At 53.0% G+C, this 56,472-nt stretch overlaps 4 protein-coding genes across 8 annotated transcripts; 2 read left to right on the top strand and 2 right to left on the bottom strand.

Annotated features, from left to right (window-relative positions):
• Positions 1 to 393: 393 nt before the first annotated feature.
• Positions 394 to 20,020, top strand: Sh3gl1 (SH3 domain containing GRB2 like 1, endophilin A2). Its single transcript, XM_034497541.2, has 10 exons — positions 394 to 666; positions 16,427 to 16,495; positions 16,621 to 16,693; positions 17,190 to 17,333; positions 17,490 to 17,623; positions 17,709 to 17,867; positions 17,998 to 18,101; positions 18,585 to 18,709; positions 18,785 to 18,841; positions 19,034 to 20,020. The coding sequence occupies exons 1-10, from the start codon at positions 622 to 624 to the stop codon at positions 19,228 to 19,230; spliced, it is 1,107 nt and encodes a 368-aa protein (XP_034353432.1). The 5' UTR covers positions 394 to 621; the 3' UTR covers positions 19,231 to 20,020.
• Positions 16,580 to 27,010, bottom strand: Mpnd (MPN domain containing). Of its 2 annotated transcripts, XM_076931984.1 has the most exons (14): positions 26,858 to 27,010; positions 26,528 to 26,784; positions 25,594 to 25,830; positions 25,002 to 25,125; positions 24,349 to 24,430; positions 24,087 to 24,183; positions 23,711 to 23,783; positions 23,564 to 23,640; positions 21,668 to 21,836; positions 21,513 to 21,583; positions 21,204 to 21,293; positions 20,831 to 20,923; positions 20,131 to 20,252; positions 16,580 to 18,318 (listed from the first exon to the last, which is right to left on the bottom strand). In XM_076931984.1, the coding sequence occupies exons 1-13, from the start codon at positions 26,862 to 26,864 to the stop codon at positions 20,166 to 20,168; spliced, it is 1,464 nt and encodes a 487-aa protein (XP_076788099.1). In that variant the 5' UTR covers positions 26,865 to 27,010; the 3' UTR covers positions 16,580 to 18,318; positions 20,131 to 20,165. The 2 variants fall into 2 exon arrangements, with proteins under 2 accessions (XP_076788099.1, XP_034353431.1); XM_034497540.2 differs by lacking the exon at positions 16,580 to 18,318 and having other exon boundaries at positions 20,108 to 20,252.
• Positions 27,011 to 30,015: 3,005 nt separating this feature from the next.
• Stap2 (signal transducing adaptor family member 2) lies at positions 30,016 to 38,385 on the top strand. 2 transcript variants are annotated; one of them, XM_076931985.1, is made up of 13 exons: positions 30,016 to 30,192; positions 32,375 to 32,446; positions 32,599 to 32,721; positions 33,036 to 33,092; positions 34,888 to 34,988; positions 35,306 to 35,440; positions 35,750 to 35,819; positions 35,895 to 35,997; positions 36,101 to 36,166; positions 37,502 to 37,666; positions 37,747 to 37,839; positions 37,925 to 37,999; positions 38,077 to 38,385. In XM_076931985.1, exons 1-13 carry the CDS (start codon positions 30,091 to 30,093, stop codon positions 38,202 to 38,204), a joined length of 1,290 nt encoding a protein of 429 aa, XP_076788100.1. In that variant the 5' UTR covers positions 30,016 to 30,090; the 3' UTR covers positions 38,205 to 38,385. The 2 variants fall into 2 exon arrangements, with proteins under 2 accessions (XP_076788100.1, XP_034354309.1); XM_034498418.2 differs by having other exon boundaries at positions 30,019 to 30,192; positions 38,097 to 38,385.
• Positions 38,386 to 38,570: 185 nt separating this feature from the next.
• Positions 38,571 to 48,494, bottom strand: Fsd1 (fibronectin type III and SPRY domain containing 1). Of its 3 annotated transcripts, XM_034499243.2 has the most exons (13): positions 48,316 to 48,493; positions 47,146 to 47,241; positions 46,734 to 46,865; positions 46,202 to 46,303; positions 44,867 to 44,889; positions 44,564 to 44,685; positions 43,735 to 43,944; positions 41,484 to 41,582; positions 39,924 to 40,083; positions 39,500 to 39,579; positions 39,126 to 39,377; positions 38,940 to 39,028; positions 38,571 to 38,809 (listed from the first exon to the last, which is right to left on the bottom strand). In XM_034499243.2, the coding sequence occupies exons 1-13, from the start codon at positions 48,328 to 48,330 to the stop codon at positions 38,699 to 38,701; spliced, it is 1,491 nt and encodes a 496-aa protein (XP_034355134.1). In that variant the 5' UTR covers positions 48,331 to 48,493; the 3' UTR covers positions 38,571 to 38,698. The 3 variants fall into 3 exon arrangements, with proteins under 3 accessions (XP_034355134.1, XP_076788097.1, XP_076788098.1); XM_076931982.1 differs by lacking the exon at positions 38,940 to 39,028 and having other exon boundaries at positions 48,316 to 48,494; XM_076931983.1 differs by lacking the exon at positions 38,571 to 38,809 and having other exon boundaries at positions 38,829 to 39,028; positions 39,217 to 39,377; positions 48,316 to 48,494.
• Between the last annotated feature and the right edge of the window lie 7,978 nt (positions 48,495 to 56,472).

Raw genomic sequence — 56,472 nt, 5'->3', positions numbered from 1 at the left:
CGCCTGACGTAGGTGCGAGGAACTGAACTGATCTCGGCCAGGGCAGCAGCAAGCGCTCTTACCTGGAGAACCATCGCTCCTCTAGCGCCTAAGATAGCTCATTTTACCTCGTTTTGTCTTTGTTACACACTTGCTGGTAAATTCCGACCCTCTTTCCCCACGCACAAGTAAAATAACTAATTAAAACTGACTTTGACTTTATATCTACTCCTGGACTCTAGCGAAAGCTGCAGCGCACACGCATACGCACGCACATTTCTGGCCTCTCTAGCGGCGCCCCCTCGCCTCGTTGGTGTGGGAGGGTTTCCGCCGTCCCTCCCGCTGCAATACTCTCTCGAGCCTGCAGACGGCGCGCACGCGCAGAGAGGCTGAGCGCACGCGGATGCCGTTGGAGGGTGGGGTGAGGCGATATGGGGGCGTCACCGGAAGTGTGTGGTTGCCATGTAATATCCCGGCTGCGCGTGCGTGCTAGCGGGCCGAGGTGGCTCCGGGGCGGGGGCGCAGAGCTGGCAAGCTGATTTGGTGGTGGCGGCGCCGACCAGCGCGCGGAGGAAAGAAGTCGGTTCGGCGGCGCCGGCGGAAACCTGAGTTTGAGCGGGAGGCCTGACGGCGGCAAGCGGCATGTCGGTGGCGGGGCTGAAGAAGCAGTTCTACAAGGCGAGCCAGGTGAGGCGAGGCCAGGCGATCTGGGCTCGGGCCTGGCATGGGGGACCGCGGACGAGCCGAGCTGGCTTCCCCTGGGCTGGCGGGGAAGGGAAGACCCGGTCCCCGTGCTTTGAAGGGGGACACCGGGTGTGCGCGTCTAGGTGGCTCTCAAAAAGATCTGGAGGGCCGGCGAGAGGGCTCCATCGCGAGGGGCTTGCCGCCAGACTTTACGAGATGAGTTCGATTCCTGGGACGATAGGATGGAAACGCGACCCCAAGTCTCCAGGCTGTGCTTCTCACCACATAGCCGCAGGCCACAGAAAATGTTAGTCTAGGTTGTTATCCAAAAAAATCTTGATGGACACTTTTACCAAGTCCACACAGGGCTTAGAAAAATATTCAGTGTCCCATTCTTGTTTTTTTTTTTTTTCTCCAGTGTCAGATTGGAAAAAAAAAAAAAAACCTAAAAAACCAAAACAAACATTCCCACTCACTAGGTGGTACATATCATTATCCCTGTACTCTGGAGGCAGAGTCTGGTAGGCAGATCTGTGAGTTTGAGGCCAGCCAGAGTTTTGTAACATAAGGAGACTCTCTCAAAAATGAAAGACAAAAGAAAAACTTCTTGGTAGACACTGTGCCAAGTTGAAGAGAGACCGTGAAAAGTAATTTTTTAGGCTTCTGCAGTTACAAAATGTGACAGGTTTGGCTTCCCCATTTCTAAAACACATGTATGTTTCTTTTAAAGATATATGCGTATGGCTATACTGTGCTCCAGACTCCTGGGTACTTGGTGGGTTGGGTTCACTGCTTACTCAGCATGACTCTGAACTGAAATTCTCCATTCTGGCTGTGTTGACATTCAGGAGGTCTCTAGGGTGGGCATCCTGGCCTTTAGTGTATAAACATGGAGAACTCTACCCCAGGCAGGAGCTGCGTTCATCTTGACAACAGATGTCTTCAGACATCTTGTAATGTAATATCCCTCTGGAACTTTTTGGGGTTTTGTTTTTTGAGACAAAGTTTTGCTGCATAGTCCAGGCTGGCCCAGAATCTTCCATTCTCCTGCCTCTACCTCTCAAGTGCTGGGATGACAGGATGCCTTTGTGTGTTGAAGGTTTTATACTTGCCTTGAACTCTTGTGCTCAAGTGAATCTGCTCCCTCAGTGCTGGGGCTAGGTTAGATGTCCCAGGATTCCTTGAGAGAACTCTTGTTTTCTCACTCCTCTGGCTCAGTCATGCCAGAGCAGCCTCGTTCATTATCCTCCTGTCTGTCTACCTCTCGGTGCTGACTTACAGACGTTTGCCTCACTGACAGAATCAGTTTTGTAAGATAAATTCCCCAGAAGTGAATTGCCAAGTTCATGACTGAGTTTTCTATGGTCTGTTTTGGGTTTCTTCTGCCTTTTAATGCTTTGGGTTGCTCGATTGACTGTGCGCTCTCTCTCTCTCTCTCTCTCTCTCTCTCTATCTATCTATCTCTATCTCTCTCTCTCTCTCGTTTGAGGGATGTGTGCTCGGGTTGTACCCAGGACCTTGCCCACTGTAGCAAAAGCTCTACCCTGAACAACGGCCTCAGCATTTTACATGGGACATTACTGGAAAACCTGGCAGACCTGTAACCCCAGACCCTAGGGAGATCTGTTTCAAAATAAAGCCTGTGGAGACAGCCTGGCTGCTGTGCCTGATACCCTAGAGGTCACCAGGCTTGATGCTACTGTGGCTGGAGAAGGCTGTCTTCTGTCTGTGCGTCCTGAGATGTTTGTGTCAGTCTCAGCTCAGAGGCCAGACCCCAGTCCAGGGTGTTGGAGTGACTACATTCCTCTTCTAGAACTCCTAAATAGCTCTCAGAATGCAGAGGACAGAATAGGGCCTGGGCTCTTGGCTTGGCCTGTTGTCACCCACTATCTGATAGGCTATGGCAGGGTTTTAGCTATGAGTTCTGGGCAAGTCTGGACTTCAAAGAAAGAACTTCTCATATCTCAAAACAACAGCACATGATCTGGGTGGGTAGCTCAGTTGGTAGAGTGCTTCCTACCCTGGCTTTGTTACAGGTTGAGGGCCAGCCTGGTATACAGTGTTAGTTCCAAGGGTATGTAGTGAAACCTCACACAAACGAAGTTCAGAGCCTGCCACTCATGGTCATGCATGCCCTGAATCTGTGCAGGGAGGTTTGTGAACATGCAGTTTGCTGCCCCATTTCTGTTCCGAGGAGCCCCAGATGTGCTAGTCCTGCAGCTGTGCACTGGAGTCTGAGAATCCTGGGTGTGGAGCTGGCTCGAGTAGATTCCACAGAGAGATGAGCAACAATGTGAGGAATTACTTGGGCCATGCCTGTGAGAAAGATTTTCCCCACAGTGTGGAGAGGCCCAGCCAAAGGGAGCAGTCAGCTGGTGCTGTCACCCAAGGGCTCAGCAGTTGCCTAAGGATAAAGACATCTGAGCTCTGCCTGTGGACCTTGTAGGGAGGCTGGTGTGGGGTAGAGAGGACTGAGGAGGAAGTGCAGGGATGTAGAACGCTGCAGCGCACACTCCCAGATGGAGTGGAGTTGGTTGGACCTATGCAGTAAGCAAGAGGCCTCACACACCTGAACTCCTTAGAGTGCCTGGGCCTGAGTTCTGTGGCTATCCTTCTGTTTGAATGCCTGTGGCCCCAGACCCCTCAGATGGAGTTCCTGGAAGCCCCTCTCCTGCTGATTCCCAGCAGGCACTGTAGGAGGGACTCACAGGGCAGCCACCAGACTCTTTTCCACTTGGACGGCCACCCATCCAACCCACCTACAAACCTGGAAAGCTCAGCTCAGTTGAGGATCAGTTTACTGTTTAGACATTCCAAGGCCCTGTCTCAAAGAACTTTGAGCCAGCTCTCAAGAGTTGCGCACACATATGGCCCATGGCCCAGCCTCTTGCAGAAGTTTTTCAGGTTTTTGGCCTTGTACTCCTTTCACCTGGGTCCCTCTCCTGTGTTTTTTTTCTCTTAAGTAGCGCCTCTCTGGTTGATTCCTGAGTCCCCACATTATCTTTTCTCATAAGAAAGAGAAACCACAAGCCAGTGTGTCAGGGTATGCCTGTAATCCCTGTGTACTAGAAAGTCAGAAGGGTTGTGGGTTTTAGGCCAGCCTGGGCTACAGAGTGAAAGGCTGGGGCCTCGTAGGTAGAACACTCACCTAGCCTGTACGGCAGCCCTGAGCTCCATCCTCGCCTCCACACACCTGTCATCTGGACGTGGATACAGGAAGATCAGCTACATGGCATGTTTGAGGCCAGCCTGGACTACATGCGACCCTGACTCGGAAAAGGCAAAATAATCCTCAGCCCACATTATCAAGAACCAGAAATGACTGGTTATGGAAAGAGGTTCAGGGGTGCTAAGGCAAGGTACTGGTGGAGCTGGACAGGCAACTGGGCTCCGACAGGTAAGCCTGTGGTCCCAACTCACCCCACCGCACCCCACCCCACCCAGTGATAGTCTTCACAGGTCCCCAGCTCATTGCTCAGCCGAGCCTGGCAAGTCATGTATAAAATGAGCTTGGGTTGTGAGGGAAGTTGGAAGTTTCACTTGTTACAGGTGGGGAAGTGGAGGGATGGTGGCTCGGGCAGCACAGGTCTTCTAGCTATGGTCCCCTCTGTCTCCTCGCCCTGGTGTGTGGGTTCTGAGGAAGTCTGGATGCAGATGGAAGTGGCCTGAGGCTCAGAAGTTTGTTTGGGTGTCTTGACTGCTAGCCTGAGCTGGCTGGTTTTCTGATCATTCTGTGGCAGCCTGGAGATGGAGCATAAGTAAGAATGGTGCTCGTGGCTGCCTGGAATGCAGCCTCTACCCCCACCCACCCCCTTTAACCCCCTTTTTGCCTGACAGGGAGAATTTGAAAAGAAAGATTCTTTGGTCAGAGCTAGGAAAAAAAATTACAACTGCATTTTCAAGTGACTCGTGTGTGTGTGTGTGTGTGTGTGTGTGTGTGTGTGTGTGTGTTTCTAGAGACTGCCCAGTGGCTACCAAGTACCAGGCAAGTGCTTGGTGAGCGCCCTGCCTCCACAGCAGTGCCTAAGGCTTCCAGCTGTGCTGGAGCTGCCTGGGTCCCAGCCTGCTGGAGAAGCCCTAACTTCCCATAAGGCCTGAGGGCTAGGAGGGGCTGCAGATTGGGGACTCTGGGTTTCAGGATATCTTTGGTGCTTCTCCACTGGAAATGGGTACAGCTGGGTACTGAGCTACACCCCAGCTTCTGCTTTGATTTCCTCCACACGAGGCCACGTTTTATCTGTAAGCTGAAAGTCCACCTGAGTCAGAACTCTGGGCTCTGGTGCCCAGCTAATCATTTAGCTGGGTATGCTAGACGGCTCCTCCACCGTCCCCATACCTCGACAGTCCAGCAGCTCCAGCCTGTGGCGTTACAGCAGTCAGTGAGGATTGTCACATCTTGTTTGTGAATCCTACCAGTGTAGTCCTGTTGTCCCACCTTTCTTGTCAGTACCAATCCATCTTCCCTGTGCTTCCGAGTGGATTCTTCCAGAGACTCTTACATATGTCTGTGTGTGTGCATGTGTGTCCATTCCCTTCCACCAAGCACAGCCTTTGACCTAGGGACCCAGGACCCAGGACCCAGGACCTAGGACCCAGCTACACCCTCTCTGCCACTTTCTAATGGTGGGATTTGATAGGCCACAGGAACATGTTGTGAGGGGCAGGGCGTGGAACCAGGCCTAGGCTTGACTCTGCTTGATACCCCCAACTCTAGCTCCAGTCCATTTTATTTATTTATTGTGGGGGTCAACCTCAGGTGTTGTCCCTTAGGTACCATCCAACATTGGGACCTGGGACTTAACCACTTAGACTAGCCTGGCAGCCCAGGGGCCCCCTGTGTCTAGCAATCACCTAGACTAACAACAAACCCAAACCAGGGCCATCCTCCTGCCTCAGCTTTTCAAACGCTGGTATCACAGGTGTGTGGATATATAATGGGCTGAGTTGCCACTGTCTGGTCCTTTTTCGAGTTCTCTCTGGAAAACTAGAGAGAGAACTACAGCTGCCCTGTTCAGCTTCTCTCTGCTGGGGGCTAGCCCTGCTGCCTAGGTAGGGGCCTCTGCTCCTTCTTCCTGCCCTCTGCAGGCCTTGCATGCAGCTTGCAGGATGCCTCATCTTCCTTTTCCGCTCAGCTCCTAGAAAACCTGCTGATTTGGACCAAGGGGCTCATGAGACACTTCCCAAGCACTTGTGGAGCACAGCTGTGGCTTCCTCCCAGGCCCTGACTCAGCACCTGCCAGCAGACCTCTCTGGAGTACTCCCAGAGCTGGGGTTCCTTTCCTGCTGAGTGACCCTCAGTATTTCTCCCCATACCCCCATGTGTAGGGAGGGTGGCTGACCCTTGAAGACCAGCATGCTTACTCAGCATTTCAGGGTGACACAACTGACAACTGCCATGCTTCCTTGTCCTGAGTCACCAGTGGAGACTGAACTGGGTCCTGGCCTACACAGAAAATGTGCCCAGCTGTGTAGCAGCTCAAGGGTGAAGGGCATGTCAGTGAGAAAGCAGATCCGTCCCAAGGCTTCCAGGGTCCAGGCTAAGTTGTCCTGTAGCATCAGGGACCTGTCACCTCTCTGCCCAGAGCTTTGGGGTCACACTGGTGGTGGATATTATACATAGCGTCAGATCAGTCTTCACAGCTCTGCCCACCCCTACCTGGCTGTGCTGTGCTCTACCCTGCCTCTCTGTGCTGGCATTGTGCATCTTGCCTAGTCCTCTGCCTTCCTCCCATCTACCCTGTCTCTCTGGCATCTCAGTGCTTGCTGGAGGGCAGGTGCCTCTGCCCATGAGCACCCGGCACCTCAGTCTCCCCCTCATGGCATTCAGTGTGCTCTGGTATTGCTCAGCATGCTCCTAGAGGCAGGCTGTGCCAAGATACGCTTTTGGCACCAACTGATAGGCACCACCAAGGTGGCCTTCTGCTCAAAGCTAAGGATGAGGCTTCTGCTCTGTGGCCTCCCGCAGTCCCTGGCCTGACTTCTTGGGATCATGTAGTACTTGAGGGATCTGGGTGGTAGCTCATGGGTCCTTTGAAATTTGGCCAGGAGCAGGTCTGACTGGTCTTACAGAGAGATTAACCTGGCTATAGCCCTCTGGCCTTAGGATGTATCTCCAGGACTCAGGAGAGAGGCCTAGGCTAGGATATAGGAGGCTACAGAGTGTCACAGCAGCAACTATGACCCAGAGCTGGCAGAGCAGGCTGGGAACAGCCAGGCTGCCTTTCTCCCTGGAGGGGCTAGGCCACCCTGCTAGGAAACACCAGTCTCCACACCCCCGGCCCAGGTCTTGTTGAGTTAGAGCACCTCTAGCCTGGAGACCTCCTGCCTTGGGTCCAGGTGGCCTGGCTGCATGTCATGCCCTTGGATGTGGTTATACTGCCTGTCCTTCCTACAGAGCATCTGCAACCACCTTGTCCTCTAGCTCTCTCCTGACCTCCCATTCTCTCTGAGAGCCACTCCTCAGCACTCAGCACTCCCACACGGGCATGCATATGGACCTCTGCAGGAGCTCAGGAGCCTAGGGGCCTCACCCCACTGCCTGTGCTGTGACTGTTCACTCCACAGCCTGCCTACTCCTCACAGGAAGTCCTTTAGTTATTTACTTTTCAGTCTTATCCTAACTTGAATTCACAGTCCTGTTTCAGCTTTCCACATCCTGAAGTCACAGCTGTTCACCACTATGTCTAGCCTAAAACTCCATTTTAAATCTACCTTTAATGGATTCTTCCAGGGTATGACATAGTGGCAGAGCCCCACTCCCCACCCTTTGAAGTCCCCAGTGAGGGGCTGTGGGCGTGGCCTAGGGGTAAAGTCCCCTCTCCCCCTTAGGATCTCCCTGTCTGGGCAGGGGCTCTGGCTCCATCACCAGAACCATGGAATACAAGGCAGGAGGGGAGTCTTAAGTGGTTTTGCTTGCCACGATTAGGTAAGTGGAGTTTCACATACCCTAGGGGGAGAGTGAAGAGTTAGTTCTCTGGTCCACAGCGGGTGCCTCAGTGTGACAGGTTTGAGAACTGTGCAGAGCTCAGTCATGCCCACCCACAAGTTTCTCTCGGCCTTCTGAAGCTGTAAAGGAACATCATGGGAATAGTACTCTCCCTACATCACCTACTGGAGTCACCTGGCTCTTGGCAGTTTCAGCTTAACTCCCTGGTGTCCAGCACCACGGTTCCCCCATGGTCTCAGGGAGATTGGGGTCCTGCAAGTTTGGGATTGAGTCTGAAGGCAATTGAGGATTTGGAGGCAGTGAGGTTGGGGGGGGGGGGCTAGCAGGAGGATTGTCAGTCAGTGGCTTCTGCTGGCAGCTACCTTAAGGAGTGTCCAGACATCATCATGGCCAGCAGGAACCAACTGCAATCCAGCCCCGCTGGCTGTCAGCAGGATGGTGTGTGATGCCGCTGCTAGGGCTCCGCAGCAGGGAGGAGGGCTCCACTCCACCTCACCAGGGGAACAGCCTAGGCCTGTGCTCATGCACACTGACAGCTAGTGCTGCCTCTGTTCTTCACAGCCAGACAAAGTGGCAAGCTGCAGTACCCCTTGGCCTGTGCACTCCAGGATTGTGGGATACAGGGCCACCTCCCCTCCTCAGTGTAAGGCACAAGCTGTTTCCAATGAGATCTAGAATGAGTCTTGTTAGTTAGGAACCTCGAGATGGCATGGGGCACTGTCAGCAGGAGGTGGCAGATGACGACCCAGATGTCCATATGTGGTGGTTGGAAACCTGCTTTGTGAATGAGCTGTGAACTCAGATGCTGTCACCATCTTACCTGTCATTTGTGTTAGAGGGGACGGTACCTCTAAGTCTTGCTGTCTTGCAGTGGGACAGTACGTGGTCATCATGTATTGCAGTGGGACAGTACGTGGTCATCATGTGTTGCAGTGGGATAGTACGTGGTTGCCGGGCGGTGGTGGCGCACGCCTTTAATCCCAGCACTTGGGAGGCAGAGGCAGGCGGATTTCTGAGTTCGAGGCCAGCCTGGTCTACAGAGTGAGTTCCAGGACAGCCAGGACTAAACAGAGAAACCCTGTCTCGAAAAAAAAAAAAAAAAAAAAAAAAAAAAAAAAAAAAAAAAAAGACAGTACGTGGTCATCATGTGTTGCAGTGGGACAGTGCGTGGTCATCATGTGTTGCAGTGGGACAGTACGTGGTCATCATGTGGCCAATCTCTTCGCCAGGTGCCCTGCCTTTCTCTGAGAGCCCTGCCTGCTTGCTGTGACCATATTGGTACCTGGGATCCTAGCCGGAAAATAACCAGGTTATCCCATCATTGTGACCCTATCCAGGCCCAGAGCCATGGGTGCAGTGTGTTCGAGCCCTGTGGAGAGTGATATTTCAGCCACCCTGTTCTGTTGCCCATGCCTGCAAACCACAAAAGGCTTGGGAGGTTCCCAGGCATATGGTCAGCCCTGTGCTCTGAGAGCTAGGGCTGCAGGCCCAAGTATGGGTCCTAGCACTCAGGAGACAGGCAGGAAGATCGTCATGAATTTGAAGACAGAGACCCATCTGGCTCCTGTGCTTGGCCATGGCCATCACTTGAACTCTAGTCACCCAGCCTCTACATTTCCTAGCTCATCTGCCTTTGTAGTTTCCCTGCACTCCAGGATCGGACGTTCACAGAGCTGGCACCTGGGCCTGTGTTCCTAGTGGGATGCTTCTGGTCCCAGCTCCCCAAGCCTCCCACCAAGTGACACCGCAGCCTCTGAAAGGCACCTTCACTCCGCTTTCAGTCACTGTAACCACATGCCTAGGAGAGGCAGTTTTGCTGAGAGAGATTTGTCCTGGCTCAGTTGGGAGGTTTCCATCTCTGCCATAGGCCTTTTTTGCTCTAGGGACCCCACTGTTCCTAACAAGGGCACACTCGTTGCTCTAAGGACCAGGCCCATTAGGCCTTTAGAGAATGGAAGCCAGTATTCTGAATCCTTGTCCTTGTTACTGACTGAAGGCAGCGGGGCACCTTCAAAGGGGCTCCTCCCAAGTGCTGCAGACCCAGCCTTGAGCTCTGCACACTGACCCCTGCACACAGGCACTGCTGAATGTTCATTCAGGAAGCTGGCAGTATGTTCAAGTGTATGCACAAAACAGCTCACTTGGTTAACCCTGTGGGTGTCCCGCACCCCATAACCCTTGGTACCTCCTTCCTGCAGTGACTCTGGAGCTCACACTGTCCAAGGGGACAGGTTGCAGGAGGGTAGGCACCTCTGAACCTGGTTTCATGTGCTCTCCTGAGGAAGATGCTGGCAGTTCTAATGGAACTATGTCTTATACTGAGTTCCTTTTCGCTCTTCTGACAGGCCAGTCATCCTTCTTGCCTGGCTGTTTCCACACGGGTGCCCACTCCTCGCTCCCAGTCTGGCCCAGCATCTCCTATGGACTTGCTGATGGTGTGTGTGCTTAGTCCAATCACCTCTTTTCCCTCTTGAACCTCACAGACAAAAATAATAGTTATTGTATGACTAGTAACATCTAGACAGGGTGGATTTAGCTAGCCAGTGTCCTGACAAGCACCCAAGCATCCCAGCAGTGCTGTCTGACAAGGCCAGTGATGGGCAGCCTCTGTAGGAAGGCAGGAGTGACTCACAGAGCACATGGCCTCTGGAATTCAGATGTGGGAAGAAGAGGGCAGTGAGCATAGATGTCACCCAAACATAATGATCTTGTGTAGCTGGAACTGAGGGCAGGAAGGTTTGGCACTGCTGTCACTCTGGACTGAGGCTGGGCAGCATTACATCCTTGGTGATAGACTTGCTGACACACGGGAGGGGGCCAGGAGGCTTGGGTTGTGCACATTTTACTCCATAAACTCAAGACAAAAAGGTCCCGTGAACACTGGGGATTGGCGCTGCATCCATCAGTGCTCAGTGTCCTTGTGGTGGCTATGCCCCACGCTCACAAGACTGCCTAGACAGCCGGGGAAGGTGGGGTCTCAGAAGGAAAGGAGAAGACAGGCAGTGAGCTGTGAAGGGATGAGGTGGCCACTGTGGGAACCTGCAGGTTTCCAAGCCTCCTTCACCCCTACTACCATTGCAGCACAGCTGTCACTGCTACAGTTGATGGGACACACAGTCCGCTCCCTGAGGAGTGTGGGTGGGTGGCGCTAGCATCTGAGGCTTGGCATGGTGTAGGAAAGGCTTTTCCCCTCCTTTTCTTTTTTTAATCATTCATTCATTCATTCATTCATTCATTCATTTTGGAGGCAGTGTCTGTGGCTCATATTGCTTTGAAACTGTGCCTAAGTGCTGGGGTGCTCTTGGCAAGCATACGGGAGCCTTGGCCTCGAGAGGCAAGTGTTCACCACTGAGCTGTGTCCAGGTCCTGCTTTGTGCTTTCAAATCAGGCTGGCCTCAAACTCACTGCATAGGGAAAGAGGGCCTTGAATTCCTGCTGCTGCTCCTGCTTCCCTCCTGAGTGCTGGGATGGCATTTATGTGCCACCACGCCCACCACACTTCTTAGAGAGTGCGGCCTCCCAGCCTCAGGAGTGGTCCCTGTGGGCCTGAGTGGCCAGGCGACGGTGGCTGCTGAGGTGCTGCTCACCCATATTACAAGTAGGGACACTAAGGCAGGAGGAATGTGGTTTGGGGTTCACTCTGTTTTCAGTGCTGAGGATGGAACATCAGGGTTGTGTGATGCCGGGAATGTGCTGTCCTTCCCCTTCCCCAGGCTTCTACCCTGACAGGCTCCCAGTCAGAGCCTTCTTCCTGTCACCTGTCACCAGACCTAGGTGACTTGACATTGACACACTGAGGGTGAGGCCATTCATTTGTCTATTATCTTAATAAATACTATCTCAACAAATACCCAGTGCTCATGGTCTCTTCTACAGGGGACAATGTCATCTAACACAACATGCACAGAGGGGTTAGCAGATCCCAGCATGGGAATATGGCCATCACCCTTGCTCACTCCAGTCCTTCCTACGTAGCAGAGCCGTGGAGCCCCACACGCCAAGCCTAGCTTGTTCCAGTCCTGATAACCGGGCTCCTGGTGGGGAGCTATCGAGGGCAGAGCAGGCATACTGAGCAGCACTCTGGATTGTAGAACCTGGTCTCCCTGACCTGTCCATGTGTCAGTTGTCACGCAAATCTGGTGTGACAGGTGCAAATTACAGCTTTGGGAAGCTGAGCTGTCATCCTGGTAGCCTAGCAGGGTTTCAGCCATCCCACTTGTCCTTCAAAGAAACCTGTCATCCCCACTTTTGTATCCTGTGGCACAGCCCCACCCAACCACCAGAGCCAGGTCCCTAGGGTGCAGAGCAAGATTCTGCCTAGCTTGCTCTGACTTTCCAGAACCTTCTGCCATGGTGGGGGAGGTGGCTGTGGTCAAGCTGAGGCAGAATGCTGGGAACTGGATGACAGCCCCAACTCCTGCTGCTTCTAAGGCAGCAGTGTACAGCTAGAGAGAGTTGCATGAGTGCAGGGTGGATTCCATCAGACAAGACAGGCTGAACTGGGGGGTGGGAGGGGTGGGGTCTTGGGGCCCTTAGAGCTGTCCCCCTCGTTTGCCTACATGAGGGAACTCAACTTTTACCGCCCACAGGCTACTAGCCCATGCTCCCAGGGCCATGCAGGGGTCACAGCACTGCTTCCCAAGTGGTAGGCAGGCCTTCTTAGCCCTGTAGCCATGAAACTCTCATTCCTAGACATGTGAGGAGCCAGGCTGTGGAGCCCCTTGGTGAGCAGCATCCTGGGACTGTCCTTCAGAGGCCCTGTGGGCCTGGGGACTAGGACCTCATTTGTTTGTGGCTTGGATTTTTTTTTCCTTTTTTCTTTCCTTCCTTCCTTTTCTTTCTTTAATATATGTTTTTGTCTGAAGTTGATTTCGCAGCATGTAAGGCACAGCCTTTCCGCCTTACCCAACAGATGAGAAGCTAAATTGGCCAAGAGCCTGGCCCGTGTGCTGGGTGCTTTCCCATTAGCATAGACATAAGGAAGCAGAATTAGGATGCACTCTGGAAAGTTTTGGGAGACAAACAGGAAGTGATGGCGAGTGACCAGGCTGTGTGTGAATTTCTGCTCTCCCAACCAGACCTGAGACCCCAGACTGTCTTAGCAAGGCAAGGAATCTGACTTGAGACGGAGTAAGGGAAGAAGACTTTTGTAAGGTTCAGCCTAATCTGCCACCAGCCGCTCCTACTGCTGGCTTGTCTCAGAGTCTAGGGACAACATGAGAGGCCTGGAACATAAAGCTATGACTTAATAATGCCTTGAGCTGAGAGCCCACAGCCTGTGGCTCCCAAAGCTCAGTTCTCACGTGAGCCTCAGTCCACCACACAGGACTGTCTCCTTTATGTGCCTCTGGGAGCCCAAGCTGCTCATAGGGACACCTCCTTAGTGGTTTTTATGGGGAGATCTGAGTGATCACTGGCACCACTGCCTCTTACCCAGGCTCCTCTGGAGAAGCACCACACCCTGGTGGCACAGGGTCCTGTTGAGCTTCCTGGTAGGCCAGAGGAAGTTCCTTCATGACTGCTGTCACAAAAGGAGGCAGTGGCTTGCACAACCAGCAAATTCCAATTATTTACGAGAGCCCATGATGTGATGCCTCTCTGCACACTCCTGTTGGCACCCGTTCACCCCACATCCTGGTATTGCCGTTTGGAGCAATGGAGGCCCTTGTCTGGCCCCAAGACATGCCAGTAGCTCCAGGAACTCCACAGGGCAGTGGCTGGCCACCTTCTTACATGTTCCCTCCTATATTAGCATAGGCAGGGCACTCAGAGCAGCTTGCAGATGAGCCTCACCCAAGGGCTCAGAATCGGGCCTTTGTCCTGTGACACTGGGGAACTGGAGGCTCCTGACTTAGGAGGATAATAGAGTCAGGACCCTTTTCTGGAGAGTCCAGTGTGCTGCCCAGTATGCCTGTTTTGCCCTCGATGGCTCCCCACCAGAAGCCAGGTGTCAGGAATGTAACAAGCTAGGCTTGAGACGTGTCATGCTAAGCAGAAAGGACTGGGGTGTAAACTAAGAAGGAAAGGTGGCTGCAACTCCCCAGGCTCAGGCAACTGCAACCCCGATGTCCTCAAATGATAACATGGCCAGGGCCTGCCTGTAGCAAGGACAGAAGGCTGGGCTGTGCGCTCTCACTCCGTCTGTGAACAGGGGCCTGCCATGGCTCCAGCACACCTCACCAGCCTCATATCCTTTCTAGCCAGCCTCCATGTCCTGTCCTATGCTTTGGGCTGACATGGGCTTCCTGTGGGTGGTCCCAGAGTCCTTTGGATAATGGGTCTGTCATGGTGCTGACACCCCTCACCTGTTCCAGCCTGCCCCCAACCTAGGCTGAGCCCCCGGTTGAAGGCTGTGCTGAGGAACAGCAGGAGCTGGAAGTGCAGTGCATGAGGCATAGGTGTTTGTGTCCACTGGACAGCATGGCCATCTGTAGACAGTTGTCACGCTCAGTCACACACACTGGGGCCCCACTTTGACCCTCTGGATGACTAACTGGATGCAGCAAGGAGCCACTGGACACTTCTCCCCTTTTGTGACATGATCTTTGTTGCTCAGATTGAATCCCCCCACCCCCATGGCTACCAAGTCACAATAAAGGGATGTGATTGTTTAAGGGTGACTGCCCAGCAGCACCCGCCCCCATGGACCTACCAGAAACCCCACTCTGCCTAGCTTCTCTGCCACACATCCTGTCACCTGCCTCATGGCTTCTCTGTCCCATGCAGCCATGATGGTCTGTATCATGCTCTGAAAGATATGTCGCTGCTTAGTTTGGCAATATGGGCAAGGGCTCTACCCAGTAGCACCCTAGTCTCTGTGATCTCGTTGGGAGGCCAGTCTTCCCATTGTGTCCTCCCCACCGCCACCCCAGGTGCCTGGTTTACAGTAACACTGTCAGCAGAGGCCATATTAGGCAGACCCAACATGAGTAGCCAGGCCACTGGCTTCCTGTGCTGTAAGAAGGGACAAATCTGTGGAAACAGGCTGGTCGGAGAAATGGGAACAGTCTTAGTGCGCATTGCTTTGGGCATATCTCCTGGGGGTCCCAGCACAATCCTGCTCCGGCAGAGACGCTCATCAGCCCTGCCAGAGTCCCTGGACTTAGCTGAGCACTACAGAGTTTGCACCTCAAGGTGACTGCAGCAAAGCAGCTCTTGGCAGGGATGGTGACCTCTGCAGGGCTGGCAGCTCTCCACCAAGAACCTAGGTGTTTGCATGCCGTCATGCAACCCTGCTGTGCTGTGGGGAGGCTGTGGTGACTCTCCCACAGACTTGTAAACAGCCTGCACCCTGCCTTCTGGCTCTGGAGTGTGGGTGGCTTGAGTTTCTTAGTTTTCCCCTGTGCCAGTATGCAAAGGGCTTAGAATATGAGGATTCAGCTTGCTCATGGCCAGTGATGTGGGGCCCCAGTGGAGCTCTTGGGCTTTGGGGAGGCTGGGTCCCCAGATCACAGTGCACAGGAGATGGGACCATTAAGAGAGAAGCTAGGTGTGCTCTGGGCTCCCCTCTTTCTGCCTTGCTGGCTTCCCTAAGACACCATGTCCCCAGGCCCAGGTGCTGTACCCCGGAAGCTGTGGCCCCACCTCACTTCTCTGCATTTACCATAAGAGCCAGGCCTTGTGGTGGGTGACATCCTGCCTCTGCTCAGCCTGGAGAAGCGAAACTGGTTGTGAAAGCTGGTGGGGCCTGTCCTGTGCCTCTCCATGGATGTGAAGATGTAAGATAGGCTCTGGGGACCCTCATGGGCAGCCCTGTCTAGTGGACAGGGCAGGCCAGAGACTATGGCAGCCTTCTTCAGAGCACTATGGGTGTCTGCTCATAGCACAGGGTTGGGAGGTCACTTCTCTGCTTCTGCAGCCACCCACTTCCTGATGTCTTTGGTCACTTCCTCCCAGGCTATCTACCAAGTCCTTACTGTCCCTGACTGTGGCATGGGACCACACAGCTCTTGCAAAATCCTTGCTCGTACCAGGCAACAGCTCCGACTCAGGAACATCAAGGCCATGGTATCTGAAAGCCACACTGGTACCTTCTCTCTGGAGGCCAGCCTGCCATTCTGCATGTGGGGTTTCCGTGCCTTTAGCCTCTGAGCAACAGCCCCTAGAACTACCCCACAGTTACTGGGCCCTCTGTGTCCATAACTAGTAGTGGACCTGTCACACCTCATGTGAGGTGACCCAGGCAGTGGCTGCCCTGCTTGTGTGTCCTAGGATCTTGAGTGTGACGAATGAGGATGATTGTGGTGACCAGACTGGGGCCTTGTGCCCCAGAGGGGGTGACACACATTCAGATAGCAACACAACCACTCAGGGCTCTCCGCCAGGTCCAGCAGGGTTAGGGCACAGCTGTCTCTATTCTGCTCCAGGCTTTCAAGTCCAGGCTCCTGATTGCAAAGTGTGCTTTGTGACTCAAGTTCTGGCATCCTTGAGGGGGCCATTCTTAGGAGGTGTCAGTGTCACAGTGGCAGGCACCGAGGACTTAAGTATACAGGAGCCTCCTGAAGCCTGCAGCATCCGCAAGGCTTGAGCTGGCCTGGGGCCTGTGCTCTGCCTCTGCCAAAGTGACAGGGTCAACCCAAGAACTGGGAAAGGTGGAATAGGGTTAATGAGCCTGGGCCCTCAGAGGCAGTGTTCATTGCTGTGCTGGGTCACAGCACACCCTAGCACTGTTGGCTTCTCTAGGTCTCACCCAGATACCCCATCTGCCTGCCTGCCTTTCCCAGAGTTCACATCCTTGGCAGTCACAGCAGTTGAGCCCCATGAACCGGCAGGAATTTCTCCTGTGCCCTTACTTGCCTCCCTCCTTGTACCCAACAGCTCGTCAGCGAGAAGGTTGGTGGGGCCGAAGGGACCAAACTGGATGATGACTTTAAAGAGATGGAAAAGGTAGGATTCCACACTGGACTGGGGTGTGTGGTTGGTGGGTCCCACTCCTGCTAGAGGACAGAAGAGCCTGCATCCAGTTCTACCTTGGCGTCTAATGGCTTTTAATGTTGTGTCTTTCTCCACAGAAGGTGGATGTCACCAGCAAGGCTGTGGCAGAGGTGCTGGTTAGAACCATAGAATATCTGCAGCCTAACCCAGGTAGGGCCTGGACCTCTGGTTAGATCAGTGGGAAGGGGAATACCGTGTCTGATTCCTCAGACTTCCCTCAAACTGAAGTTATAATATAATGGCCATCCCACTCTCTGGTGGCCTCCATACAAGGATCCCTTCTGCTGACTTGCTGGGCCAGCTCTTCCCAGGCAAGGGTGAAACAGGGCACAGTCACTGAAGATGGAGAAGGTGGAGACCACTTCCAGGAACCCAGACCACAGTGCTGTGATCATTTTGGCCTCTGCAGATGATAGATTGGACTTCTTCCCAAGGCCTGGAGGGAAGGGATGTATGGAAGTTGGTCCCCTCTTTTGTGAACTGCCAGGTCCTTGGGAGTGCTGGAAGTGTACCCAGAGACAGCCTCTTGGCTCCTGACCCACTGGCCAGTTGGGGATATGTGGGCCCTGTTCTGGGGTATGCCTTAGTACAGTATAGTATGTAGATGAGTCTGTGAGCCCACCTAGGCCAATCTGTCCTCTTACAGCCTCGCGGGCCAAGCTGACTATGCTGAACACAGTATCCAAGATCCGGGGCCAAGTGAAGAATCCTGGCTACCCACAGTCAGAGGGTCTGCTGGGAGAGTGCATGGTCCGCCATGGCAAGGAACTAGGCGGAGAGTCCAACTTTGGTGAGGGGCAGCTGAGGGGTTGGGTGAGTGGGGCAGCTATGTCCAAGGAAGCCTGGCAAGAGGCTCCTTTGTTGGCTATATTCTGGCTTGTTTGACCTAGTATGGGGGTCACTCAGGAGTGGGAAGTCCTGCCCATGACAGCAACCCTCCCTGCAGGTGATGCCCTGCTAGATGCAGGCGAGTCCATGAAGCGCCTGGCTGAGGTGAAGGACTCGTTGGACATTGAGGTCAAGCAGAACTTCATTGACCCACTGCAGAACCTGTGTGACAAGGATCTGAAGGAGATCCAGGTGCTGTCCTGCCCCTGGGTAGGTGGGAAGGTGGGAGGGTGCCCCTCTGCAGCTGCGCTGCTCCGTCACACCTCTGCATCCACAGCACCACCTGAAGAAACTGGAGGGCCGCCGCCTCGACTTTGACTACAAGAAGAAGCGCCAGGGCAAGATCCCTGATGAGGAGCTGCGCCAAGCCCTAGAGAAGTTCGAGGAGTCCAAGGAGGTGGCAGAGACCAGCATGCACAACCTCCTGGAGACTGATGTGCGTGTCACACAGGGCTTAGGACCCAGGATACCATCCCCTAGGAAGAGGGGACTGCCTACCGAGGAGGCGGTGTTGAGCCTCCAGAATGAAGGTATGGCCACGCCATCTAACTTTTCCCCTGTTGCAGATTGAGCAGGTGAGCCAGCTCTCGGCCCTGGTGGATGCCCAGCTGGACTATCACCGGCAGGCAGTGCAGATCCTGGAGGAGCTGGCTGACAAGCTGAAGCGCAGGTGAGTGGTGTCTTCCCTCCCACTTCCTGCAGGTCCTACGGTTGCTACATGCCCTCTGCTGATGAACACGGGCAGCGCATCCAACCTGCCTGGCCACGCACAGGCTGTAGCAAGCTGGTGCTGGGTTGTGTCAGGAAAGGGTCCTTGGAGCTGTGTGTGTTAGCAGCAGTGGGGTCCCAGGAGGGAGCAAAGCCCTATGGGAGATGGCAGTGGTAGCCTGAGCCAGAAGGTGAGAGGACAGGGGAGTTAGCTGGGCCAGCAGCTCAGGTCCACAGCCTTTGCCTTTCTGTGAGAGTGTAGTTTCCTGGGTAGCCAGGGGCATCACTGTGCACAGGGGGTGGCTGTGAGGGCAGAGGTGATTGGCAGTGTTTGGGGGGAGGGGGACTTTGGTTAGGGCCAGCCCAGGTCCATGACAACCTGGTACTGGGGCAGCAGGGTGGAAGAAGAGGGGATGTGGGCACTCAGGATTTTCTGTTCCTGCAGGGTTCGGGAAGCTTCCTCACGCCCCAGGCGGGAGTTCAAGCCCCGGCCCCGGGAGCCCTTCGAGCTTGGAGAGCTGGAGCAGCCCAATGGGGGATTCCCCTGCGCCCCAGCACCTAAGATCACAGGTAGCAAAGCCCCATGGAAGGTGGCAGGGATAGAGAGAGGCCTGTTCATCCCACTCACACCTCCTCTGTTAACAGCTTCCTCATCATTTAGATCGGCAGACAAGCCCATCAGGACGCCCAGCAAGAGTATGCGTGAGTGTCTGGGGTGGGAGTTGTCACTGTCATCCTTGGGTGAGAAGGACTACATGCCCCACTCCCACCCTTCTGCTGGTGGTTCAGAGTCACTCCTATGACCTCCAGTGTCAAAGCAGGACCAACCTCCACCCACCCTGGCCACTGCACTGGTCTATCTGCAGTGCACTGACACCTCTACCCTGTTCCCAGCACCCCTGGACCAGCCAAGCTGCAAGGCGCTTTATGACTTTGAGCCAGAGAATGATGGCGAGCTGGGCTTCCGAGAGGGTGACCTCATCACGCTTACCAACCAGATTGACGAGAACTGGTATGAGGGGATGCTGCACGGCCAGTCAGGCTTCTTCCCACTCAGCTATGTGCAGGTGCTGGTGCCTCTGCCTCAGTGACTGGCACCTACACACCGCTGCCAGTCACAGTGCAGCAGCAGTCTAATGCCAAGGTGCTCTAGAAACACTAATGTTCCTCCAGGGGGGACCTCCTCTCCACTCCCTCAGCCCTGGGGCCCCCCATCCTAAGAAAGGCCCACCTGAGGTTCTATCGCCTTCCTGGTGGTGGCAGCTCCCAACTGTTTGAACCCTTCCCAGCCCATTGCTGGCGATGGGCCCATGCCCCCTCTCCAGGCTCCCTAGAGACAGGCAGATCCTTGGATTCCCTGTAAGCAGCCTGTAAGCAGAGGCTGGCCAGGTCCCCAGCTCTGCACACGGAGACACCTGGCACCTGCTGCTTCTGCAGAAGTGCACAAGGCACAAACATGTACACTTCCCATGGGACCACAGACCCAGTTCAGCCCTGTTGAAGACCAAGCACAAAGGCCCCTGAAAAATGGACATTCCCAGCTCCCTGGCACCTTCCCCTGAGCCAGCTCCGTTGCTACCTGTTCATGTGACTGCAGCTGACCACAGGCAGCTGGCAGGCCCCTTTTCAACCAGCAGGCTAGGCTGGCCATAGCCCCAGCTCTGTCACACCCTGCCAGGCTCCAGTAAGGGAGGCCTCCATCCTGGGCGCAATTTTATCCTTCTCTACAGCTGTCCCACAACTTGTGGCTTGTCCCTGGCGCGTGGGCCACATCCTCATGCCCCCTAGATGGGTAACACTGTCCTGCTCCAGCCTGTGCTGAAGTGAACTGTACTCCTATTTTTTTTTTTTTTTAAAAAGTATTAAATATCTCTTTCTATAGCCACTGTCCCATCTTCATTCAGGGAAGCCCTGTCCCCCTGCAAAAGCCCCAACAAGCGCCGTCCCACCCCAGCCACAGGCTCCTGCTGTGGGCACGCAGACTTTATTACCCAGCCTGTCCCCGGACAGCGAAGCCTAGGCAAGCTCAGCTCCCCTGTTTGAGCACATTGCAGACCTGTTCCAGCACGTGACACATGCCCTGGTCCTTCGGGGTCCTGCTGGCCAAGGACATCTGCAACAGGAGGACCGAGGTCAGCCTCTGCCCTGAACACATGTCCCTGGCCTCCCAGGGCTGCAGCTCAAGTAAGAGCTTGTGGTGCAGCCTTTGGTAAGCCTGGGCCACTTTGAAGATTTGGTTCTGTAGATGTCTTTGGCTTAGATTTGGGGAGCAGGGTCTTGGCTGTGTAGCTCAGGCTAGCCTAGCCTAAAATAAGACTCACAGACCCCCAAATGCACACACACGCCTTTGGGTGTCAGTTGACATGTGTGCCATACCCAGCATCACTGTTTGAGTCTTGAGTGATGCACAGTGCAGAGCACTGTCCTGGGCAGAGCTTTTAGCATCACACATCAAAAGGACCAGCTCCACCCACCCACCCACCCAGCACACACAGACCCAGTAGTTAGCAAGAGGGCTCACGCTTAAATTCACTCACAGCTGCAGATGCAACCTAGGCCTCTGCATGTCTGACAAGTGCCGTCACCCAGCCACCTAGGTCCTGCAGCCTCTCTTGAGACTCAAGGGAAGACTGTTGCTCACACTTTAGGATGTGGCCTTGTGGTCTTGTGCACCTCAGGTCCACACCTCACCTTGAGCTTGTCCAGGTAGGTGTGCTCTGAGCTCCAGGCCTCTTGGAACTTGACAAGATCAGGGGCGCCCTTGTAGAATTCAACCAGCATCACCTGCAAGGCAGGGAACAACACACCTGTTGCAGGCTTTCCTGACCCAGAACTCCCAGAACTGCTAGGGGCTAGCTTCATCCCAAGATGTCACACCCATGAGCTCTCAGGAATGACAAACATATCTGAGTAGACACAGCTATTAAAGAATGGTCACCCAATCGGGCGGTAGGGGCAAACCTGTCATCTCTGCACTGAGAAAGCTGAGACAGGATAAGCAAAAGCTTGGCTACGTATGGAGACTATCTCAAAGTTGTGCCGCAACTACGTGCAGGTGGCTCACCATCTCCTGAAGAACATCGCTGGTCAAGAAGCTGTCTTGGACATACGCCATCTCTACATCCATGGGGATTCCATAATCACTGGGCCTTTGCTGTTAGGAGGGGTGGGGACCAGTTAGAGGTCTTGCCTGTCCCCAGCCCACAGTGCTAGGGACTTGATAGAGAAACAGGCACAAGTGCCCAACCCAGAACTGGAGTCAGCTGCCTTAGACTCAGCACATCCTCTAGTCCTTAAACCTCTGCCCAGATGCAACCCCACCTTGCCCACTCACATCCATGTCCCTCAACTTGCCCTCCTCCAGTTCACCCACCTCTGGGGGAGGCATCACCCAGAAAGGGCAGATCTTGGACTCCGGGCCTGGATTGCCAGAGTAGTAGGGGGCTGTGGGAACAACAATGGCTGAGGCCGGGGCTCGGTGGGCCTGGCCTGGTAAGTCCCCAGCCCGGAGCCTAGCGGGGGCCTCACAGCACAGCAGGGCCAGGCAGGGCTGGAAGCCATTGCTGGAGCCTTGCAGTCTCAGTTGGTACTCCATCTGTGCATCGATGTCTTGCAAGGAGGGCACTGCAGGGCTGTGCGGGTGGCTGTGGTACCAGCCCACCAAGGACAAGCCTCGCAGGAACAGGACCTGATGGATCTGTAGACATACACGTTAGGTTAGAGATGGCAGGACCAGGGCCTTGAGCTGCTCTTGAGTTTCACACAAAAGCAGGTAAGCACTGCATCTTCCCACCTTGTACCCACCAAACATGGTGGGAGTATGATTAAGAAATACATCTGGAGCTGGACAGTAGTGTTCATACTCCAGCACCCAGGAGTCTGTGAGTAAGACACCAATCAGCCTAGTCTACACAGAAACAAAAGCATCTGGGAGCTGTAAACATAGTGTTAAGAGCACTTGTTGCGCCTGGGTGGTGGTGGCGCAAGCCTTTAATCCCAGCACTTGGGAGGCAGAGGCAGGCGGATTTCTGAGTTCGAGGCCAGCCTGGTCTACAGAGTGAGTTCCAAGACAGGGCTACACAGAGAAACCCTGTCTCGAAAAAACAAACAAAAAAAAGAGCACTTGCTCTGGTAGAGGACCTGAGTTCAATTCTCAGCACCCAGATGAAGTTTCAGCTACCAACAGTAACTCCATGTCTAGGGGATCTGTATACCCTCATCTGCCATCCCTGAGCCACAGGCATGCACAGAACAACCATACAAGCATAACACTCTTGCACATAAAAAATATTGGGGACTGAATAGTGGTGGTGCACACTTTTAATCCCAGAGATGGAATAAACTCAAGAGATGGAAGCAGATCTCTGAGTTTGAGGCTACCCTGGTCTACAGAGTGAGTTTAAGGATGGCCTGGGATATACCTAGAGATCCTGTCTTGAAAAGCCTAGCTGGGCGGTGGTGGCGCACGCCTTTAATCCCAGCACTTGGGAGGCAGAGGCAGGAGGATTTCTGAGTTTGAGGCCAGCCTCCTCTACAGAGTGAGTTCCAGGTCAGCCAAGGCTATACAGAGAAACCCTGTCTCGAAAAACCAAAAAAAAGAAAAGCCTAAAGTACTTGTTGGGTTCAGTTCGCAGCACCTGCATGGCTCACAACCATCCATAACTCCTGTTCCAAGGGATCCAGTGCCCTCTAGTACCTCCACGGGTTCCAGGCACACACATAATGCACAGATAGACATTCAGACAAAACATACAGAAGATCTGAAAAAAAATTTTTTTAAGATTTATTTAATACATGTGAGTACACTGTAGCTGTCTTCAGGCACACCAGAAGAGGGCATCTGATCACATTACAGATGGTTGTGAGCCACCGTGTGTTTTCTGGGAATTGAACTCAGGACCTCTGGAAGAACAGTCAGTGTTCTTAACCACTGAGCCATCTCTCCAGCCCCAAAAAGCTAAAAGGGTATAGGGGGCTAGAGAGATGGCTCAACAGTTAAGAGTTCCAGAGGTCCTGAGTTCAATTCCCAGCAACCACACCGTGGCTCACAACCATCTGTAATGGGATCTGATGCCCTCTTCTGGTGTGTCTGAAGACAGGGATAGTATATTCATATATATATATAAAATAAATCTTTTTAAAAAATCCATTAGATTGAAAAAATTACACATAGGGCTATACAAGTGGTGGTACACACCTTTAATCCCAGCACTCAGGAGACAGGAGGCACGTGGATCTATGAGTTTGTGGCCACCCTGGCCAGACCTACAGTCTACAGAATGAGTTCCACAACAGCCAGAGCTATACAGAGAAAACCTATCACATCCAAAAATTTAAACTAACAAAACAAAAGCCAGCATTTCTAGCCCCGACATGGGGACTGGCTCATTTGCAGAGCATGGCCACTGTCAAACAAGCCCTCACCTCTTCCTCGACCGCCGCTGCAGTATCGGCGTCCCCCAGCCGACTCCTGCAGGGGAAGGCTCTCAGCACTGTCAGCACTGTGGACCCAACAAGAAGCCATCAGTCCTGCCCCGGATACACCTTTGTCCACCCAGGCCCAATACCCACTCTGATTGTTGATGTCCCAGCGACCACCAAGGTAGCCCACGACCTCACTCCGAGTCAGGTGACAGTGGAAGTCCTGGGGACAAAATAGGGAGGGCTTGCTGAGGCTGCACTTCCTATCTCAATGCAGGAGCTAGCCTATGCGCACCTACCACGCACCTACCATTTACCTAGGGATGTAATTCACTGGTGACCATGTAGGCACCTAGCATGTGCAAAGGCCCTGGGGTCCATTCCTAAGTGAGCACCTATTGTTTACTAATAGCAAGCACTTACTGAGCACTTCCTGTATATCTCTTCAGTGTCCCCCACCCAGGTCAGTGAGCTCCTTGTTCCTGGACATGGAGGGTGACCAGGCAAATTGACGTCAGTCACTTACCAAGAGGAACAGCACATTACTGGAAACGGCCACGTTGAATGGCTGGAACTTGTTGATGGCAGCAAAGGATGTTACTTCTACCAGAGTGTGGGGGTTCCTGGAGTAGTCAGGAGGGGGGCCCAGGGCTTTAGGAACTCAGGCTCTTCCCCACCCCCACCCATCCTGAGTTCTCTCAGTAGCCAAGGAGTCCAGGCCCTGCCTCTGCTGGATCAAACCAACCAAGGGTTTCAGGGAAGCCAGGACCAAGGCAGATGTAACTGACCTGGCAGAGTCCCGGCTGCCCAGCATGCAGTAACGGATGGGTACTCGGACCTTGTCCATACGCTTCCCTGGGGGTGTGGCCTCTGGGGGAAGGTGTGTGTGTGTGTGTGTGTGTGTGTGTGTGTGTGTGTGTGTCAGACAAAAACAGGGAGGGAAAGGGAGAGAGGGAGGGAAGGAGAGAGAGAGAGAGAGAGAGAGAGAGAGAGAGAGAGAGAGGAGTCAATGTGGACCCTCCTCTCCCTTCTCTTTGCATAAAAGCAAGGATGCATAAGGAAGCCGAGGAAGCGGGCCAGTAAGATGGCTCAGCAGATCTTGCAACCAAGTCTGATGACCTGAGTTCTATTCCTAGACCCCACATGGTGGAAGAAAGGACCCAACTTTTGAAAGATGTTTTCTGATCTACATGCCCAATCACAATAAATAATACATGCCCTTAACCCTAGCACTCAGAAGATGAATCTCTGTGAGTTCTAGGCCAGCCAGGGCTACAATGAGACCCCATCTCAAAAGAAAGGAAGGAAGGAAGACAGACAGTCCCAAAAAGAAAAGAAAAGACAGCAGAGAGTGAAACTAGACTGGACTATCAGGATTCCCTGAGAAACATCAAAGCCAGCCTCCCACATCACAGTCCCCACCTCTACCCTGGCCCCTCACCTGGCTCTAAGGAACCCTTCCCAGGGAGTCTGTGGCCTTTGTCCTCTGATGAGACCCCAGCCAGCACATCCTCGTCCTCCTCCTCCAACATCAGGTCCTCCTCCTCCCCCTCACTGGTGGGACTCTGGTGGGATGGAGTGTAGCAACAACCTCAGCAGGGCGCCTCACTCACTCCCTATGCAAATATGTCACTCCCTGGAGCCCGGGCCTGAGCCTTTGCCTGGACTGACCACCAGAGGGCGACAATGAGCAGGGGTGTCCGAGGTGCAGCTTCTCCCCAAGCTTGGGATTCAGCCTGTCTCCTCCTGGCTGGACTACTTCAGGTGAGACCCTGACTATCTCTGAGCTGTCTCTTCCCTGTCAGTCTCCCTCTAGGAGTTCCCTGTGCCAAGAGTATTCGTGACTCCTACCTCCTTCAGGATCAAAGTGCAAGTCCTCCAGGCAGCCCAGGAGGTCCTGTTGGTCTTGCCTGCCTGTCCCTCCTTCCTCCCTTGTGCTTTCTGCTTAGGCAATCAGGTCACCTTGCAGAATCACATCAGACTGTATCCTGCCCCAAGGCCTTTGCACACCTCATCCCTGCAGTGCTTCCTACCTCATCAGCAGCAACTACCGGCATATGCAGCTGGTGTCGGCGGAGCCAGGCAGCCTTGTACTTGTCCAGCTTCTGGCCCTTGTACTTGACAGAGGCCCAGCCACAGCCAGACTTCTTGGCTGGGTTGACAAGCTTCTTGCAGTGTGTAGCCCAGGCGCTGGGTGAGTTGAAGACTTGTCTAGTTTCCTGCCACACGATCCTGCCATCTAGCTGCAGGTCTCCAATAAACTTTCTGCCCTGCAGCAAAAGAGGGGGCTGAAACACACCCATCCTAGTGATTCCTAACGCTGCCAAGCTCCCTGAGGCTTGGCGTCCTTGTTATTCTAAGGCTCCCAAGAGGTGCTGTCATAGCAACACCGTCTTTCACACCAGTATGGCATCCTGGCACTCCACACTCAGATGCACAACTTTAAAATCGAGCAATGACAGCCAGAGCAGGCATAGCAGTCCAAGCCTGTCAACCCAACTACTGGGGAAGCAGAGGCAGGAAGACAACAACTTTAGAGTCTGCTTAGAACACTTAATAAGACTGTTCTCAGAGGTAGAACCCCTGCCTAAAATCCCCAGGTGAGGGGTTGGGTCCAAGGTCAAGAGGTGAGCCCCTGCTTAGAATCTCGCAGTGAGGGGACTAGAGGCACAGTCAGGTGTGAAGCTCCCCTCCATTCTTGGAATCACAAAGAGAGTTTTTTGGGGGGCAATCATTTTAATAACAGTACACAGTTTTGAAGCCGTCATCTTCATAGAGAGCTTGGGAAGGAAGGCCTCATTTTACAGATGGGGACGCTGCTGTCACACAGATTGGTTGCCTGCGGACACACCCAGACAGCAGTGGTTATGGCTTTGTAGCCTTGTGATTAACACGGCTCCTCTGGGCTTAAGTTTCCCTTTATGCACTAGCAGCGGGGGACATGAACGGTCTCTGGGGGTCGCTCACCAGGTAGTAGATGGATAGCACCCCCTCACCGGGCTCCAGCAGCTCGTCTTTGAGCAGCACCCGCAGCGTGACCGCGCGCCTCGTGAGCGCGCCCCCTAGGGCCATCCCAGGCCCTGCCGTGCTGCCTCCGCTGCCACCGAGGCTGCCGCTGCGCCCTCCGCTACCCGCCCCGCGCTCGGGGTCCTCGGCCTCCGCGTCGTCCTCATCCTCCTCCGGCGCCTCCTCGGCCGTGGCCGCGGGAGACAGAGACTCGGGAGCTGCAGCAAGATAGCAACCGGCTGCAGAGGTCGCGTCCCGCTGCCCTGTCCCCGCCTGCGCGGACCATCCTACCTGCCATGGCCGCTGTGTCCCGGCACAGCCTCCTCCGAGTGACCGGGCTCCTCCCCGCGCGGGGATACCGCAGCCTATTGGTCACTGAAAATGGGTGGGAGGTTTTGGCCCGCCAGGGGCGGAGTGGGATACGGAGCCCTTAGGTTGTGTTTGCACTGGGGTTGGTTCGACCCAGTGCAATTTGGCGAAACTAAAGGGGGAGGGTGTGGGAGACCTAGAGAAGGAAACAGGCCCAGGACCTTCTCATTCAAGGACTAGAGACTCCATACTCGAAGCCACCAGCATACTAGGTTGCAATCTTGAGCCCTGGGCAGGAGTGGCTCAGCTTTCAGGAAAGAGATGGAAACCTTAGGGCTCCGGCCTGCTCACGCGCAGGAAAGGAAATGCAGGAACTCAGAACCCCTGGGACACTGGGGAAACTGAAGCAAGTGGTGCTGGTGACCTGGAGGGAAAAACTGAGACCCAGGGCGCCCACTCCCCACGCGCTCGGGGGAACTATACGCGCTTTAGCGGGGCTGCATCCTGGAGCGCATGAGTCGCTCAGCCTACAGCAGCGATGAAGAGAAGCTGCTAGTGCTAAAGGCAGAGCTCTTGATGGTTGGGAGCAGCGGAGAAACAGGTTTGTAAGGAGTGTAGGGCTGCTATGGGAAGGCAGCCGCGCGTCATAGGTGGATCGAAAGCTCTGGGCCAGGACAGCTTTAGCCTCTCTAAGGTTAGCCCAGCCCAATGGGCAGCAGTTTGCATCAGCCAATCACTAGGTACCTCCAACATCCAATCAGCTACAAGGGATGGTTCCCATTCAGCTAATCGGCGCCCACGTAGAAGCAGGGAGCGGGAAGGGGCGGTGTTACTATTGTAGGCGCGCAAGGTCCTGGGCCTTTGTTCCCCTCCTGATTTGGCCTTCATCCCAACCCAGGGAGGCCTGAAAATACGGGACTGGGACTAACCAGAGGTTGGGGTGGCCTCAAACGGCAGGAGGGTTTGCCCCACTAGGGAAAGAGAGGCAAGATGCTCTGGAAGGGTCTAAATAATGAGAATCATTCTTCCGTTAGCCCAGGCCACCAGACTCTGGGGTCGGTAGAGACCAGGCTAGCCATAGCTTACCTCTTCCAGGTCCCAGCTCAATATGCAGGTCTAACCACCACGTGACAGGCAAAGCCTTGAGAGGCTCCAGGTTCTGGACCCTGACCATTTTCACGGGACACCACACACTCCACTTTTACCCTGTTTATCTTCCACCCTGGTCCCAAAGGGATCTTTCTATAATGTAACTACTGCACATCCTACCCTTGCTCCATAACTGCCCGTGGCTCCCTATTAATTTTTCTTTTCCTTCCTTACACTCGCAGTAATCCTCCTGCCTCAGCCTCCCTCATGCTGACATCATAGGTTTGCATCCCCACACCTTAGCTCCCCTGTGGCCTTTGACACTTTGAAGCAACTACTGTGGCTTGACAATGTACAGAAAGCACCCTAAAGATAACATCGGTTAAAGATAAAGGAAGGTTGTGCCACTCGCAGCCACTATCTGGGTCCCCATCACTACCCTTTACCTGTGTAAAGTCCAGGTGCCCTAGCTGGGAACTGAAGAAAATGAGTTCATAATCTGTTCTGCCTTTGTCTTTTGAAAGTAGCATCTCGGGCAGACCACTCGGGACTCAAATTACTGTGTAACTAAGACTGCTCCGGTCTACACCTCCCAAGTTCTGGAAAACCCAAATATACTACCACGCCTGGCCAAATTTACAATTACATACTGATCGATTGCACTGGAATTAACCTTAGAGCCTTGTACTAACCAGGAGCCAGGTTCACTCCCACCACAAGCCACGTTCCCAGGCTCTCTCTTGACTGTTCTTAGTAGAACCTTGCCTAGAGAGGGGCTGGGGGTGTGGTCAGGGCCCAGCCCCAGCATAGACTTTCCTAGTTTGGAGTTTGGAGCATGGTCAGGTCAGCCCAGAATCTTACTGGGACGGGCTAGGTGTGACTGGTAGAGTGCTTACTTAGCATGTGCAAAGGTCTTGCACAAGGGGAAAAAATGGTAGAAAACCAAAGGAAATGAAGTTATGTGGTTTGTTATATTTTTTCAAAGTAGCAAAAGCAGCCGGGCGGTGGTGGCACATGCCTTTAATCCCAGCACTTGGGAGGCAGAGGCAGGCAGATTTCTGAGTTCGAGGCCAGCCTGGTCTACAGAGTGAGTTCCAGGACAGCCAGGGCTACACAGAGAAACCCTGTCTCGAAAAAAAACCAAAAGAAAAAAAACCAAAGTAGCAAAAGCAGTGACTGTCAAGCCTGTTGTCCCACACCTGTCTGTCTGTCTGTCTGTCTGTCATTTCAGCAGTGAGAGGCGGAGGCAGAAAAACTTGGAGTTAAAAGTCATCTTGGACTATGTATCTAGAGTCAAAAAGCAAAAATCAAAACCACCACCACAACACAACCAAACCTAGACATGGTGGTGCACATCAGACATGGCAGCACGCAGAGGCAGAGGCAGGAGGGTCAGAAGTTCAAGGGCATTCTCAGCTACTTAGTAGGAGGTCAGCAGGGCTACATGAGACCATGTCTCAATGAAGCAAAAGAAAGAAAACTAAAGTCAAATAACTGAGATACTTAGATGTAAGTGTGATAAGGACCCTCTGGATACACACAGGCTGGGAATGATTTCAGTGTGGGGGTTGTTGATGTGTCTCAGTGGGGAAGGACTCTTGGCAACAAGCCCGATGACTTTATTTTGATCCCTGGGACCCAGGTGGTGGAGGGCAAGCTGTCCTCTGACCTCCACACCCGTACACACAGTACACACAGTAAATGTAACCAAAAACTTAAATTGATTGATGTACTCTGAGTGCTCAAACAGAACAGCGCAGAGACAGTCCCTCCCTCCCTGACCGACTGCAGGCTAAGGCACTGCATACCGCCTGGATGAGCCAGGGAAACTTACTGATACATTCAGTGACCTGCCAAGAATTCCAGATCTTGCAATTATAGTCTTGCTGTATGTTTCTGTGATTTCCCTGTGTCGGTCTCATGGCCATCTTCCCTAACAGGTCCCTGTCTTTGCTTGGGACAGGAGTCCAGAGCTACTGGGATTTCCCCAGGATCCAGCCCCCGCCCAGCACTGCCAGGGAGGGAGGTGACAACTGGCTGAGTTAAGGAAACTCCCCACGAACCTGTTTATCCGCTTCCTGGCCAGGCTGAGGCTCCTACTGCTAGGATAGGGACCCAGGCTGGTCATGGCCTCTGCCCTGAGTCCACCGCGGGGCCCCAAGCTCAAAGGTGCTCCACCTTCGCACTACTACGAGAGCTTCCTAGAGAAAAAGGGACCCTGTGACCAGGTATGAAGGGTGGGAAACCAGCAGTGTTGTTGTCCTGGGAAACTGTAAGAGCCTCTCAGAACTGAGATCACCTCACAGGCTTGGCAGGGGGTGGGTGACAGTGGGACAGCACCCAGTGGAGCAAGGCATATGCCGCTGGCTGTGGAAGGTTCTGGCCATCTGTCTGTCTCTGTGTCTCTTTCCACATTCTGTCCTCTAATTTTACCCTTGTCTGTCTATCTGTCTGCCTGCCTGCCTTCCTGTCTGTCCACTTTCTTGCCTGGCTGCCTGACTATAGGTCTCTTGATCTGTCTACCCAGCTGTTTCAATCTTTCTAATGTGGTCTCTCTACTCTTTGAATATAAATAAACACGACTAGAGTTGTCCTCTAGGAAATAAGGTGTCCTCTGATTCCTGAGCCTCCTCCCCCTCCTGGCCCAGAATTAACCCCAAGATTAATTGCTCCTCCCCAAGGGGGGGGGGGGTGTCAGGGCAGGTGGGCCAAGGTCAGGGCAGGCGGCATGTGGAAAGGTGACACCTGACTGCAGCCACATAGGAGAGGGTTGTTTTGAGACAGGTTTTCAGTACTATAATCCAGAAGGGCTTTAAAGTTGAAGCAATCCTCCTGCCTCAGTTTTTCAAGTGTACGCTGCCACCATGCTCAGCCCATATGCATTTCTTGATGAATGCACCCTCCATTTCTGCTAACTCTGTTCCTCAGGCCCCTCACCTACACCCACACCCATGTGTCCAGATACACCCTAACCAGCAAGTCCTTTACAGGATGCACTCAAAGAATGGACAGATGAGTGTGCATGGATGGATGGATGGATGGATGGATGGATGGGTAGGTGGGTGGGTGGATGGATGATGGGTGGGTGAGTGGGTGGGTGGATAGGTGGATGGATGGATGGATGGTGGGTGGGTGGTGGATGAATAAGTGTGGTAGATTTAGTTTATTGTTTGTATTATGTTAATTTGGTTCCCAAATCACACAGGAATTTGCATGTCTGCATATGAGATGCTGATGGTCCCTGCCCCTAGCTGGTTTTAACTGGTAAATAAAATTGCTGGCGGCTAATAGCTGGGCAGGGAGACAGAGGCAGGACTTTGAGGTTCTTGAGCAAGGAATGTGAGGGAAGAGGAGAATTGCTATTGTCAGAAGGAGAAGACGTTGGCCTGAGAAGTGTAGGACAGAGAGACAGAGACACTGTCAACATGTAAGAGTTGGGGATCATGACCCGCAAGGGTTGCAGGCCTGGGTCTGTGGCAGAAAATAGGTTTTAGTAAGTACTAATTCAGGAATATCAGAGGGGAGAGTGTGTTAGCAATGGGAAGGTTTGGAAGTGCCCAGCCATTGCACTGTTTAAGGCACAAGGTTGTGTGTGTGTGTGTGTGTGTGTGTGTGTGTGTGTGTGTGTGTTTCACTTGTGAATCCAAAATATTTGGGCAGGTATCGAGGACCACATGCACTCCCACCAGGGAGTTTAGAGCAGATTAACATATTACAGCTCCAGGTGGGTAGATGGATGGATGGATGGATGAGCAGATGGGGGTGGGTTGATGGGTTCATAGGTGGACAGGTAGATATGTGAGTGAGTAGATGTATTTGTATATGGAATATATCATTAATCCAGTCAGGCCAGCTCACCCCTCCCAACACCTATCTCTTCAGATTGTGGAGTGCTTTGTGACTCTATCTCATTATGAGTCTCTTTGTTTTCTCCTTTATTAAATGTCCAGGCTCATTTCCATGCTAGACAAATGCCACTAGCTATACCCCAGAGCATAGTCTCTTGGACAACAGGAGATGCCCAGGCTGGATGATGGGCAGGGAGGACCTCAGTGAACATGCACTTTTAGGGGTTGGGACTCAGTGCATTCATTCCCTGCAAACCTAGCGATGGAGCCCAGGGTTCCATGCCCAGGATGACAGGAATGGGCCATGGTGGTTCACACCCATCATCTCAGCAATCAGGAGGATCAGGAGTGCAAGGGTGTTCTGTGCTACACGGGAAGGTGTCAAGGAAAGGAAAAACCCTAAAAGAAAGGAAGTTCAGCCTTTACTGAAAGCTGGTAGCTTTGCACAGTGTGGGAAAGAGCATGCTGGCACAAGGAACAGCCTGTGCACAGGTGCTGCCTCAGGAAAGAGGATGTTGAGCACACACCACCTGGGCTTTCTCCCTTCTTCTCTGGCCCCCAGGATTACAGGAAGTTCTGGGCAGGCCTCCAGGGTTTAGCCATCTGTTTCTACAATGGCAATCGGGACTTGCAGGTGAGGAAGGGATGTGGGCTCAGGGTCTGCTGGATCCTTACCTAGGTGGGTGGAGGTCTGGGATTATGTCAGCAAGGTGGTACCCTCATCATCCTAGAGACCTGAGAGAACCACAGGCCTAGTACTCACACACTTCTGTTCCTCTGGGCCAGCCCCTGGAGAGGCTGGACCTGAGGCTGTTTTCAAAGCTCAAAGAGGAGACTCTGCTGGGAAGCTCACGTGACACTGCCTATCACTTCAGCCTGGTTCTCCGGGACCAGGAGGTTAAATTCAAGGTAAGTGAGAAGAGAATACTCCTCCATCCAGTCAAACATTCATAATAAGAACATGGAGTCACACGAAGTCCTCCTCTGGGCTCCCGTTACTCTGCAAGTCACTGGACCTCTCTGTGGCTCTGGACGCCTTTGAAAGGGCAGGTCTGCATAAAGACACATCTGTGCAAAAGCCCCTGGGCAGAGGATGTGGTGGGCAAAAGGGTAGGGCAGAGGGGGCAGCCATGACAGATGTGAGGCAAAATGAGGCCCTTATTCCACTTGTACAAGGAACACATCCATTCTTCTTAACATAAACTCTTTTCCCCTCTCTCTAGGTGGAGAGCCTGGAATCTTGTGAGATGTGGAAAGGATTTATCTTGACTGTGGTGGAGGTAAAGTCAGCTTTTATTTTTCTACTAGTTATTTTTGTTACCACAAAATAATTGGCACAAGCACCTTAAGGAAGGAAGGGTTTATTCTTGGTTCAGAGTTTGAAGGCAGGAGGATGGTTCCTCAGGAAGCAGAGCAGGCATGATGAGCTGGCACTCAGCTCACCTGGCTCTTCAGTCTGGGATTCCAACCCATGGGATGGTTCTGAGTGTGGCTGCCCACCTCAGTCAACCAAAACTAGAAGACCACTCATGGATGTGCCCAGAAGTCTGTTTCCATGGTGACCTTCAATTTCATTGAGTGAACAATTGAGATAAACTGTTTGAATCTCTGTCCCATGTCCCCATCACTTTAGAGTGCACAGGTTGCTCTCAGTCTGGAAGCTCACAGCCTGAAGCCAGACCAGGAAATTAAAACTTTTTGTTTCATTTTTTTATTGTTTTTAGATTGTGTGTGTGTGTGTGTGTGTGTGTGTGTGTGTGTACACCAGTGCAGTGCTCTCAGAGGCCAGAAAAGGATGTTGGATCCCCTGGAGCAATAGTTATTTCAGGAGTTTGAGAGCTGCTGAGTGGTAGGTGTTAGAAACAGAACATCTCCAGATCCTTGTTGTAGCAGTATACCATAAACATTTACCATAAACTCGGTAATTTGGGAGGAGCTTATGTGGGAGGAGCTAGGAGAGGAAGAGGAGGAGCTAAGAAAAGAGGACTGGAGACTGTAGTAGATTGGCAGAGCCATCTCACACGCTCGCTGTTGTCTTGTGGGTGGCAGGGCCAGTACCTCTGGCCGCCTAAGCCACGGCCTGAGCTGAGCAGCAGAGAGACCATGCTGATGTCATGGCCACAGGCCTTGTCTTGTCAGAAACATGGCGGCCCTGTAAAAACAAGATAGATTAGGTGCCACAGTTTTAAATATTATCAGTAACAAGTGGCGCCCCACGTTGGATGCCACTTGTTAAAGTTAAAATTTAGAACGGCGTTTTTCTTGGGCCAACTATTTAAGCGGCAGCAGCTCTGCTTAGCTCTGCCGCTATGTTCCCCAGCCAGAGGCCACACACGTGCCACAGCTAGAAACAGCCAGCCAGTGTGGGAGATTGGCTCTGTCTTTACAAGGCTGGGCTGAGCCCAGACCATCCCGCCATCCACGAGGTACCCAGTAGCAATGAGACTCTAATGCTTAAAGATTATCCAAAGGCTTTATATGTTTGGCAATACTCAATTAACAAGAAGCCCACACAATTAGAGGTGTGTCCCAATATCTAACCTTATGATATAAGTTGTTACCTAGGTACTGCTCTCAATACATGTGTGGTCCTCCATGGCTCCTACATCGCTGCCTCCTCCTAGCTCCTCCTCTTCCTCTCCTTCCTTTTTTGGCTCCTCCCAACCCCTCTCACATTACGGAGTTTATTGTAAAATATCCAGCTACACCTTGTTTTATTTTTGAAACAAGGTCTCTTGTAGCCCAGGTTGGCCTGAAACTGTATAGCTGAGGGTGGCTTCCCTCCTCCGCCTGCACTTCCCGAGTGCTGGGGTAAGAGGTGTGCATCACCACACACAGTTTAAAACTTCAGAGTTTTCTCTTTGGCTCCTCCTGAGAGTCACCTAGCACTCGGAGCAAGGTTCTAGCATCTTTTGAATCCGTTTTAGGGTCTGTCTCTGAGTGCCTATATATCTATATGCTGTGAGGTGCCCGGTAGTGCTGGGCACAGAGGGACTTCTTTCTGGCTACACATGCTGGCCTCAGTTTACCTTTTGGGTCCCCACCCATGCATTCTCTACCTGGATTATCCTTCAGCTCCGTGTCCCATCTAACCTGACCCTGCTGCCTGGACACCTGTACATGATGGCTGAGGTCCTGGCCAAAGAGGAGGTACGGAGGGCAGCCGAGGTGCCCTGGTGAGTGTTGGCCGCCCGTGGGATGGGCAAGGAACTCACTCCAGAGCGGGGTCTGTTTGAGGGCCTGGGGCAAGGCCTCGGTCCCTGAGGGACAGGGCCATATTCAAGAGAAGGGTGGTGCTTTTATCTTGGGCGGTGTCTCAGTTTAGAGAGGGAGGGAGACCTGGGTTCAGAATGGAGAGCAGGTTTCTGAGTGGGCAGGGGTGGGGGTCTCTCTGGGGACGGGGCCCGGGTGGGGTAGCAGGTGCGTGGCCTCTGAGGCCTAGTACAGTGTGGGCCTGCGTGGCTCCCTGCATTTCCGGTGTGCGGTCGCCCAGGTGCTTTCTGCAGGTGAGCAGGCTAGAGGCGCAGCTGCTCCTGGAGCGCTACCCGGAGTGCGGGAACCTGCTTCTGCGGCCTGGAGGCGATGGCAAGGACAGTGTGTCTGTCACTACCCGGCAGATACTCAATGGGTGCGCATGCTGGGCCCTGGGGGCGTGGCCACCAGTGGGAATGGACCTAGTGTGGGGGCCCTAGCTGGGGGATTAGTAGCTAGAGGCTGCCAGGAAAGGGGTTATAGTCCAGAGGCGGGGCCTCTAGGCCTGGGTCATGACTTGGGATGAGGTTATACAGCTCTCATATTGGGCGGGGTCTCGTGGGGCATGGCCATAACTGGGCGGGTCTGGCTATAGGCAGAGACTTGAGGTTAGCTTCATAGGAGGCTGCTTTCCTAGGGTGGGCAGTGTGGCATCCCAGCTATCCAGTTGCCCACTCCTCTTCAGGTCACCCGTGGTCAAACACTACAAGGTGAAGCGGGAAGGTCCTAACTATGTGATCGACGTGGAAGACCCGGTGAGTTTTGGGGTGTCCTTGGCTCTGTCTTCCTTCTGCCCTTCCCTGACCGACCGACCATCTTCTCTCGCCCAGTTTCCCTGCCCCTCACTGGAAGCTGTGGTCAACTATTTTGTGACGCACACCAAGAGGGCGCTGATCCCTTTCGTGTTGGATGAGGACTATGAGAAGGTTCTAGGTGTGTGCGATGTGGGGCTACCAGGCTTGGACGGGGATACTCTCTGGGGGGGCTAGCTCCGGCCTCCACGCTGCTTCCAGGCTGCCCGCCCTCTCTGTTCCAGGCTTCGTGGATTCGGATCGGGAGAACGGCGAGAGTGCATGGGCTGTGCCCTCCTCCCGAGGCTCAGGTGATTCCCCTTTCCTATGGCCATTGCAGGACCTGGGATCCACATTCCAAAGGCTCTGCTTGTTTTGTTTTGTTTTTTAGAGACAGGGTTTCTCAGTGTAGCCCTGGCAGCCCTGGAACTCACAGATCCATCTGCCTCTGCCTCCTAGGTGCAAGGATCAAAGTGTGCCACCCCATCTGCTTTTTTTAATTTAATTTTTTTATAGGCTCTCATGGAGCTGAGGGCTTAGATGACAGGCATCAGCATCAGCTCCTACAGAGAGCCTAAGGATGATATTATTATCATCATCATCATCATCATCACCACCATCATTAGTTCTTTGAGACTCTGGCTACCCTGGAAATCACAGAGACCCACTTGCCTCTGCTTCCTGAGCGCTAACAGCCTGGTTCCAAAGGATTTTGTTGATAGTGATAGCTAAAGGAAAGAGCCCTGGGGGGGATCGAGGCAGGAAGCAGATCTGAGGTCTCATTTACCAAGTGAGAGGAAGAGGCAGTGTGCCTCCTGGGGTCTGAGGGGAGTGCAGCATGGTCCTCCTGAGCCCAGCCCTGACCCACATGTATTTGGATGCTGTGCTCCTGAGGTGTGTGTCCATGTCAAAAGGCTCATATACGCCGATGTACATATCTTTTTAAAAATATAATTTATTTATTTTTGTTTTATGTGCATTGGTGTTTTTCCTGCCTGCATGTGTGTGTGAAGGTGTCAGATCTTAGAGCTACAGATAGTTGTGAGCTGCGATGTGGGTGCTGGGATTTGAACCCTTGGTCTTCTGGAAGAGCAATCAGTGCCCTCAACTGATGAGCTAGCTCTCCAGCCCATTATACGAGTCTTAGTTAGGACTTCATTGGTGTGAAGAGACACCATGACTATGGCAGTTCTTAAAGGAAACTGGGATGGCTTACAGTTTCAGAGATTTAGTTCATTATCATTGTGGTCGCATGGAGGAAGGACGGCAGTGTGCAGACAGATGTGGTGCTGGAGGAGAGGGGAGTTCTACATCTTAATCCGCAGGCCGCAGGAGACTATGTGCCACACTGGGCCTAGCTTAAGCATAGGAGACCTCAAAGCTTGTTCCCCCACAGTGACAAACTTCCCCCAACAAGGCCTCACCTATTCCAACAAGACCTAACAGTGCTACTCCCTATGGGCCAAACATTCAACCACGAGTCTGTGGGGGCACAGTACCATCCTACACATACACATACACACTTGTACTTGTCTAAAGCTGCAGACACATTGTGATTGGCAGGTGGGCACACTTGTTTATCTCAGCAGGTACTCCCTAAGGGGTTTATATCACAATAGGCTCTGACAGTGACTGTTTCCCATCAGGCCATGCCCTCCCTGCTAATGTCCCAAAGCCACTCCCACCTGTACCTGTACCTGTGTCCAGCCAGGAAGACAAGTTGCCTCCCCTGCCTCAGTTACCAGACCAGGATGAGAACTATGTGACTCCCATTGAAGACTCCCCAGCAGCTGAATACATGAATCAGGATGGTAAGCCCAGGTTGGACCACAGACACTGGAGTTGGGACAAATGGGTATTACCCTGTGACATCTCTCTCTTGTCCATGCAGTGTCTCTCTCCAGTCAGGCAGTCCCCCTGAAGCTCAAGAAGCCAGCAAGGCTCCCAGCCAAACCCCCAAAGCCAGCAGTTTTGCCTAAGCCAGGTAGGGCTCTATCCACCACCCCCACCCCCCAACCCATTCCCTCTCAGTGACACTGGCCTTGGACCTCACCTGCCTCTTTCTGCAGATCTCAAAGCCATTAACAGCATCTGGACCAGGAAGCTAGGCGGAAGCTCACCCCAGGCTCCCTCCCTTGTGACAAGTAAGGAGATTTTGGGGCTTGGATGCATGATGGGGAGGCCCAGGGGTTGGCGCACAGCCTAGGGTACTCTAGCTAAGTCTGGGCTCCCACCCACCAGGACTTGGGGATATCACTGCTGAGCTGGAAGAGAAACTACAGAAGAGGAGGGCACTGGAACACTGATCCAGTCTCCCAGGGACCAGTGGACTATCTCTGGGCACAATAGTCTGCCACCAGCTCTGTCCTCACCCAGGGGACAGGACACAGCCAGCTTGTTGCAAAATGTTCTCCCAAAAGTAAATTCCCCCTGGGAATTTTGGGACTACCCTGAACTGTATAGCGAGTTCCACGGTAGCCTGGGCTACAGAGTGAGACCTTGTGTAATAAAGCCAAAACCCAAACCAAAATGCCATGTGACCGTAGGTTTGTGTCTAGTATGGCATCTGAGATTAGGGGTGAGGGACTTGTCAGGTGTTGCCCCCAAGCTGGCAATTTTGACACCTGTCCACAAGGAACGCCAATCTCTCAGCTAAGAAATGCAAGGTCTGGGCCACTTATGTGCCCTGATCCCGAGAAACAATGCAGCAGGGAGGCCAGTGTTTTCTCTTTATTATGAAGTGAGGTGGGAAGGGAACCCTGACCCTCCCTTCCAGAGTTAAGGCTCCAAGCAGCAGAGAGGTGAAGCTGAGCTGAAGTGCCCCGGCTGGCAGGTGGCCTGGCCTAGGTGAGGCTGGTATTGGAACTGCTAGTGGCACTGCCCCGCTTCTGCAGGCAGCGCACTGCACTGGGCACCTGCAGGCCTGTGGTCACCTGGAAGCTTCCACACCACACCTGGAGAGTAGAGGACAGGAAAACTCAGCCAGGAGTCACAGCACCCAAAGACAGGCCCAGCACGCCTCTCTCCATCAGAGCCCACCCCTCTCCATCAGAGGCCCCCCTCCTCCTGCTGCAGCAGGCTCACGGTGAAGGCTGGAAGCAGAGGCTGCGTGAACTTGGCCTTGAAGGTGTGCAGGAGCTGTTTGGTTCGGGCATTGTAGAAAGACAGGAGGCCTGGAGTGAGGGGAGCAGGGAGACAGGTGTCAGGAGGTGGGTGAGGAACATGGAAGGGCCCAGCTCATCAGGACCTGGGAGGGAAAAGTGATGGCACCTTGGTGGAAGTCGCAGTGCACACCCAAGCAGTCAGGCACAGGGCTGTCTAGCACTTTGACCTTGTTGGCATGCTTGGCAGTGAAGCTGGCCTGCAGCCAGTTGTTGGCATGCAGGCACCAGGATGCAGCCGTCTTGCCCAGCTGCTCGAAGCGGCCTAGGCTTCGGTAGGCCACACCCAGGCCAAAGGCTTTGCTGTCTGGTTCAAAGCGCACTTCCCAGTAGTGCTCCCCACCGTCAATCAGCGTGTCCCCTGAAGCACAGAGACAGGGAGGGGGCAGGATGGAGCCCAGTGAACTTGTAAACTTGAGCTCTCCTTTGGGTCAAGCTCCTCCCCCAGGCACTCCAGTTTCCTAGTTCCTCTCCCATCCTTACCCAGCACCGTGTAAGACTCAGCTGTGAACCGGTCCCGGCCCCCACGACCTGAGGACATCCTCTTGGGAGATGGAGTCCCTCTGTGGACGGCAGGAAAGCTCAGCTCAGCTCAGGTTATTCCTTTCCCTGGGTTCAGCCTCCCTACTCCACGCCAGCCACTGTGAACATGCCTGACACTTCCCTCAGCTGGAAACCGCCTAACCAACTGAGCTAACCAGTCAGATGTGGCAGAAACAAACAAACCACCAAAACAAAAAAACCTCCTGTTCGTCCATCAAAACCCTGCTCAAAATCTCCTTGCTCTCATTTCTTCTTCTCCAAGGAAGTTGTTATACCCCAGGCCTCTCCCTCCACCCCAGTGCTGACCAAAGTGGCCATGGTGAGCATGTCCACTACAGACTTAGGGAACAGGGAGACGGACTACCTGGCTGGAGAGTTTACAGGGGACGCTGTCCTTCCCTTGCCCTCTTTCTCTCGAGCCTTGATATCTTGAACCTTCCCGCCCATGGCGTCCCACTCAACGGAGAGGTCTTCCACTCGCAGGTTCTGGTGAGATGTGGACCCGTCCAGGCGGAACATGAATGCTGGGGCCAGGCAGATGAGGGGGGTCACAGAGATGGGAAACCCAGATAGACACAGAGAGACGAGATGGACAGCCAGTGATCCAGGTCGGCCAGAACAGAGGACCAAGGGAAACAGACAGGAAGGGAGATGAGGGGGAGACACAGGACAGGAAGGCTGTGGTAGCTGACTGTGAGCCAGAGGGACAAGGTCAAGAGGCTGTGGCCAAACAACTCTGGAGTCTAGAGGCATTTTCAAGCCTTCTCTGCCCTAAGCTTCCACTGATCCCAAAGAAAGAGCATGACTACAGCAGGAGGGAGTTAGGCTAGACAGCAGAGGAACTTCTGAAGAAGGTATATAAAAGAATCACTGTGGGAGAATCTGTTTTTACAACTTATATTCTGTCCCCAACTCTATAGAAGACACAAGGAGAGACAGACAGGGAGACTACTCCATCTACACTTGCAATCCCAGCTCCCATGAGGCTGAGGCTGGAGGATTGCGACTTCTAGCCTGGGCTACGTAGTGCAATGTTGTCTCTAAAAATTAAATAAACAAAAAAAATTCTAAATGAAGGGATGGGGATAGAGGCTGTCCACCAGTTTTCCAGTGGACCTGGGTTCGATTCCCAGCACCCACACGGTGGTCACAGTTGAGTATCTGTAACTCCAGTTTCTGAACCGGCCTCCATGGGCACTCACACCCTACTGCACTGATACTTATGCAGGCAGGGAAAGCCATAAGGTAATGATTTAAAAACCTTAACTGCAGAAGGGCTGGGTGCTAAGGTGTCCTGATTGCTATAAAACCCCTGGATTTGTTTGTTTTCTGAGGCAGGGTTTCTCTGTGTAGCCCTGGCTGTCCTGGAACTCACCCTGTAGAGGAGGCTGGCCTTGAACTCAGAGATCCGCCTGCCTCTGCCTCTTAGGAACTGGGATTAAAGGCGTGCGCCACCACACTCAACTAATTGTGGATGCTGATTCTTAAGAGTTCAAGTTAAAAACAAGGCATGCATGGTGGTTACATCTGCCTCCTCAGCACTGGACATTTATAACTCTCCCAGAGACAGGGCCATCCTTAGCACTCAGGCCAGCCAGATACACAGTGTCTGTGAACATCCTGATGATGCCGTCTACATGCATGAACCCCCCACGCATGTGCACGCGCGCGCACACACACACACACACACACACACACACACACACACGATAAAATCCATGCATCACCTCATAAATAGAAGTAAAAAAAACCCACAAAAGTTCAAGATATCCAAGTGAAGATAGCCACTGTAGCCTAAGGGTGAGTTCCCCAGCAGCTGGAGTGACAAGGTCGTTCCATTACAAGATCTTTATGAAGGGTGGGTTCCCAGGACACCAGGACAGGTTGGGAGATGTGGAGTCGGGGAGGGGTAGGAGGCAGTCACCTGGTGTCTCTAAGGTCACCGGCTCGGAGAATTCACCAGCCACCGCCTTGTTACAAGCTTTCACACGAATGTTCATGTATTTCATGTCAAATTTGAGACCTAGGAGGAAAGAAGTGAGACCACAGGGATTCCTTCTGTCGGTCTGTGTCTCATTTAAGATATTTGTTTTTATGTATATGGGTATTTTGCCCACATGTATGCTTTTGTACCACCTGTGCCTGTGCAAGCCAGAAGAGGGCATCATATCTAGTGAAGCTGGAGTTATGTATGGGCAGTCTGAGCCACCATGTTGTGCTGGGACCTGAACCCAGGTCCTCTGCAAGAACAGCAGGTGCTCTAACCATTAGACCATCTCTCAAGCCCTTTGATTATCACTGCAGGTGGTGGGCCTGCTTCTCCTATCCTTGACCCAGGCTCCCTGCTCAGAGCTCCGTATACTGTCCCCTTACACTCAGGATACCAAGCCTGGCCTTATGTCAGTCTCCTATCACTCCTGGCTGCCATGGCAAACCTTAGTCAACATCCTGTGTGTGCACCTTCCAGAGCTCACATCACCAGAGAGCTCAGGTCCAGAAGACAGGCCCCATCTTACTCTATTTTGTTTTTGAGACAGGGTCTCACTGTGCAGTCCAGGCTGGTCTCAAACTCACGTGGATCACATGCCTCTGTCACCTGCATCGCTGGGATTAAAGGCATGCACACTGCTCCCATTCCTGTTTTCTCCTTAGATGGCAGGTCTCATGTACTCCAGCAGGACCTCAAACTCTTTTTATAGCCAAGGCTGACCTTGAACTCCTGAACCTCCTGCCTCCACCGCTCCTGGCATGATGAGTGCGCACTACACTGGGGATGAAGCTTAGGGACTCCTTCCTGGTGGGTGAGCAGCACCCCGGCACCTGAGCCATGCCCTTCCCCCCTTCATTTGTTTGGTTTGGCACTGAACTGTAGCTATTCCACCAGCTGCCGTCAGTGGGAAAACAGGGGCCCTCACTGTGCTGTGTCTGTGACTGTCCCAGATAAAGTCACAGCACACGTCGAGAAGCCTGGAGTAGAGATTCTGAGGTCCTATGAAAAACAGAGTAGGTTTGTTTTGATTTCTGTACAGAGGGGATAGCGGTAGCTTCTGGTGCTCTGGCACTGGCTGGCATGGCCAGGTTCCCCTACAATTAGTATGCTCATTACAAACCATGAACAAGTGCTAATTACAGATAACTAGCAGGCTGCTGATTACAGCTGAGATTTGAGAGTTAGGGAGGAAAATCAGGGGTTCCCAGCCTGAAAGGTTTTGTAAACTCATTAGGACCCAATGGTTCCCGCCTCCCAGACTCCTCCTGTCTACTGTGCAATACCTAAACTAGCTGGTACCCTCCAATTACCCAGAACTCCCTACTGCTCACTACTGCAGGAAGGAGGCTGAAGAGATGGGTAAGCTGCAGGGATGGAAGGGCCCGAGGAAAAAGCCAGGTGTGGCACATCCAGACTGTAAACCTGAGGCGGAGACAGATAGACTAACTAACCATGACCACTGACCTCCACACTGGCACACACATGACCAGCAGCTGGATGCAGAGCTAGAAAGATGAGGTGAAGTCCCTCCCATGCCTCAGTTTCCCCTGCTCTTCAGACAAGGACAAATTCATTACATCTTGTCATCTGTTCTGCTGATGGTTCTACAGGCTAACCCTATCGGCCTGCTCTCAGACCACAGGGGCTGCAGGAAGCCAGCAACACCAAAACGCTGTGAGTTGACAGGGCAATGGTGCCAGGAGGGGGATGGGTGACTGGAAGATGTCTTGCTGAGCTGAGCGGGGACTGTTCTATAAACCTGTTCACTGTGCTCACCTACTTGCCAATGGATACTCCTTTTCTGGCTTACACATGCTCTCTCTACCTATCGTTCTTCCCTCCCATGTCTGGGAGTGCTCCTTCACGTATCTGTGAGTGCTCCCACTCCTGCCTAGGGATGCTCCCTCACTTTTCAGGGAGTACTTCTTTAGCTGCCTGAGAGTGTCCCCTGTCAGGCTGTGTTCCCCCATATGCCTGTCTGTCCCTCCATACACCTGAGAACACTCCCACATGCCTGGCCATGCTTCTTCATCTGCTTGTGAGTGCTTCTCACTTAACTTGGAGTGCTCTCTTACCTGCCCGAGACTGTCCCCTTATCCATCAGGCAGTGTTCCCCAACATGCTTATGTGTGTTCATTCACATGCTTGGCCATGCTCTCTCGCTCGCTGAAGGGGTGCTCCTCACCTGTCAAGGTGTGCTCCGTGTGCCGGATGCCCTCAACAACCATCCAGGGTTGGTCCTCCTTGAGGCGGGGCGGGCCCTCAAAATTGGTCCTGCGGTACTCCAGGACATAGTGGTCAATCTTGCTGTCCTCATCTGGCATATGCCACACCAGCGCCACACAGTTATCTGCCACGACGGACTCCGCCAAGTCGATGATGGGGGCGCTGGGCACTGCCAAGACCCAGGGAGAAGGGTCAATATCTGAGTCCTAGACTACCTTGGTAGAGCTCTGTGGGACTGCCGCAGAGGCTGGGACCTCTCGAGTTCATGTGGGTCCAGGCAGAGCTCTCTCTTCACCTTCTTGGGTTACTACTGTTTGGTACTCTTCCAGACTTCTCCACCAACTAGGGGCGTGGATTTCTTTGAGACTCCTCCCCATAGCGGCCTCCTGAAAGGGCCAGTTCCCTAGGAGGTGCAGCCCCCTGGCATCCCCAGAACAGGGCTTTCCCAGGTCATCAGAGCCAGGTGGCGATGGCCAAATTGAAGCCCCACCCACCCATGGACATGGTACCCATAGGCCCTACCCCAAGTATGGTTGGGCTTGATTAGGATACACTGCCAAGAGAGCCCTGGCTGGTTTGTGAACCTGCCTTGGTTAGGTCCTGCCCAGACAGCAACAAGCCCACCTCTGTGTGGACAAGGCTAGACTAGATCTACCCATGACAGATACAGGCCTTAACCCTGTGCAGTTGGGGCTCAGCCTGTGTGTGTGGGCAGGACTTTCTGGCTCCATCCCAGTCTCCTCTATCCCTCCCAGAGTCCTAGGCCCTGAGGCTGGTCCCCATCTCACCAGGTAGGAACTTGAGGGCCTGTAGCATCTGCCTTTCCTGTGCGAAGTCCACCATGAGGTGACTCATATTGTCGCTGACCTTGGCTTTGAGTGACAGTCGGAAGGCGGGGGCCATGGTCACGCTGCAAGGAGGGAGGTAGGAGCAAACCAATGGTGGCTTGGTGGCAGAGTGGTCAGGCTGGGACATCTGGAGCCCTGCCATGTGTTTCTGTACAGTGCACGGGGACCTGGCCTCCCCCAGCGGGTGTCCCACCTTCACACACAGGCAGGACTCTGGAATGGGGACCTGACCCCCAATCTTACCCATCTTTGATTTGCTTGGCGGCCTAGAAAAGGACAAAGCAGAAATCAAAGGTGCATGTCACCCATATCTGTGCCACTATACAGGCAGGGAGACTGAGGCACAGCAGGTGGCATGTCACCCATATTTGTGCCACTATACAGGCAGGGAGACTGAGGCACAGCAGGTGGCATGTCACCCATATCTGTGCCACTATACAGGCAGGGAGACTGAGGCACAGCAGGTGGCATTTGGAAAAGATTTCTGCCCTGAGGCAGAAGCTGAACTGACCCCTTCCAGGATGTGTGTCAAAGAGACAGACTAAGGCAGTCCTACCCCACCCAACCTCCCACTCTGTCCCCAGTGCACACAATAGGCACGCTTGCTTGTTTTGTTTCCAGGCAGGATCTCTGTGTAGCCCCAGCTGACCTAGAACTCACTCTGTTGACCAGGCTAGCCTCGAACTCAAGAGGTCTGCCTATCTCTGCCTCCTGAGTGCTGGGACTACAGGAGTGCGCCACCACTGCCTGGCTTTATTTTGTTTTTAGAATTACATTTATTTCTCTCTGTGCACATGTTATGGAAGTCAGAGGACAATCTCTGGAAGTCAGTCCTCTCTTTTCACCATAGCGGGTTTGCGGATTGAACCTGGGTCATCAGGCTTGGCTGCAAGCACTTTTCATCCTTTGAGTCACCTCGCCAACTCCAAGCCACACATTTAACAAACCAAAATATAGATGGCCAGACTTAATAGAAATCTCAGAAAAAATAACAAACATTTCACAGTAAAAACCCATTCTGAGTGGTATTGACACACTCACTACTGGGTGGCATGACATTATACTAAAAATGTATTAATTGGGCCAACTTGTTTTGCTTTTTGTGATGGGGTGTCATGTAGACCAGACTAGCCTGGAACTTACTGCGTAGCTGAGGTGGGCTCTGAACTCCGGATCGTCCTCCTAATTGCTGGGGTTTAGGTGTGCAGCACTGCACCTGGTCTACACAGTGCTGGTGCACGGGTCTGGTGCATGTGGGGCAAGTTCTCTACTGTGCCCCAAGTTCCAGCCCCTCACTCAACAGTCTTAGAGACATATTTACACTTCATGCTGCATGGAGGCACTATCTAAATAAAATGACTTGGGGGCTGGTGAGAGGCCTCAGAGAGTAAAGGTGCTTGCTGCCAAGCTTGCTGGACCTGAGTTTGATCCACAGACTCACATGAAGGCAAGGCAGGATTGTTGTGGACTGCATATATCCCTCCCTCAACACAAATAAATACATGTGATAACAATGAACAAAACCAGACATGGCACATCTGACCCAGGGACCCTGGGGGTCCATTCACTGACACCCACCTGAGGGAAGTCCTCGCTATCTGCAGCCTGCAGGGTCTGGTTGGCTGTTTCCAGGAGCTCCTCAGAGCTCTCCAGGGCCCGTGTGCAGGCAGCTAACTGGTTCTGCGGGCAGTACAACAACACAGACAAATCCCTCAACCACCATAAACCCACCCAGAGTCCTGCCACCCCCAGGACCCACAGCCCAACAGGGTTTCAGGTCGGAGACGCTGACTGGAGCCTCGAGCTCTTAGCCTGACTCGTGGCCTGGGTCACATCCAAGTCCCTCGTGCTCTCCTGATTCCACAGATGGGAATGAACTTTGGGTACAATGTGAGAGTAGCCAGCTTGGATCTGGAGAGTCCATGAGAGCCATGGGAGGTGTTTGAGGGGAGCGTTACCCTGGTTCTGGGGGGACCAGTGGGAAGGACTGGGAAATACAGGGAGGTAGTGGTGATGGAGAAGGTGTTTCGGGGAAGGGCTGGGCCCTGGCTGGGAAGAGTCAGGAGGGGATCAAAGGCTCTGGAGAAAGGGTATGTGCGCATAGTCACACCTGCAGCTCGTAAGTGCGGCTGGCCCTGTCCTGTTTGATCTTCATCAGCATGGATTCCTTCAGTTCCTCCAGAACCGATGTGAGGGACTGGAACTCGGCTTCCAGATCCTCCTGGACTTTGGCTGAGTTTGCCTGCATGGGAAGAGGCCACCATGAGGTTGGTGCAGTAATGCGTGTTTTACCCCAGCCCTGAGGAGGCAGAGGCAGGGGGATCTCTTTGAGTTCCAAGCCAGCCTGCTGTACAGAGCAAGTCCTAGGCCAGCAGGGGCTGCAACAGAGAAACCCTGTCTCAAAAAAGAAAAGGTAAGGGCTATGTAGACAGGGAAACTGAGGCAGACAGAGGAGTGCCTCCTGGCCTCTCCCCTGCACCCACATCTGCAGACACATCTGCAGACAGGATCAGATGGCCCACCTCTATATTCAGCAACATCTGCTTCAGGGAGTAGATGAAGGTCTGTGTCTCCTCATTCTTCATGGCCAGGGTAGTGATGATTTTTCTTAGCGCCTCCTGAGGGACAGAAGGAACATGGGCAGCACGGTGGGTGAGCACTCTCTTCCCGGAATGCAGGCCTGAGGTGAGGCTGTGGGATTCCCATAGTAGAGAAGGAAACTGGAGACCACAGAGCCTCAGGGACAGACCCTGAGCATTGAGCTTACTTGGTTTTGATTTTGGAGTGTGTGTGTACATGTGTGTGTGCATGTACATGCATGTGGAGGCCAGCTGTCAATGTTGGGTGTCTTCCTCTCTCATTCTCTACTTATTATCAGAGCATGGTCTCTCACTAAGCCTGGTCTAGGCCAGCTGCCACTGAGTGAGCCCCAGGGATCCTACTGTGTCTGTGTCCCTAGGGCTGGGGTTACAGTGTATGCAGCTACATTAAACTAACTTCCTACGTGGGTGTTGGGGACTTGAACTCGGGTCCTCACACTTGCACAGCAAACGCTTTACCTACTGAGAGACCGCCCCAGCTCCTTGTTGTTTAGTTTTGGAGACAGAATCTCATTGTGTAGCCCAGGCTAGCCTTGAACTATCTACCTCTTGCCTCTACCTCCAGAGGCTAGGACACAGGAGTGCACCACCAGCAACCCAGGCCAGTATCTTTAAAGTTGAAGGTGAGCTGCACTGAGAGAGTAGTCTGGGCAAGGCCAGTCCTAGGGTCCAACTGAGTATATGGAGAAACAAAGTTCTCCTGGGAGAAGCGTGCTAGGCAGGGGTCAGCCTGGGAAGTGGATGGAGTTCACTTGGGCAGCTGGAAGGTCTTGCTTGTGAAGGGCTGGGCATGGAGAGGAGAATCCTTAGGGCAGGTAGGTGGAGGAAGAGGGCAGCAGAAGCCGGTTCCCACCCAGGGTGGTGGGGCTGGGCCCTGCGCAGCTAGGGGTGGCGACCTGTGGGGTGGGTTAGGATCCCAGGCTAGGATGACGATGTGCTGAGTGAGGGAGGGGGTGGGGGTGGGGGTGGGGAGAAGTAGGGGTCTGCATATTAGCCGGAGCCGCAGTGTGGGCTGCCCGTGCGGGGGAGGGGCGCTGCGGCATCACCTGGTCCCTTCCCCGTTCCCGTTTCGTGCATTTCTCCGGGTCCTACCCGCTGGTCCTCCATAGTTGCAGCCCCCGACGCCCTGGCCCGGCCGCGTGTTCCCCTCAGCTGGTCCTCCAAACCCTTGAAGCTCCTTGGACGCAGACAGCAGCCAATTAGCCCTCCTTGCCCTCGCCGTCTCCGCCGCCGCGCCCCCTAGTCAGCGCTCCATCACTACATGTACTACGCATGCGCAGCGACCGGCGCTGCTTGGGAAATGTAGTTGTCTCCCTCCAGAGCCTGGTTATCCGTGTGTGATGCTGGGAGAGATAAGAGAGCACCCAGGCGGAAGTCAGGGTATCTGGTTTTGGCCTCCCATCCTGTCTTGTGATCTCGGTACTATCCCTTATTCACCCCCAAATCGATCTCATTTGCTAATCAAATTGGCACCCAGGCTGCCCCCCATCCTACCCAGAGCTGTCCATCGATGGCTCACGTGTTTGCCACTTATTGCTTGCACAACCAACCAGAACTGAGCCATTGTGGTCACACAGTGAGACAGGCAGGATCCTACACATCCCACAAAGCCCCAGGGCATAGAGATCTTTCTACCAGCCCTTGCTCTTCAGGGCTAGACATACTTACCTACATCGTTTATCTGCTGTCAGCCTGACAAAGGCTGAGGCACAGGTTCTCAACCTGAGCGTCACAACCCCTTTAGGGTCGAATGACCTTTTCACAGGGCTCACCCAAGACCCTCGGAAAACAAAGATATTTACATTACGATTCACAACAGTAGCAAAATTACAGATATGAAGTAGCAATGAAAAAATTAAGATTGGGGTCACCACACCATGAGGAACTGTATTAAAGGACCCCAGCATCAGAAGGTTGAGGGCCACTGGCCTGGAGCTTCATCAGCCCAGCGTCTTTAAACACTGCCCCTTACCCAGGGCAGCGTCCTCGCCACTCCATCCAGAACAATTCCAGGAAGTGTCTCCTGAGAGAGTAGACCATGCTGAGGCTGGGTAGGAGACAACTTCTTGGTCAGCTATTACTGTATTGGCCACTGACCCCGGTGTAGGGCTGAGGCTGGAGGTTGACTGTGAGAACCATTCACCACTCACAGCCCCCACTTCTGCCCAGACCTTGCGGTGGCCATGAGAACCTGTAAGAAGCAGACTTGGCCTGGGCAGGTTAAGACCACTTCACTCACACAGAGCGGTCCAAACCTTCCAGTGGGGTTGAACGTGGCACAATTGGCTGGGGATGGCTGTATACTCACCGCTCACCGGGAGTTACAGCTGTCCTTATGGTTTGACTGAGAACAGGAAGACTTGATTTTCCTACCAGAGCAGGTCTCTCTATATAGCCCAGACTGGCCTGCAACTCACAGAGATTCCCTGCCTCTGCTTCCTGAGTGCTGGGATTAAAGGCATACATACCACACCAGGCACACTGGTGGTGGTGGTGGAGGTGGTGGTGGTGATTACCTGTGTGAACCCAAAGTTACCACAGAATTCTGCTGACATGGCCTAGCCCCATGCCTAGAATTGTAGACTACAACAAGGGAAAGACTTGAAATCCAGGAACTTAGGCAGGGGATTCCTAACATATTTCTCAGGCTGGCCTCATGCTCCATATGTAGCCAAGATTGCCTTTGAAGTTCTTTTTAAATTAGGGTTTTATTTTTTATGTACATTGATATTTTGCCTGCATGTATGTCTGTGTGAAGGCATCAGATCCCCTAGAACTAGAGTTACAGACAGTTGTGAGTTGCCATGTGGTTGCTGGGAGCTGAACCAGGTCCCCTGGAAGAGCAGACAGTGTTCTGTAGCACTGAGACATGGCTCCAGCCCTGCCCTTGAACTCTTGATCCTCCTGTCTCTACTGCGCTGGGATGACAGGTATGCCCCGCCATGTCTGTGTTATGAGGTGCTAGGGTTGGAAACCAGGCCATGTATGCTCTGGAAGAGTGCTCACCCCACTGAGCCCAGGGTCTCTCATCTCTCGCCATCCCCCTGTCTCACACTCTGCTCTTGCTTTTCCTCTGCATCCTTTGTATATTCCTGTAGAATCTTCCAAAGAGGTTTCCATCTCCATGACCCCAATCTCTATACTCACAGGTAAATGCATACTCCCTTTTGGATGTAGAATATTTTGGGGAAAACTGAGGCATGGGGTGGAAAGAACTCAACCCCTTTCTCTGCTGGAACACAGAATCTCCACCCCCCCCCCCCCAGTGTCACTCAACAGTGGTGGGGTGGATACTGTGACAGGAAGAGAGTATGTATGTGGGGTGGCTGGGGTGATACAGGTGCAGCATGGTGAGCCTGGGACCTGATGGTTTAGGGATGGGGTCTCCTGGCTGGGTGTTCATCCTGCTGCAGCTCTGGGGTGAGTATCTGGGGGGTCCCCACTTTGTGTATCCCCTCTGATTATCTAGCCCACTTCAGCTGCCTGATTCCCCATCAGAACCACCCTGAACTTCAGTCTCCTCTTCTGGACACTTGGGCCCTCATGGAGGTTGGATGCCCTTATGGAATCTTCCGAGGAATCCAAACCATGAAACACCAGCCTGCTGGGACCTGGAATCCAGCCTCTCTGGCCCTTACGCTTTTTGTTCCTTTGAGATAGGATATTGCTTTGGGGGAGTCAGGTTCCCACTCTGTAGCCCAGGCTGGCCTGGAACTCAGAGATCTGCTTGCTTTTGCCACTGAAGAGTTGAAAAGTTGAAATAAATGCATGATCCACCATACTCAGCAGTGAGTACACACACACACACACACACACACACACACCTGGGTTGTTTGTGTGCATGTGAGTGCAGGTACTCCCAGAGGCAATAGATATGGAGTCTCCTGAAGCCGCTATAACCACTGAGCCATCTCTGCAGCCCCCTTCCCTCCCTTTTACTATGTGAGTTGTGGAGGAGGGTCACAGGTTGAAGGGCAAGTGGCTTTACCTGCTGGCCCCTACATTTTTTTCTTTCCTGTGTGTGTGTGTGTGTGTGTGTGTGTGTGGTGTTTGCATGTGTGTGCATGCACAAAGGCCCAGCATTTACCTGGAGCATCTTCCTTGAATCCATCTTCACTAATTGTTTGAGATTTAGTCTCTCTTTGGCCTGAGGCTTGCAGATGGGGGCTGCCAGGCAGAAAGCTCATGGATCCTCTGGTCTCTGTGTCCTGGGGTGCAAGCTTTGCCCTTGGCAGGGGCTCTCATACAGCTCACCAGACTTGGGTAGACACTCGTGTCCTCCCTAGGTGCACAGAAAGCTGTGAGCCTGAGCATATGTCAGTGGTCCCTGTGGGTGAGGGTGACAGTGACAATGTATCCCCTGTCCTGTGGGGTGACACAGAGTCAGGCCTGGGAGCAGCTGTTTGTGGAGTGGGCCCAAGACAACAAAGGCTTTTGCCACCTACTTATCTCCATTGGCAGCCTCGACTCTGGTGGCTGTGGGTATGAGGGACAGCTGTTCTGGTGGCCACCTGAGGACCTCACCCAGTGGCTGAACCATGTGAGTCTCGAGGACAGTGGGACCTACGTGTGCCAGGCCACCTTGGAGATCCCAGGCTGCAGGAGGCCGAGGAAAGCAGGACAAAAGTCCTGATAGAGGCGGGGATGATTGGGGATGAAGTGATATGTGGATTGGGAGGTTCTAGAATCTTCAGACTCTGACTCTGAATATCATTGTTCACAGCACACTTGTGGTTCCAGTGCTTGGGAAGCTGAGGCAAGAGGATGCCAGGCTCAAAGCTAGTTTGGGCTCTGTAGTGAAAGAGAGAGAGAGAGAAAGAAGAAGAAGAAGAAGAAGAAGAAGAAGAAGAAGAAGAAGAAGAAGAAGAAGAAGAAGAAGAAGAAGAAGAAGAAGAAACAAATACAAACAAAAACAGGCAGTGGTGGCGCACGCCTTTAATCCCAGCACTTGGGAGGCAGAGGCAGGCGGATTTCTGAGTTTGAGGCCAGCCTGGTCTACAGAGTGAGTTCCAGGACAGCCAGGGCTATACAGAGAAACCCTGTCTCAAAAAACCAAACCAAACCAAAAAAAAAAAAAAAAAAAAAAAAAGTGGCAGACCTGTCATTGTGGTACTTGGGAGGCTAGCCTGGGCCACAGAGAGAGAGCCTATCTCAACATAAATATATAATGGCAGAGCCCAGTGTGGTGGCACTGCTGTCGTCCCAGCACTTGGGAGGGTGAGGCAGACAACAAACAAACAGCTTCAAAGGGCTATGCTAACATTTGCCTTCTAGCTCAGTGCTCAGGAAGCTGAAGCAGGAGGATTGCCAGGAGTTCAACACCAGCCTGGGGCTCACTGTCTCAACTGAAACAAAGCAACCAAATCTTGGTTGCCCTGGAGCTGGGCTTGCACCCCTCCCTTTTTGTGGGGTCCTTGTGGGACACCAATAGCCCTGAGCTAGAACTGACTCCGTGGCTCCTGCCAGCCTCACCTGATCTGTTCTTTGCAGCTGGCAGGGACATGTGGCATTATTGCAGGATCTGTGTGGCTCACACCCACTGGACTGAGAGGTGGGTGGCCAATTAGCACGAGGTAGAGGGAGTGTCTGCACTCATCCGGCTTCTCTACTCCCAATAGTCCCCAGGGACCCCTGGCCATACCTTGGTGTCTCAACCTGCAAGGGGAGGGGTTAGGGAGATTTGCACCTTTGACTGCAGCTCCTATCAGTCATATAGACCTGGGTTCCAATCATCCACGCCCCCTGACCTGGTGCTTGTGCTCTCTGCCTGTTCTGTCAAGTACTGCTGTGGGGCTTGCCTATCGAGGCAAGGTGAATACAGAGTGATGGTGTTTACAGGCTTCATACTAAATTTGGGGTTTGGATGAGTAGAGCTTGTCTACTTTCTTGAGCAGAAGTCATCAAGAAAAATGTGGAGGTGGGGGACCTGGAGAGATGGCTCAGCAGTTAAGAGCACTGACTGCTCTTCCAAAGGTCCTGAGTTCAATTCCCAGCAACCACATGGTGGCTCACAACCATCTGTAATGGGATCTGATGCTCTCTTTTGGTGTGTCAAGAAAGTGACAGCATACTCACATACATTAAAAAAGAAAGAAAGAAAAGAGAAAAATGTGGAGAGACTGCAGACAGAATCCCTAGTTTGTAGTTACATCCCACTGATAATGCAAGAAAGACAGCTGTGGCTACTCACACATCTCCAGAAGAGGATACTGAGGTTCTAGATGGACCCAGAAGAGGATACTGCCTAAATCACAGAGTCTGTTCAATAACCCGAGGTAGGGAGGAGAGTGACTCCTCCCTCCACAGTGATTATCCCCCTGAGACAGGTTCCTCTTCCCTACAAGTGGCCTCCAGCTGAAAGAGGCCTTCAGCAAGTCTGTTGAGAATCCCAGCTCCCCAGCTCCCCAGCCTGCCCCACCCTGCCATGCCCCTCCCTAATGCTGTGTTCTCTGTCTCCCCACTCAGGGCTCTGGTGGTGCTTCTGGTGGCTGGGGATTCGGTGGTGGCCTTGGTAGTGCTGGGTGCTGTGTTGTGGGGTCTCAGCAGGTATCACTGGGAGGACTTAGGTAAGATCACCTGCTCAGGTGAGTCTCCCGGACACATGATGCTACTACCCCTGTGTACCCTGCTACAGGTGCTGGGAATGGGAATGGGGGTGGGATGGGAGGCAGCACAGTATGGAAGGCTGGTTCCTCAGCCATGCCAAGACAGCTCCTGCCACTCTTTTTTTTTTTTGAGACAGGGTTTCTCTTTGTAGCCCTGACTGTCCTGAACTACACAGACCAGGCTGGCCTCGAACTCAGAAATCCGCCTGCCTCTGCCTCCCAAGTGCTGGGATTAAAGGCGTGCGCCACCACTGCCTGGCTGCTCTTGCCACTCTTAACTGACTGGCACCTTCTGATTTATGTCACCTGCCCCTAGGAGATTCTTTCTACAGCAATGTCCTCTACTGGCCGACCAGTGAGACTCCACACAGGCCTGAGGCCTGGCCTAAAAAGTAGGCCCTGGACAAGGCCAGGGACCAGAGAGCCCCAGTCATCTATCCACCTTCCCCAACCTTCGAGGGATCTCCACTTCTGATTCCCATCTGAAGCCCGTGGTGGAATTGGGGTGTTACCAATAATGAAGAGTCATTTGTGGGTTCCAGGGTCCCTGGAGATGGCCTGTGTTATGCCCAGTTCTCAAGAACCCCAGGAGACCACCAGGGACCATGATGGCAATGCAAGCACACAAGAGTCCTTTTTATTAGAGTTCAAAACCAGGACACCAATCTCCCTGCTCAGCAGGTTAGGAATGCGACGCTCTGGTCTAGGGGCTAAGGGCTTATATAGGGAAATGCAGAATCTGGGGCTTTCGAGCCTTGGCATTACATGATTTACATGATTGGATAAGAATAAAAGGAATGCTATCCTTCAAACTGACAATGTTTGTTCAGACAGCAAGGAGGACCATACATTTGGAAAAGGACCTTTTTGACCTGGGAAGAAATGACACATTTTGTTATCAGTGACCATTGCATTTTTTACAAGCTGGCTGCAGCTATTGTGTCTCTTTGACTGCTGGGAACGCTTGGTGGTCTCTTTCCCATAGCTGAAGGGTGGGGGCCTTATCACTTCAAGGACATTAATTTTCTGCCTCCTTCAAAGACAGGCTGCACCAAGGGGAATGCTGGCTGTTTACTTCAGCTGGGGCTAACGTGGAGGCTGACTGCCTTTTGTCTCTTCACCTGGACATCTCACTTTGGCCAGGAAGAGTCTGCTCCACTTTTGAGTTCTCCTTGTTTGTTTTGAGACAGGGTCTCACTATGTAGCCCTGGTGTCCTGGAACTCATTATGTAGAGCAGGCTGCCTTGAACTCACAGAGATCGCCTGTGATGTGTTTATAAAAAGATAAAGAGATAAAGAGAATATGTTCTGTGGGTGTGTGGTGAGGTATGGGGGAAGGGGATGTCTCAGCGGGCCCATGCGGAGGCATCTCTTCCCCCTGAGGGACCAGCCACACACCAGTATAGCATAGAATAGTTTATTCAGGGCATGGGGAGGGGAGCCAGGAGGGTAGTAGAGGCAGAGAGAGAGAGAGACAGAGAGAGAGACAGAGAGAGAGAGACAGAGAGAGAGACAGAGAGAGAGAGACAGAGAGACAGAGAGAGAGAGACAAAGAGAGAGACACACAGAGAGAGACACAGAGAGACACACAGAGAGAGACAGAGAGAAGGAGAAGAAGGAGAAGGAGAAGGAGAAGGAGAAGGAGAAGGAGAAGGAGAAGGAGAAGAAGAAGAAGAAGAAGAAGAAGAAGAAGAAGAAGAAGAAGAAGAAGAAGAAGAAGAAGAAGAAGAAGAAGAAGAAGAAAAGTAGAGGCTGGCCGTGAGTGTGTGGAGAGGTGGGAAGGGAAGGGGAAAGGGGCAAGGGGACAGAGGGATCAAGAGACCAAAAGAGCAGGTGATCAAGAGAGAGAGGTGATCAAGAGAGAGAGGAGGCAAGCAGCCCCTTTTATAGTGGACCAGGCCTACCTGACTATTGCCAGGTAGCTGTGGGAAGGAGCATACCTAGCTGTAGCCAGGAAATTGTGGGGGTGGAGTTTAGACAGAATGCTAACAACCTGCCTCTGCCTCCCAAGTGCTGGGGTTAGTCCACGTGTCTTATATTTTTATAATAGGGGCTGAAACAATGGCTCAGGGGTTAAGAGTTCACACTGTCCTTCCAGAGGGCCAATTCCCAACAGCCACTTCTGATGGCTCAGAACTGCAGACATCTGCATGCATGTGCACGCGCGCGCACACACACACAGACACACAAATAACAAAAGTCAAACAATGTCTGTATTTATTTAGTTATTCATTTTGTGATTATAATTATGCCATTTCCTGCCCTCTCTTGCTTTTACATATCCAAGGAGCAGGTAGTCAACACCCAGGCCTGGTTGGCCCCTTCCTCTGAGAAGGCTAGGCTGACTCCTTGACAGGCTTTAAATTGACAGTTCAGAAGACTAGGCCTAAGAACTGGGCAAGTCCAGGGAAGCCCGGCAAGTCAGTTACTAGAAAAACCCCAGGCTTCAGGCAGCTAGTCAGAAGCTGGTCTGCTACTTGGCCTGAAGCAAGGACAATGGGTCAGCAACAGTTTCCAGACCTTTTCAGCAATAGTTTCCAGTTCCCATGCCCTGGTAATGGTTCTGGAATGTCCCTAGAGATGGAGCAAGATAAAGGTCACCTACCCCTGGAATTCCCCTAATGTGCTTTAAATCGGGCCTGCG

This window comes from Arvicanthis niloticus, chromosome 3, assembly GCF_011762505.2.
Source record: "Arvicanthis niloticus isolate mArvNil1 chromosome 3, mArvNil1.pat.X, whole genome shotgun sequence".
NCBI classification, from domain to species: domain Eukaryota; kingdom Metazoa; phylum Chordata; class Mammalia; order Rodentia; family Muridae; genus Arvicanthis; species Arvicanthis niloticus.
The sequence above is the reverse complement of the archived record's forward strand: the minus strand, read 5'-3'. Positions and strand labels throughout refer to the sequence as shown.

Excerpts from the sequence above, each read along its gene's own strand:
- Sh3gl1 (XM_034497541.2), top strand. The coding sequence starts at position 622 with ATGTCGGTGGCGGGGCTGAAGAAGCAGTTCTACAAGGCGAGCCAG. Across the intron at positions 16,496-16,620 it reads ACTTTAAAGAGATGGAAAAG|AAGGTGGATGTCACCAGCAA; the intron begins GTAGGATTCCAC and ends CTTTCTCCACAG. Across the intron at positions 18,102-18,584 it reads GCTGACAAGCTGAAGCGCAG|GGTTCGGGAAGCTTCCTCAC; the intron begins GTGAGTGGTGTC and ends CTGTTCCTGCAG.
- Mpnd (XM_076931984.1), bottom strand. Across the intron at positions 25,831-26,527 it reads TGCTATCCATCTACTACCTG|GGCAGAAAGTTTATTGGAGA; the intron begins GTGAGCGACCCC and ends CTTTTGCTGCAG. Across the intron at positions 24,184-24,348 it reads GGCAGCCGGGACTCTGCCAG|GAACCCCCACACTCTGGTAG; the intron begins GTCAGTTACATC and ends TGACTACTCCAG.
- Stap2 (XM_076931985.1), top strand. The coding sequence starts at position 30,091 with ATGGCCTCTGCCCTGAGTCCACCGCGGGGCCCCAAGCTCAAAGGTGCT. Across the intron at positions 32,722-33,035 it reads ACCAGGAGGTTAAATTCAAG|GTGGAGAGCCTGGAATCTTG; the intron begins GTAAGTGAGAAG and ends CCCTCTCTCTAG. Across the intron at positions 36,167-37,501 it reads GCCCTCCTCCCGAGGCTCAG|GCCATGCCCTCCCTGCTAAT; the intron begins GTGATTCCCCTT and ends GTTTCCCATCAG.
- Fsd1 (XM_034499243.2), bottom strand. Across the intron at positions 44,686-44,866 it reads GCCAAGCAAATCAAAGATGG|CGTGACCATGGCCCCCGCCT; the intron begins GTAAGATTGGGG and ends CCCTCCTTGCAG. Across the intron at positions 39,378-39,499 it reads TGAGTCTTACACGGTGCTGG|GGGACACGCTGATTGACGGT; the intron begins GTAAGGATGGGA and ends TCTGTGCTTCAG.